At 43.4% G+C, this 72,089-nt stretch overlaps 1 protein-coding gene across 1 annotated transcript; it reads left to right on the top strand.

Moving 5' to 3' along the window:
* Nucleotides 1-20,906: 20,906 nt before the first annotated feature.
* Nucleotides 20,907-57,704, top strand: mylipa (myosin regulatory light chain interacting protein a). The gene is made up of 7 exons (XM_084312346.1): nucleotides 20,907-21,144; nucleotides 22,396-22,586; nucleotides 41,552-41,737; nucleotides 46,712-46,909; nucleotides 47,249-47,413; nucleotides 49,295-49,721; nucleotides 55,547-57,704. Exons 1-7 carry the CDS (start codon nucleotides 21,058-21,060, stop codon nucleotides 55,727-55,729), a joined length of 1,437 nt encoding a protein of 478 aa, XP_084168472.1. The 5' UTR covers nucleotides 20,907-21,057; the 3' UTR covers nucleotides 55,730-57,704.
* Nucleotides 57,705-72,089: the final 14,385 nt, after the last annotated feature.

A 72,089-nucleotide genomic window follows, 5' to 3' on the forward strand; every position in this document is an offset into this window, starting at 1 on the left:
TATTTTTCTCTAATAATGTGATGAACGAGGTGGAATTACCCATAGAACCCCCCTCACATCCTTTGTACTAGCGGTCATCAGGCTCCACAACAGTGGGCGGGGAGTGCTGCAGCTGCCAGAGAACTAACGGCAGCAGAACTACATATGGCGTATATCACGTGGGTTAGGGTACCTCACCTGTGTATACTGTATACTTTACTTACTCATAGTATATATTTAGATTCTAGTGTTTATTGTAACCATATTTATTGTAATGTATTATAATTGATAGGGCTTATTTACACTGCCTATTTTAACTTTTCTACTGTACTATAATTAGTATTGCTTGTATTTATGTCTTTATACTATTACCCTGCCCATACCTGTACCCCCCCCCCCCCCCCCTCCCCTACCCCATGCTGCAATGATGCCTGAATTTCCCCAAGGGGATCAATAAAGCCAAGGAATATCTTATCTTATCTTATCTTATCTTACCACCCTCAATCTTTCTTTCACTTAAGGATGTTATGTCGAGGAAATCTAGTTACAAAGCAAGACAGCTCAATTACTGATTGGGACTATCATCTTTGAAGTATCAAATAAAAACAATTGATTGTGTTGTCTATTATTCCCTATGACTAAAATAAATCGGATCCAACTCAATTTCTTTAGGAATCCCTGAATGGATTTTTTTTATTGTAGATTTTTTATTCAAATACTTACCTTTTCACACTACATACAGTATCTACATTTGAGCTCATGTGAATGATTATTCATATTTTGCATTCTGTATTGCCGGGGAAACTGTTATGCTTGTGTCAATGTTCCTGGTATAGGGACGAGTCAACAGCAACACAGAATCAATGTTTAGTTAGATGTACTGACTATCTAAAAGCCTCTCGCATCAGGTTTTCTTGGGCTGAGCATCTGTGAGCAGAGTATGAAAGCTTTAATTGCTATGTGTATCTGTGCTCTTCATCACATTCGAGAAATAACTTCAGAAGAAAAAACATCTTTATTCATAAAAATGTTGCATATTCAATTCCTTCCCCTTTCCACATATGGAGCCAGCCATGTGTGAAATCTCCTCTGACAGATTTAGCAAGGCGTAAACAAAACATTACTGTAATAGTAACTCTGCCTGCATCTGAAAATAGCATTTCTAATCAGCCACGGTTTCATACAGTGATACGCTGCTACAGAAAAAGAGATCACTCACAGAGATCGTACAACACCAGTTTCATTGCTTGATGATATATAGACCATGTTCCAGTCAACCATCAACACAGAATCATACAAGAATGAATGGTGATAATAGCAATAATCAAATACTTTGACCTGATTGGAGGCATCACACAAAAGGTAAGCCAATCATACATAACCAAACCTCCAACCAGATTGGTCAGTCCATCCAAGGTTTCTGGCACTGTGAAAGCCACACCCCCTGTGCAAGCTCTTTTGTGTTTTTCTCCGACAACGTCCACTCTGCCATGTAGCGCCGATGGCCACTCTCCTGTCCCATGTCAAGCAGCTCCACCCTCAGCACCATCTCTCTGTCCAGCCACCCAGACGCCAACACCACGTCAGAGGCCAGCCTGGCCCTCGGTGGTGTGCCGGGAGAGGAGTGTGGACCCACCGGATGCCGGGCGGGACCACTAACAACAACTTCCTCCCCACCGTTCCCTGCCAAACCTGCCGCCTCGTCCTTGTTGTTATCCGGGGTGGACTCGCTCCAAGAGCTCACAGTGGTGGAGTCTGAGGTGTCGGGTGACGGCGTGGACTCTGATTGGTTGAGATCCGCTTGATACTCTATCCTTCTCTCACACGGGAGAGACAGACAGGGAGGCCACTGGCAGGAGAGCCACCTCGTCACTGCCAGCCATAATTCTTGGGGCCTGAACCCTCTGTGTCGAGGAGGGTGACAAAAAACAGCGTGCTCCTTCTCCACTAACTCCAGTTCCGTGGCATTTACTCCATTTAAGTCCTTTGGGGGTCGTCCGCCTTGCGTGTCTGCGTCGCTTGACCGCGCCTGACGCTCCTCTCCCAAGCTGAAAGATCTGCTGAACCCCTGGCTTCTTTTCATCACACATTCTCCTTCCCAATCCACCTCCAACGCCATCTCTTCGTCTGAAGAATGTCTCCGTGGGGACTGTCCATGTCGGGAGTCCCCGTTCTGTATCTGAGGCCAGTGGTTCTTCTCTTCCCAGCCGTATGAACCGACCTCCCTCTGGCCATTCTCCATAGTTCAACACACAATGTCCTCCTTGTTGTGTTGCTGGATCGAGCAGCTCCAGTGCTCTACTACGTCCCTGTGTGCCAGTGGAGAGAAATGAGTGAGGATGGAGTAACCAATGCTATGGCCACAACAACAGCAGGCAGCCCTGCAATGGCTCACTATGACATAATCTCTGCTTCAAGTGACACAGCTTTGGTTATGGAGATGGGCAGTGATGACACCATGATGTAACACACACACACACACACACACACACACACACACACACACACACACACACACACACACACACACACACACACACACACACAGACAGACACACACATCCGGGAATGATGATTAGTTCACGCGTCAGTGGTGACTTGCCTTGGAGGTAAGTGATGTCACATCATATGATGTCATAGCTAGCCCCAAACTACAAGTTCTAAAATTGTTTTTGTTTATACGGGAGTCCAAGGGTAATGAAAAGACACCATCCTCCTCCCAAAATCGACCAAGATGGCAGAGCAGTTCAAATTAAACCATTACTTGTACTCAATGTAAAATGGACTGACAATGTGAACAGTCTATCCATTTTCAATTGTTTTATTGATTGTTTATATGGAGCATAGCTTTTTGGAAGGAGACATTGCTTTTGATTATTTAATCTTTGGTGCTTTGATTGCCATTCAGCTCCATTGTATTGGAGTGACGGCAGATCTATGGAAGATATCTCCAAACCTAGGCAAATCACACCAAATCTCTGGATGGATAGATATTTTTTAATTTTTATTATTATTTTATTTTTTATCTTGGGTGAACTGCCCCTTAACTCATTGGACGCCATCGCTTAAGTGCGCGAGAGGGCGCTAGAGTGCCACCGCTTTAATCAATGGGAGGACTGGGAGATTTGTGAGTGCTTAAAATATATCTTAAATTATGGCTATGGGTCTAATACACCCGTCGATTATCAGTGAGTTGCTTGCAGTCAACATGTACAAAATGGATTGTTTTTTCATCTGTACATTTCTGTTTTATACCGTTTTGAATACGTGTATAGTTTTGGTGATTTCTAGTAATTCCAGAGAAAGACGCGATAATAGCCCTTTAGTGGAATACACAAAACACGTTGTCATTTTTCGGCTGATTATCGAATCTTCCTGAAATCAACGCTAGATCATCATTATTATCCTTCCTCGTGCATACATGAAATGGCCCTCGTAGTCATCCCAGTAGATCGCTTGAAGATGTGCAAAGCAGAAACCTTTCATTCTGCCGAGTGCCGACCCCAGTCAGTATCGAACCTGTTTCACCGTGACATTTCAGGTGCACCTTGGGAAATGTAGTAAACGCTGTAACCTGTAAACACATGTAAGTATCAGGATACGACTGCCCATGCTGCCTCGGGGTCAGGGTGCGATCCAGGAGGGGAGCCCGGGGAGCTATAGCTCCCCTAGATCAGACATCAGCTCCCCTGCAAACTTGATTTGCGATTTTTTGGGGGGTCTCTAAATTACTATTATATATTATTCACTGACAGTGAAGCTGACAGAGCAGCAGGAGGCGGGAATCGGATCATCTACAGGCGCGCCGCGCAATTACACCTGCGGCTGGTGCTGCTCCGGTGGCCGTGGGGACTATTATTAGTTAAATATAAATCATTGTTTTGAGATTCACGTCACTCACAGTGGTGACTGTGGTGGGCGTCAGCGTCACTGCAGGCAGCCAATGTATCGATTCGTCGCAGCCAATGTAAATGCAGCAAGCAAATAAATGTAGCCTATTAGGGTCTTCAAATATGATATGAAATATGGGCGCGTTTCCTAGTGGTCGAAGCAAGCTCAGTGACTCGTCAGTCGAGAAAATAATGCTTGGGACCAGGAGTATTTCATATTGTTAGTAAGTCAGGAGTCTGAGAGATAATCATCTCTATCTAACTAAATAGATTTTTTTTTTTTATCATGGAATGTGCTGTGGAAGCCCCGTCCAGACGGCCGGACGGTAAGTGAGTTGTCCTGAGCACTCCTCGCTGAGAGGCGCGCAGCGCACCACCACCCCCCCCCCCCCCCCCCCCCGACGCGGGCTCACCCAAAGATCTTGCTATGGATCGCACACTGCTCGGGGTAATGACTGCCCATGCTGCCTCGGGGTAATGACTGCCCATGCTGCCTCGTGGTAATGACTGCCCATGGTGCCGTGGGGTAATGACTGCCCATGCTGCCTCGGGGTAATGACTGCCCATGCTGCCGTGGGGTAATGACTGCCCATGCTGCCTCGGGGTAATGACTGCCCATGCTGCCTCGGGGTAATGACTGCCCATGCTGCCTCGGGGTAATGACTGCCCATGCTGCCTCGGGGTAATGACTGCTCATGCTGCCTCGGTCTAATGACTGCCCATGCTGCCTCGGGGTAATGACTGCTCATGCTGCCTCGGTCTAATGACTGCCCATGCTGCCTCGGGGTAATGACTGCCCATGATGCCTCGGGGTAATGACTGCCCATGGTGCCTCGGGGTAATGACTGCCCATGGTGCCTCGGGGTAATGACTGCCCATGCTGCCTCGGGGTAATGACTGCCCATGATGCCTCGGGGTAATGACTGCCCATGGTGCCTCGGGGTAATGACTGCCCATGGTGCCTCGGGGTAATGACTGCCCATGATGCCTCGGGGTAATGACTGCCAATGGTGCCTCGGGGTAATGACTGCCCATGGTGCCTTGGGGTGATAGAGCAGTGGCTCCCTTGGCCAATATTCTAACTTGATTCATGGGAGGTAGCGTTAACTGTTTTACTGGAGATGCTTGCTGAGGCGGTTCAGAGATAACCCTGGCGCCTTTGTGAGTTTGTGTGTAGTTGAGTGTGTGTATGTGTGTGAATGAGAATGAGAGTGAGAGTGAGACAAATTATTCAGAGGCAACCAGGAAGACTTCTATCCGATGTGTGCCTGTAGGTTTTTTGTGGATGTGTGTGTGTGTGTGTGTTAGAGAGAGAGAGAGAGAGAGAGAGAGAGAGAGAGAGAGAGAGAGAGAGAGAGAGAGAGAGAGAGAGAGAGAACCAGGCAAACTTCTATGTGTGCCTGCCTGTAGGTATTTTGTGGATGTGTGTGGCGAACGCTGCTTATTACTTGCTCTGTCTTTTTAGTTTATTAGTTTTATTCATCTTTCGTGTTTCATTTTCTGTGAATATTGCTGCTTTATTGTGTACTGTTTTGTATTTGTATGATTGTCGTTTCTGTAAATGAGGGAAACCTCAGAAATGTACGATTTTAAATAAAGGTTGAAAGAAGAACAATAGAAATGTCTCGGACAGTATAGACCTGTTTGCTGTATACAAACATACCGTGTTCGAGCCAATCAGCAATGCCAACTGAGTCACGTGACTAAGTTGCCCCATTCCTGCGCGAGTTGCTGCGCTAAAAGAATACGATGGGGCTCTATGGAGAAACCATGGCACTCCCCTGACTAAAAGTAGTTTCAAACGAAAACGGCTGGATGTCATTTAGCCAAATCAGCATGGCTGTGAGTGTGAGCCTTTCACCTTTTACATATCTAGCTTTGGCATGGATTGATTGTTCAGATCGCTAGCATGGCTAACAAATGCAAATCTGCCCCGTTGTTCTGACCAGGATTATGTTCCTTTCTGCTCCGGCGATGCTCTGACGTATACAGCGAACAGGTCTATACGACGACTCCCACGGTGGCAATCAGCTGTAATTCACTCACTATCTTCCTTTACCTTCCTATGGTGATTAGGACGCCCACTGTCATCTGTGTGTCCCACCCAAAGGTCACCAGACTCTAGACCGGCTGGCCCCTTCACTCCTACACACGCACACACACATGACTGATAAAGACCTCCAGAACCAGTGTGTGTGTGTGTGTGTGTGTGTGTGTGTGTGTGTGTGTGTGTGTGTGTGTGTGTGTGTGTGTGTGTGTGTGTGTGTGTGTGTGTGTGTGTGTGTGTGTGTGTGTGTGTGTGTGTGTGTGTGTGTGTGTGTGTGTGTGTGTGTGTGTGTGTGTGTGTGTGTGTGTGTGTGTGCGTGCGTGCGTGCGTGCGTGCGTGCGTGTGCGTGTGTGTGTGTGTGTGTGTGCGTGCGCGTGTGTGTGTGTGAGAGAGAGAGAGACAGGGACAGGGACAGACTGATAACCCAGGTATTGGTGAGAGAAAGGAGGTCAGTGGAGAGAACACATTGATAAGGACACGTCGTTTTCCTCCAAGGTTACATCACCGATGTGGAGGCTTTCATCGTATGGTACCATGACAGCATATTATTTTAGCATGGGTGATCTAAGTGGGAATAGAACCCCTAACCTTACCGTAAGTTTCATGTTCCTCCCATTGTGCCTGGCAGCATTATTTAATTTAATTTAATTTCAAACCTTTATTTCAACACGTGAGACACTGAGGTTACCCTCATTTACAGCGACAATGGGTCTCATTCCTGAAAATTTTTCAAAGAGTTATTCTGGAAGACTTATCTTGGAACCACTGAGACAGAATCAATGACAAGTTCACTCTGAGTCCTGAACGTGCTGGTAATATGTCTTAAGTGGCTGAAACGGTCGCACAAATTATATGATCTGATATCTGCTTGGAGAATGGCATTCTGTCTTAAACTCGAAAGCGCGTTCCCGTTCAGGTCATTTGCATACAAAACAACGCCTCCAGAGCTCCTTATAAGGCAAAGTAATGGCACAGTGTGTGGAAATGGATGCGGAAGCGCTTTGCGAGTCTTGCGACCCATCGAAATGAGATTAGATGAATGTATTGTCATCATATACAGCTCATGGTACACCTGTCGCACCGCGCGCGCACACACACACACGCAGTATACTGTAGCCTACGGGCCGCTACGGCGTAATGAATGAACATATATAGGCTTATTATTACATTAATGCCTACGGCGTAATGAATGAACGCAGTATAGGCTTATTGTTCTCCCAAACTGGTCAGCAAATGACTGTTTTCATTTTTACGTTATTATTATTATTTTTTTTAAACATTGATCTTAACTGATCACTGTGACTTTATTGCTTTTATCGTTATATATGCCTATGTTTGTGTACAGCACTTTGAGCTACATGACATGTATGAAAGGTGCTTTATAAATACTTACTTACTTACTTACTTACTTACTTACTTACTTACTTACTTACTTACTTACTTACTTACTTACTTACTTACTTACTTACTTACTTACTTACTTACTTACTTACTTACTTACTTATTATTCCATTAATGACTTGTTGCATTAGGATTTAGATACTATATGCTCTGCCCTACTGTACGTAGGGCAGAGGCAGAGCATATATAGTATCTACTAAATCCTAATGAAACAAGTAACTAGAATATATTAAGCCTATACTGTTCATTAGACATGTAGGCCATACTGGCGCACACAAGACTTGTTATGGAATATTAATGCAGTCTATTGCCATGCGATTAGCTTTAGTTCTTATTTATTTATTTATCCATTGCCATTTCAGTGTTGGTGTATAGGCTATATAGTGTATTTCAATATAAGTTTAATTGATTAATGATATATTCGAAGGAATGCAGGTTTATAGCTATATCAACCCCCTCTAATGTACAGTAAATTACCAAATATGGTTTTGTCAATATTCCAATGTACAGTTTTGCTTGTACAGTGTCCCCCCCCCCCCCACACCTACCCAACCTCCTCCAACAGTTTCTACGTCAAATGTATATACTCTCTTTTCTGGACTCTTTTTGTATCACAAACAGTATTGTATTTGCAAATCTGGTATGTCATAAATGTATAGATGTAGCAGTACTGTCTATCTGTATGTCGTGTATGTCATATATGTTATGATGAATTGAAAATGGGGGACCCTGATGTAAACTAGACGAAAGTCTTTCTCTGGTCTGCATCCACTTAACAATTGTGTGTAATTGAGCTGTACTGTATTGTACCCATTCTGCAATCTGTTAATACAATTTTCAATCAATCAATCAATCAAATAACAACCGCTAACTTCACTGTTAGATGGCATGCTTTGTAGCAACCTGCCTCTGCAAAAGGACACTGTCGCACGAAGCGATTTCACTGGATGTCCCGGACACAATGGAAGTATGGATATATTTGTAACAAATAATTTAAAAAAGATACCGTTAATTGGAATATGTTAGTTGTTTACACAATGTTGGATTATGTAATTGGTTTTGTTAGATGGCATGCTTTGAAGCACCGCACCTCCCAGCTGCTTCTAGACATGGAGGCAACTTGTTTTTTTTATTTTTTACCTACTTTTTCTGCGGATGGTTTTGTGAATAAATCTCCATTATGCTTCAATTACTGTGTGTTTATTGTATAAGGTTGGATGAATTCGGCCATTGTATAAAAGTATTACACCACTTGAAGTCGTGTGTTATAGAAATTAGATCACGCCTATGGGGGTCTAACGACCCTCGGCTGCGCCTCAGGCCTAACAACCACCCATAGGCGTGATCTAATTTCTATAACACACTCCATTGCGTGATGTAATGCTTAATCACCATAGTTCAAAATGTATAAGAAAACAGCTTCAGTTATACTCTATCCTCTGAGCGACACAGGGAATGGAACCCCTAACCTCTTGCAGTTAGTGCCATGCTGCATTGATCTGTTGTGTCTGTCTGTCTACGTTTTTTTTTAATAATTTTTCAATTAATGATGAAACGATGATCTGTTTGTTGGACAGTGCTCATGATGTGCCGTCTCTGCCAGATTTGTGTTTTGACGGACAGAACGGTTCAAAGACAATGAACCTTTTGAAGTCTAATTTAAAAACAAACCAACAGAGAAGTAATACCTGCCGCCTGTTTTATCTCCATTTTGTGACGGATACATGTATCCAGGCCCTCACTCTGGCACTGTGTTAGTGTCATGATCTAGCTAGGTTGCCCACTGGGCTACACAGGTAATGGAACCCCTCACTATGGCAGTGTGATTACTATGCTCTAAACACTGAGCTATTCAGGACCAATGGAGAGCTAGCTTGTGTGGTGTTCCATGAGTCTGACATGTGTTATGGGAAATATTATATGTCTCATCCTATTACATCATTTGTACAGCTTACTGGGCCTATTAGCACTCTAGTGTACAGACAGCATGTCTCTGTTAAATACATATTATCTGTACACAGCCTTGACTAGTTCATATAGTTAACTAGTATACAGTTTCTCAGACACTAGGGCGACAGTCTGACAGTGTTCTCAAGACAACAACTTTTTTTCCTATTGCTAGGTTTTTTGTGAGTTTTTCCTTACCTTCGTTGGGTGAATGTGGCATATTTGGATTTTATGGTGGACTTTTGTTCTTGATTTATTGTGATGTTTATTCTTGACTTGTGTACAGCCCATGGGGACATTACCTTGTGATTTCGGACTTTACAAATAAATTAGATTTATGATTTATGATTTACGACCCAGGGCCCAGGACAGTTTTGTCTTAGGCTGCGGTTACATTAGGGCCAGTTTCGTTTTCAGTTTTCAGTTTCAGTTTCGTTTTTCAGAACGCTACGTAATGGCAGGCAAGTTAGACATTGTTTTGCCTCCTGAGCACAGTGATGTATATACATGTAGTATAATGCCAAAGCAGTAGGTGGCGATGTAGTTCAAACATGAAGGCCATTTTCAACCAATCAGAAAGGTTGAACGTGCCACTACACTTCCTGCTAAAAAACAACAATCCACCATCTTTAAATACCTCGCATGAGCCATTTAGCCAACGTAGTATTTATTTTTCAGCAAAGAAAGTGCAATAAAAGTGCAATAAACAAAACGGATACATTCACTGTGTGTTCTGCCTCTCATTTGTTGATGAAACAAAACCAACATCAACACAATTTACCACCAAGAGCGGATAGTTTAGTCTCACAAAAAGATCTCCGATGTTGTTAGCTACATGCTAATGTGAATGGCATTCTCCATGTATATAGTTAGCATCGAGGCTATTAACGTAGTAACGTTAACGCTAGTAGAAATGGATGAAAACTTTATTTAACAGATTGCAGAATGGGTACAATACAATACGGCTCAATACACACAATTGTTAAGGGTATGCAGACTGTTTTGGACTGGGCTCCTTATAACAATAACTTGACAACACGTTGGTAGCCGCAGCTACTTGGGACAGCTCTGTTGTAAACACTGGAAATAACCGTGCGGGTCTCTACTGCGCATGGGCATTGGGCAGAACGGCTCCGTATCCGGCTCGCGCTAATTACATGGCAACATTGCCGGCGAGTTTCGGCGAGTTTCCAAAACAAAAACACCCTTTGAGCATTGCCACTAGGAAAATGCGTTTTCCTGCCAAAACTGATTTTTTTTTTAACTTGGACATGCAAACGTAATCATTCGAAAATAGAACGTTGCTGTTTTACCCCAGTGTAACCATGGCCTTAGATATGACATGTTCCAGGACAGTTTGTCTTTGATATGACATATCTCCAGAACAATCTTGTGTCAGATACGACAAACCCCTAATGTCATCTTTGTTTTCCATTTTTGTCATATCTGTTATTCATTTGTCATCTTTGTCGTCATGTCAAACTGGTGTATTTATTGTAAGTCTGACCGGACCTTCTTTCTCACTTTCTGGTCAGACGCTTGTGTTACACTTGTCTCCGATTGTAAACTGAGGATACTTTCTGTGGCCACTGTCTTGGCTCATATTCCACAACACCTGTCAGGCTATTGGCATTATTTTACTTGAATCTTACCTACAGACGTGGAATTGGAGATCTGGTCCATACAGTAGACTAAAAGTATTTTCCCAGTCTCCATTAAAACAAAGTCTAGTGTTAGGTTAAGCCATGTTCGTGTTCAGTGAGGTGTAATCTTGTTAGGAACAGCAAACATCATTCATTTTCACATGCGGCAAGGACGACATAACACAATATTGTTTTACTATTGAATTAGGGCTGGCATCAACTGAGGAAATGCTTAGTTGGCTAATAGCCATATACTCCATTTAATTAAGCATTACATCACACGCAGGAGTGGTTTGTGACCAATAAACCATGCCTAGGGGTGGTTGTTAGGCCCGAGGCGCAGCCGAGGGTCGTTAGACCCCCCTAGGCATGGTTTATTGGTCACAAATCACGACTGCACGTGGTGTAAAGCTTTTATACAACTGCCAGATTCATCCAACCTTATTTCTATACAATAAACACACATTAATCGAAGATTTATTGAAAAAACCATCCGCCAGAAAAAGTAGTTCCCACAACTCCATGTGGAAGCAGCTTGAAGTGCATCCAACCAAACTAACACATCCAACTGTGTATTATTGGAATGATTGAGAGAAGTTGCCTCATGTGGAAGCAGCTTGAAGTGCATCCAACCAACTAACACATCCAACTGTGTATTATTGGAATGATTGATTGAAAATTTATTAAAACGTTTTCTTTGCCCTATAGGAAAAAAACGTTTTCTTCGCCCTATTTTTTTATTTATTTCTTTTAGCCTAAACTTAACCAGTTGGAAACCAGGGGTACAGTAATAAAATTAGCAATCAACCAATCAATCAATTCAATAGACCATGCTCACTTAAAACAGCGCTGCTTCTCTCTCAGTCTGACTCCCCCGCTGTTGCAGACAGGAGTGTGTGTGTGTGTGTGTGCGTGTGTGTGTGTGTGTGTGTGTCACAGTGTGTGTGTGCGTGTGTGTGTGTATGTGTGTGTGTGTGTGTGTGTGTGTGTGTGTGTGTGTGTGTGTGTGTATGTGTGTGTTTGTGGGTACGCCAGCGTCGGACAGTGTGAGAGAGAACGCTGCAGTCGGAAAGTAGGAAGGAAGAAATTTAAATCAATCAATTAATCTATCAATCAATCCGCGATTTTTCTTTTGTTCTAGATTGAGTCAAGACCCATCAATTACATCATCCAACATTGTTTAAAATACTAACACGTTCCCCTTGACAGAATCGCTTTATATTTAGTCGTTATGACGCTATCAACATATCCATTTGTTAAAGATTATTGTCCGCCATCTTGTTTTTTCCGACGGAGTGATCCGGCGGAGTGATGTGATTCGGTGGTGGGCGGGTCCTGGGACCAGGAGCGTGGATTATGAAGGATACATACGTGTAAATGGACTGTTTCAGCCAATCAGAATAGAGAAATTTGCATGCCGTTGTATAATATGTGATAATTTTCCCAATGAATCGCTTATTTGGCATGGGGGGGTAGATAGATAACAACTATCAACCTAACAGAAACTAACAACCACAAATGAAAGTGAACCAGCTCCATCAGTACCAGTACCAGTACCAGTACCACTAAACACATCAGAAGCAGTACTGTACTGGCAAATAAGGCAAGGAAACGATATTGAAACGGATCGATTCTTAAAATGTGTGGAACGTTATTTCTAGCGCACCTCCTGTCCTGCAGATGTCTCTAGTTCGCCTTGTGTCGAGTTTCAGCTGAAGTGCTATGGACAATATGTTCACCAAATTTCACCTTTTGCCAACAATGGCAGGTGTTGGACCTTGTGAATTAAAATTGAATTAACTACTGATGACGGAATGTTTAATGTGTTTTGCATTGTTACCAAAATTATTATATATACATTTGAAAATATATATAATTATAATTATATATTGTAATGTTGTGCCCATGATTTATCTTTTGCCCTGCCTGCCAGACTAGATGATAACGTTAGGCTGCTGTGACCTTTTTGCATGAGGCTATGGATGCAGCAGCCTCACCTCCCTATTGTTGTCAAGAATGTCTATCTCCTTTCACAACTGCTACGTTGACTTAATAATAATAATAATAATACATTTTATTTGGAGGCGCCTTTCAAAACACCCAAGGTCACCTTACAGGGCATAAGAACAGAACAATCAGGATTAAAACAATGATCTTAGCAAAAGTGTCAGTGGAGTTAAAAACAAGACAAACAATGTAAACGTATCAAATATAAAACAGTGGCACACAAGGTGCAGTTATAGTGAGTATGCCCAGTGAGCAAGGCGGTTAAAAGACAAGGTTAAGAAAAGAATAGGATAAACAACAAGAAGTATAAAAAAACAGTGGAGTTAAGGCGAGACACTGCAGGTGAATAGGCAAATATACTTTTTTTGTTGATTTTGAGATTTTGTTATATTTTGCTTCCTAAACATGTCTTCTATGAATCTAGTGACAATAAAACGTCAATAACACACATTTTGTTGTTTATTTTACTTCATTTTGCCTTATTGCATCCATAAATGTGCACATATTTAATGGGGAAGTGCCTCATTTGCATATATAAACATAAATTTCAGAAAACTTGCAATATATTTTTTCTTAGTTTATATGTACATAACAAACTGGGAAAGTTTCATAGTGATATCTATTTAAATAGTTTTTGCCTATTAGGGGGTACTACACTGTACTACACTGTTTGTAGCCTGTGTGTAGTTCTGTTCAGTTCAATAACATCATTATTATTATTCAGTTATCAGGCATGTGTTTAGGTTGTCTATTACTAATGGTTTGATTAGATATTGTGTTTGTAAATATCTGTTTAAAAAAAAAGTATGGCATTTTACAATACAGAACTTTGAAGGCGTTTTCCCATAAATGAGTTTTAAGAGTTTTTCCTCATACTCTGAGCCAGAAATCTCCACTTCAGTAGCACTCACATACACCAAACCTTCCAGTTCTATTCATATCTATGTTCTGAAGGTATTTACAGAAGGATTTGTTGATATCGCATTCATACCCTGATTTATATCACATTTTATTCCTAAAAACATGGCGAAATATGGAATTTTACCATAAAAATGGACTGAATGGAGTATTTTCTGATTTATGGAGTGATAAAAAGAGATATCCAAAATCCCCTCTGTAATAACCTTTGGCTCTAATATGTCAACAAAATGAAACTATAATTTTGAAAATGGCTTTATCCAATGTTCAGATTTCTGTCCTGGAATTATATGCAAATTAGTGCATATTTAAGTAGATAATGCCTGATTTGCATATTTAAACATACAATTTCAGAAAACTTGTAATACAAAAAAGTCTTGTCTTAATATAAGTAATCAACTGGGGAAGTTTCATTGTGATATCTATTAGTTAATTATTTTACCCTATTCACCTGTAGTGTCTCCCCTTAAAATAACAGACAAACAGCAGGGGGTATTGGGCAGTGATGGAGGTTATAGTGAATATGCGAGTTTGAACAGATGGGTTTTCAATTGTGATCTGAATGCACTTGCACTGACGGAACTCATAACTTATATAATAAAGTACTCAACCTCTACTGTCTTTAACTATGAATGAACACAACACTCTAACTTATCATCTTTAGATAATAAAGTACTCAACCTCTACTGTCTTTAACTATGAGTGACCACAACACTTTAGCTGACCATCTTTAGATAATAAAGTACTCAGCATCTACTGTCTTTAACTATGAATGAACACAACACTCTAACTGACCATCTTTAGATAATAAAGTACTCAACCTTTACTGTCTTTAACTATGAATGAACACAACACTCTAACTTACCATCTCCTAATTTATGCAAATTACATGTCATCAGCTTGTGACTGCAACTTGTTCCTGTTCGCGGACGATTCAGCCCTGCTGGTCTCTGACAGGGACAAGTTGCAGGTTGAAAAAGCCCTCAGCTCTGAACTCAGCAGAATCTGCACCTGGCTCGCTGATAACAAACTATCATTACACCTGGGTAAAACAGAGTCCATTCTCTTTAGATCAAATAACAAACTCAGCAAGGCCAACGGCTTCTCTGTTACAATGGGTGACAATATTGTCACAAGGAAAGATGAAATTACATACCTGGGTTCCATCCTAGAGGAAAATCTTTCCTGTGACAAAATGGCATCAGTGTGCGAACCATAGCATGGTCTTTGGGTGAGCCAATGAACGTTATTTTTTTAATATTTTTTTTGCGGGGGGGGGGGGGGGGGATGATTGCTGGCTGCTCCAGCCGGCAGCAGCACCAGCCCCTCCTCCTCCTCCAACCCTGCCGGGGCTGCCCCTCCCTGCCGCTGGCGGGAGAGTCTGAGAGGACTCGGAGGTGGTGGTGGTGGGGTGGTTATATTCAGCTTCAGCATCTTCATCTTCATCTTCTGTCGAGCTGTTACCCAAATTACCCCCATCTCCAGCTTCTTCTCTCGGCCTATCCTGTGTTCTGATACGACCGCAGGCGCCGGCACGGTCACCGGGCGTTGTCAAAGATATAATACTAATAATAGTCCCCACCGGAGCAGCACCAGCAGCAGGTGTAATTGTAACGGCGTCGCCTGTAGATGATCCCGCCTTCTGCTGCTCTGTCAGCTTCACTGTCTTCGTGAAACCAAAATTGGTTAGGCTTACTTGTTTTCGTTTAGACATTATGCATTCCTGAGTGACCTTATTTACTGGCTGTCAAAACGATCACTGTGTCAACAAGTCACAGCCATAGGTTACAAAGTGGGTCAAGTTTGATTTGTGCCGTGCGTGCGTGCAGGCTGCAGCGCCGCCGCGCTCCGAATGGTAATTGCAAGAATAGCATGCATGTTGCCATATTACGTGTGAATTAGTGCGCAAATCATTAATCATACATCCAAAATAGTATACGTTTATTATTATACACGATGATGATACAGAAAATTACAGAAAAATTAGAAATGCTGGGCAAAAGTAGCATTTATTTTCAGTAATTTAGAGACCCCCCAAAGATTCACAAATCATGTTTTCAGGGGGGCTGATGTCTGATCTAAGGGAGCCATGGCTCACCCAGCTCCCCCCGTGGATCGCACCCTGAATGGCATCCAATGTAATCAAAAAAGTCAACCAACTAACAAGATTCTTGTACCGGATCTCCTCTCTGGTAAACAAGAATACCCTGAAGACTCTAACAGGAGCACTCATTCAAGGGTACTACGACTATGCTTGCACCTCATGGTACCAAAGCACCTCAAAGGCACTAAAAACAAGATTACAAACATCACAAAACAAACTGGTCAGACTACTTGACCTTACTCCTAAAACCCACCTCACCCCTGCCCATTTTGACAACTTAGGATGGCTTAGAGTAGACGACAGAGTACAGCAACTTGCAATGGGCCTGGTCTACAAGATACACCACTATGGTACCCATGTACATAGCTAGCCTTCCAGATATCTCCACAGTCTTCACCTCCCGCTGCCTACGTCGTGTGAATAACATCCTACAGGACCAGTTCCACCCAGCACACCATCTTTTCCAACTGCTGCCCTCTGGTCGAAGGTACAGATCCATCCAGTCCGGTACTAGCAGACTGAGCAACAGCCTCTTTCCACTGGCTGTCAGGCTGCTCAACGATCAACTTGACACCCCCCCCCCATCCCCAACCCCCGGTGACATAACTCCCACTTCTACATTACAACAATAACTGTGAACCGGACTTGCATTTGCTGCACTATACACTGACTATTCCATCCATTGCAAGCCAACGCCCCCCTCCATCCATTAACTCAACTGGACTGTCACTGTACTACTTATTGCACTAGCACTACTGCACTTGGGACATTGATATTATTGATATTATTATTATGTATATGCTATATTCAGTATGTTTGTATGCCAGTGGTGATGCTCTAAACTCAATTTCGTTGTACCAACAATGACAATAAAGATTCTATTCTATTCTATTCTATTCTATTCTATTCTATTCTATTCTATTCTATTCTATTCTACATGTCGAAATACTTCCCAAAGGTCAGTGAATACCACGACCACAACACCAGAGGGAGTTCCACAAATCATGTTCAACCCAGATTCGGCTCAAACAAGGGACTAAACACGTTTCGCAATTATGCCACAACAATGTGGAACACCCTACCCACAGCCGTAAAATAATGTGAATCCCTACCCACCTTCAAAACCGCTCTAAAAGAGCACCTACGGGAGGCTATAATTCGAAACTAGCCCCGGTAAATGTCCAACCCCCCCCACACCCAACCCCCTCCAATGTACAGTTTCTTCCCCCTCAAATGCATATATTCTCTTTTAGAAACTCTGTCTGTAAATAAACAGTACTGTATATCTGTATGTTGTGTATGTCATAAATGATGTGATGAATTGAAAATGGGGGACCCTGATGTAAACAAGACGAAAGTCTTTCTCTGGTCTGCATCCCCTTATGTAATTGTGTGTATTGAGCCGTACTGTATTGTACCCATTCTGCAATCTGTTAATACAATTTTCAATCAATCAATCAATCAATCAATCAATCAATCAATCAATCAATCAATCAATCAATCAATCAATCAATAATACAGTAGTCAGCCTCTACTGTCTTTAACTATGAGTGAACACAACACTCTACCTTACCATCTTTAGATAATAAAGTACTCAACCTCTACTGTCTTTAACTATGAATGAACACAACACTCTAACTTAATAATAAAGTTAGAAAACATTGTTCTCAGGCAACCGGGTAGCGCAGCGGACTAAGCGTCTGCCTACCACCGCAGAGACAGTGGGATCGAATCCAGCTGCCAGCGGTACCTCCGGCTTGGTCGGTCGTCCATACTGACACAATTGGCAGTGTTAGAGGGTGGGAAACCCGGCGAGGGTTGGTCCTGTTCGTTGTAAACAGCTACTCCTACAGTTCGGTCGGGGCGCCTGCACAGCGAGGGAAGGATCTCTGGGGGAGGTAGTGTGATCCTTCCACACGTTACACTCCCCCAGTGAGAGTCCTCGCTGCCAGGTGAAAAGAAGCGGTTGATTGGCTACACATGTGTCGGAGGAAGCATCTCCACCCTCCCAGACCAACGGTAGGGGGTAGAGTGCGCAACGACCAGGAAGGGGATTGGGAATTGTCATAACGACTAACATTGGGATGGGAGAAAAACGGAAAAAGGAGGGGGAAAAGATCAATTAAAAAAAGAAAACATTGTTCTTCTGAAAACTTCTGAACACAAAAAAGGAGTTATATGGTTGTTCCCTCTTTACACTGCTGACCCAAGTTAAAATGCCGCGATGCAATTAATCATGAACAATTCCCACAGTTGTTCACCTGCCCTGTCTCCTGCAACTATCCCATGTAGTGGCACGTGAGACGGCATTTTACTTTGGCGTTTCTCCGACGACTCAGCTTGGGCTTTACTCCTGCTCGTTTCCTAGGCGATGAGGTAGGTCAGACCCAGGTTATTGTAACCCTCCTTTTCTCCAACCTGAGTCATCTCAGCTCTGCTGGTAACCCGGTACACAGAAAATGCTCTGTGTGAAGACGGCTTAGGAGGAGGCAGCTCTGCTGTTTTACATAATGCTCACTGGTAGCAGTATAGCACGACATGTGTTGTTCCTGACTAGACAACAAAGATGCTGAAAATGGCATATCCTTTCTTTGTTTTTAGAGTGAATGGCTGGGTATGTGTTCAGGAAGAGTGCCTCTGGGTCCTCTGAGTCACTGTGGCAACGTCAGGAGAGAGAGAGAGGGAGAGAGAGAGGAAGAGAGATAGGAGAGAGAGAGGGAGAGAGAGAGAGAGAGGGAGAGAGATAGAGAGAGAGAGAGAGAGAGGGAGAGAGAGAGAGAGAGAAAGAGAGAGAGAGAGAGAGAGTCTGTCTATCTATCTATCTGTCTGTCTATACATTCTTGCTGTATCTGTCAAATAAGGTCGAGGAATGTAATATTACGTTTCAAATAAGTTAAGTTGTACCTTTATTAATCCCCTTGGGGAAATTCATCCTCTGCATTGGACCGACCCTAACTATTTAGGAGCAGTGATCAGCCACACAGTGCAGCACCTATAGGAACAAACTCCAGGTGTAATGCCAGTAACTTGGTCAAGGACACTAGCATGCATGCCGTTTGGCGTGGGAAGGAAACCCACGCACACATGGGGAGAACATGCAAAGTGCACACAGAGAGGCCCCCTGCTGGGGTTTGGACCTTCTCGCTATGTGATGCAACAGTGCTAACCACTGCGCCAATGCTGCCACTGGTGGAGACTTGAAAATGACAGCACATTGACACTTAAAATAAAATAATATTTCAAATATAAAATACGCTAAATATTCTGAAAATAATGGTCAGAGTGACTTATTAAATGAAGGAAATTGCCTTCTATATGCCAGAGCGCAGGTCCATGAAAGGAAGGAGCTCCCCTCTGCAATCATAAAGAAAGACAGGCACTTATGAAAGGCAGCCAAGGTGCTGCCGCTGCCATGTGGCTACTACAACCTTGAGCACTTTAGAGGATGTTGATTGGGACGTGAGGCGATGGCCGATCCTCAACTCACAGTCACCTTTTCACAAAGCAATCTCATTGTGATTCCAATGCTACGCATAGCCTATATACCAATTACAGAGAGAGGGAGAGGTGATTCATTGATTTTTATAAAGGAACCCAAGTCAATTTGAACTGTAATCACAATTGGCAGGTTAAAAGGGTATAGGTTCTGGATTTGTTTAAGCCTAACCTCATGGAGCATTCAACGTTTTTGTTCCAATATACTTTTTCTGATAACCGGCTATTAGAAAGAGGGGGAGGGTTATCATTATCAATCAATAGGTCTATAAAAATCCTCAACCTTACCGTATGCTCACTAGAGAGGCTCAGTGACCAAAGCTTAAAACGTCCCCCATCTGCATTGCAATTGTGTCTTTATTGTAAGGACACAGGCTCAGAGACCAGACGGGTGCTGCATGCATATCCTAGTAAGGTCGCAGGGAATGAGAGATGGGAGAGTTTGCCACACACAATGGAGCAAGCAGCATTAAAGATGCAGATGGTTTTGAAAGCACGTACAATAAGTAAATGCCAGACCAGAATTCGTTCCCATTGCTATTTCTGAATTGTGCTCCCATACATAATTCACACCTACCGAGCCAAAGGCATTCAAGATACCATTAAATAAATGTCAAGGACTCAAGGTCTCCCGAAGTTTGCAGAAATGGCCATTGCATTATTTGCAGGTGAGTCGAGGGCTATTGGAGGGCATGCAAAAAGGTTGATGCTAGATTAGACATGATCATGAGGCTGCAATTCGAAACTGGCCACCGTAAATGTCCAACCCCCCCCACCCCCACCCCCTCCTAATAGACAGTCTCCTCCCCACCATATGTATATCAGGATCTATGGGTAACAGTACTGTATATTTGCATATCGTATATGTCACAAATGTAACAGTACTAAATACCTGTATGTCATGTATGTCCCTATGCCATAAATGTCATGTATGTTGTGTATGTCATAAATGTCACTATGAATTGAAAATGGGGGACCCTGATGTAAAAAAGACAAACATCTTTCTCTGGTCTGCATCCCCTTAACAATTGTGTGTATTGAGCCGTACTGTATTGTACCCATTCTGCAATCTGTTAAAAGTTTGCATTCATTCATTCATTCATTCATTCATTCATTCATTCATTCATTCATTCATTCATTCATTCATCACCTGCATTTTTATTTGGGGCCGTCAGTTTTGGACCAAGCTGCAAGAAGTCGTACTTTTAACCTGCAAAGTTGTTTGTAAAGTAAACCGTAAGTAAACATGTTCTTCTTCTTGCATCTAAAACATGCAAACGGCGGGCCAGATGAGGGCGCCTTGGACTCCCCTCACACACGGTGAGCGAGGAGAGGTATGTGACGGGACTCATGATTGGCTGCCTGGTCGCAGCGCTCATGCTAAATGGCCTGTCATTGGTCGGTTTCGGAGTAGGCAGCGCTTCATTGATACAGTTTACAGCTGGCTGAGCCACTGTGTCAGTGTGAGACAGCGTGAGAGGGCTTGTGGAAGTGACCGAAGGCTTCATGTAGGGGCTTTTAATAAAGAAAGCAACCGAGATTTGTTTTATTTAAATGTTTTTTTAAGAGTCAAGAGAGTGGTAGTTAACCAAAGAAGAAAACAAAACAAGACAAGACAGAGTAAAAATGCTTTGCCACGTTACTCGTCCGGACTCGGTGGTGATGGAAGTGGAAGTTGATTCGAAGGCGAACGGTGAAGATTGTTTGAATAAGGTATGCTGCTGTGTTGAATACACACACACACCACGTTCCCCCCAGTGTCTGTAGCTTTTCATATTCATGTTGTCACGACCCAACAGGGCACGCAATATAGCAGCTCTTGTGAAACTTCTACTGCATTTTGTTTGGATTAAAACGTCTCGTTGTTTGCATTATATACACACCGACAGCTTTGACTGACTGCTACCTGAAGGTGCTGTTCGTTCATTCAACCAAGTTGCTCGATCGATGCTATAATGTGTTTTTTTGTTTTTTATTATTGGGGTATTTTTTTTTCAACAATCCAAATAAAAAAGCATCTATAACGTTGTTGCACGTCGATCACCTGCAAACAAAAATATTTTATGTTGCATGATGACGAGACACAATGAATACAATTGACAATGAACGCATTGACAATGAACGCATTAACGTGTCATTATCAGAATGCATCTCTTTATATTACTTATGAATGCAGGGGAACTTCCTAACGTTGACTGAATGACTTCCTGCGGTCTACTTGCTTTTGTCAAGAGCCTCTCTGACTCAGAGGCACCCAGTCGGCTCTGTCGAGGTTACTCGAGTTCATTCGGGAGAAGCGCTCGCAGCTAATAGTCAATCTCTCAGATCAATGACTCGGGGTGCTTTCTCACTCACTCATTCGGGTCCGTTCCGGTCGGAAATGTTCTTGGTGAAAACCAATCATCTGGGACTTGAATTTGTCTATTTAAAATGTTTAATGTGTTTTATGTTTCAAAGTCTTTTTCCACTCCAATGTCCATGCACACTATATTATCTTACGTAATTTGCATCAGGACTTTTAATGTCTAACCTCGAGTTGTTTTTCACTTTCACTCTATTCGTATTTCGCATTTAGGCCGTTTTCGCATACATTGCACGTTTCCAACTTCCCATGTGTGTGTGTTTGTGTTTGGAGGGGACTTATCTCAAGCCCCGGGGTCCCTCTCTCTGGCCGTATACACATACACGCTCGATCTTTACATAATGCCAGCCTGGGGGGGGGGGGGGGGTACTTCAAACACCTCCGGAAAAACTGCTCCCAATCCCCCCCCCATCTTGAGCTTGCAGGATGGGGTCTTGTTGTGTTTTATGATCATGCAAATCAATGAGGTGGAAATGCAAAATGAAACGGAAGTAACAAACTATAGTCGGCGTCCTCATATTTCATCCAAATGATCTGGTCAAAAAGCGCTTGTGTCAAGTTATAACTCGAACCTCTTCCTTGTTTCTATTTTCCCTCACTAGGTTTGTCGGAAGTTAGGGATCATTGAAGTGGACTACTTTGGGCTGCAGTTTTTGGGCAGCAAAGGGGAGAACCTGTGGCTTAATCTGAGGAACCGCATCGGTCAGCAGATGGACAACATGACTCCCTGTCGACTGAGGCTGCGCGTCAAGTTCTTCGTGGAGCCCCATCTCATCCTGCAGGAACAGACGAGGTACGTTTAGCCACACGTGCACGGGAAAAATGGAAACGACACACTGACTCCTCTATGCATCTAGTATGTTCATTACACATGTTGCATGTTTTTCCAAACGACTAACACGCGCACACATCTGCCCCCCTGTACACATACACCCATGGACATGCATTATTAAACTAGCTAATTCACGGCACAATCTCGTTCTCCCTAGAAACCTACTCATCTCCTTCTGAGCCTTCTATACCGTGGGGTTCAGAGGAGAAGACGCTCGCTGTTAAATATTCATGTTTACTTCAGTCACGAGCGGAGGAGGAGAGCGAGACAGCTGGGGGAAAAGTGAAACTCAAGAGACAAAGTTGGCAACCCCGCCCCCCTTTTTACAGTACAGAATGTGAAGTACAGCAGAACGCGTTGTATAGTAACCTGCACCCGTGATACGGTGAGGGTTACTATAGGTCGTTTGCCGAGCGCGCAAGGCAGGAAATGCGATCCGCTGCCTCAAGGGACGTGTGAGTGTGTGAGTGCTCACGCTTGGCCCTCAGGGTCCCTTCTGTCTCCTTCCACAGACTGGGGGGGGGGGGGGTAATTCAGCTCAGGGCTATGGTATGGAATACATGTTGTTCTTTTTTTGTCTCTCACTCTGTGTTGCTTTGTGTATTGCCTTTTTTGTCTGAGTAGAGAGCGTGTTCCTCAGTTTACTATTTTGGTAACGAGGTTAGATCCAGTTTGACTTGATTTTTCGCCTTTTTGTTTTCCTTATCGGAGTTGGCAAGGTTACGAGCGGCCATTTGTTGAATGAGTTAATTTCTCTTTCCGAGGCCTGTGGGCTTTTGTTGTGTATCGTGTAGATACAGTATGCACACTCTCGCGCGCAGTGCTTCGTCAGTAATACAGCACAGCTGGAAGGCTCCAGGGGTTTTCTTCCTGCCCCCTCAGAAACAGATAATAGCAAGCAAAAGCGTTGACGTACTACTACTGACTCTTAACTACTACCGTACCTACCTAACTAACTAACCCATCTCGCTTCTCTCTCTACCCCTCCATCTCATAGTATTGCTTCTCTCTCTCCCTCCTATCTCTCCTCTCGCTCTCGCTTTCTCTACCCCCCCCCCCCCCTCCAGTTGGTACAAAGTAACAAGTCCTGACAAGCCCAAATCCTGACTCAGTATTGCCCCTAGTGCTTTGTCCCATTCCTTTGATGTTATAAATGCGGTCCGTGCTCGCAGCCGGCTGAGAGAGAGAGAGATAGAATATCCACCATAACAACATCAGATGTCTGTCCACTCCAGGCAGCAGCAGCACGAGGGCCTGGTGTCTCGGGCCTTCATGGGGGGGTGGGATAGAACGTAGTTATGGGTATTTTTTTGTGTCGTTAAATGCTGATGTGTACTTCTTAATTTCTTTCTTTGTGTCTGACTCTCTCTCTCTCTCTCTCTCTCAGTATGCCACTTAGAGCTGTTTATTAAACTGAGATCTCTCAGCCTTGGCTGGATTCCTTCGGCCATCTGCCCTCCACGTGTGTGCTCGCATTCTCGTTCACCCACTCATCTCTAGTCTCTCTCTATCACCACCGCTGGCTATAAAAAAAAATCCCTATTCCTCCCTCACACTTTTCGCTCACCTCCCTTTCACCCCTCTCTCTCTCTCTCTCTCTCTCTCCCTCTCTCTCTCACGCTCTCTCTTCACCTTTACCCTGGCTGGGTAAGCTCTAGTAGTGGAAAGTGGAGGACGTGCGGCCACCGGCGCCCTGACCTGCACCAGATTAGCTGGGTCTTCCAACAGATGGCCATCATGGGAGGGGGGTGGTGTGGGTAGGCTGGGTGTTGGTTGGTGGATGGAGGCACCCAGAGCAGGTCGGCGGGTCACTGGGAAAGAAAAGGTGAGATATAGAGATGCGAGGCAGCAGGCGACAGGGACTGGAGGACGTGAGGTGCTACTAATTAAAAGTCGCACACGGCCAACGTCAGCTTAGGAGTTTTATTTTTAGCTCCAGCAGTCATTCAATCCACGGGCTCAGATGCAATATCGCTTCGCTTAGGTGATGGGATCCACTGCACTGGCTCCAGCTCAAAAGCGACATGAGCCAACATGTTGATGCAACCAACCGACCGCATCAAAACTTCAGACCTTTTTCCTTTTGTGTGTTGTATTTATTTAATTGGTATTCTCTCTCTGAAGGTAGTATTCTCTCTCTGAAAGTAGTATTCTCTCTCTGAAGGTAGTATTCTCTCTCTGAAGGTAGTATTCTCTCTCTGAAGGTAGTATTATCTGAAGGTAGTATTCTCTCTCTGAAGGTAGTATTCTCTCTCTGAAGGTAGTATTCTCTCTCTGAAGGTAGTATTCTCTCTCTGAAGGTAGTATTCTCTCTCTGAAGGTAGTATTCTCTCTCTGATGGTAGTATTCTCTCTCTGATGGTAGTATTCTCTCTCTGAAGGTAGTATTCTCTCTGAAGGTAGTATTCTCTCTCTGAAGGTAGTATTCTCTCTCTGAAGGTAGTATTCTCTCTGAAGGTAGTATTCTCTCTGATGGTAGTATTCTCTCTCTGAAGGTAGTATTATCTGAAGGTAGTATTCTCTCTCTGAAGGTAGTATTCTCTCTCTGAAGGTAGTATTCTCTCTCTGAAGGTAGTATTCTCTCTCTGATGGTAGTATTCTCTCTGAAGGTAGTATTCTCTCTCTGAAGGTAGTATTCTCTCTCTGAAGGTAGTATTCTCTCTCTGAAGGTAGTATTCTCTCTCTGAAGGTAGTATTCTCTCTCTGATGGTAGTATTCTCTCTGAAGGTAGTATTCTTTCTCTGAAGGTAGTATTCTCTCTGAAGGTAGTATTCTCTCTGAAGGTAGTATTCTCTCTCTGAAGGTAGTATTCTCTCTCTGAAGGTAGTATTCTCTCTCTGAAGGTAGTATTCTCTCTGAAGGTAGTATTCTCTCTCTGAAGGTAGTATTCTCTCTGAAGGTAGTATTCTTTCTCTGAAGGTAGTATTCTCTCTGAAGGTAGTATTCTCTCTCTGAAGGTAGTATTCTCTCTGAAGGTAGTATTCTCTCTCTGAAGGTAGTATTCTCTCTCTGAAGGTAGTATTCTCTCTCTGAAGGTAGTATTATCTCTGAAGGTAGTATTCTCTCTCTGGAGGTAGTATTCTCTCTCTGAAGGTAGTATTCTCTCTGAAGGTAGTATTCTCTCTGAAGGTAGTATTTTCTCTGAAGGTAGTATTTTCTCTGACGGTAGTATTCTCTCTGAAGGTAGTATTCTCTCTGATGGTAGTATTCTCTCTCTGAAGGTAGTATTCTCTCTCTGAAGGTAGTATTCTCTCTCTGAAGGTAGTATTCTCTCTCTGAAGGTAGTATTCTCTCTCTGATGGTAGTATTCTCTCTGAAGGTAGTATTCTTTCTCTGAAGGTAGTATTCTCTCTGAAGGTAGTATTCTCTCTGAAGGTAGTATTCTCTCTCTGAAGGTAGTATTCTCTCTCTGAAGGTAGTATTCTCTATCTGAAGGTAGTATTCTCTCTGAAGGTAGTATTCTCTCTCTGAAGGTAGTATTCTCTCTGAAGGTAGTATTCTTTCTCTGAAGGTAGTATTCTCTCTGAAGGTAGTATTCTCTCTCTGAAGGTAGTATTCTCTCTGAAGGTAGTATTCTCTCTCTGAAGGTAGTATTCTCTCTCTGAAGGTAGTATTCTCTCTCTGAAGGTAGTATTCTCTCTGAAGGTAGTATTCTCTCTCTGGAGGTAGTATTCTCTCTCTGAAGGTAGTATTCTCTCTGAAGGTAGTATTCTCTCTGAAGGTAGTATTTTCTCTGAAGGTAGTATTTTCTCTGACGGTAGTATTCTCTCTGAAGGTAGTATTCTCTCTGATGGTAGTATTCTCTCTCTGAAGGTAGTATTGAATGAATGTCTTGTTCTATCAGAGCCCTGTTGTCACATCTGTAACTCACACGCTGTGCCCTCCTCTGACCTCCCTCTGAAAAGCAGCATCTCGGATGGATCACATGGCTGCATCACACTGCTCAATGGTGTAAGAGCATTTTATTTGCGTCATTATGGTACGTAAAACCATGGAAACCGCTACCGAACAAGAGAGTCCCGTTAGCCGCTCTATTCCCTACAAATGACACCCGAGGAAGATCCATGTGAAAGAGAGAGATATGGAGCGAGTCTACTGAAGAAGAGGTGACCTTGCGGTGATGAAAGAACACAGGAGTGAGTCAGAGTAGTTGGAACTATACCCAAAACTGATTCCAGACCAGCGTCGTGGTGAACACTAACGTCTCTACTCACTCCTTCTGTCGTTTCTCAACGTCTGTGTGTGAGTCAGTGACTGACCAGAAGCGCCGCGTCCTGCTGTGAAAACAAGGTCTTTGTTGCCGGGACAGAGAGATGAGCCTGGCCGGCGCTCTTGGCCGTGGCCCATTTCTCTAGCCCCTCTTTGTGCTGTCACCTTTGCCCTACTTAGGCTACACCACCACGGCCTCCGCTCTTCATGTGCTGCACCGCGAACAGCTACTCCACCACACACACACAAACACTCTATAACATGCACACTAGCACACATTGTTGTATCTGTACTCTGGACTATTGGCTGCATTACATTTACTACTTTCATTCTCTAGTCTAGCCTTCAGTGCTGACTTTAGCAATTAAAAGGGAACACCCAAATTCTGAATTCCTATGTTATTTCCACAGCCTTGGAAAGTTCAATCAATATTTGTGAACATGGCCTACTCCCTCCCAGAGAGTGAAACTAGAGGGGGGGGGGGGGGGGGGACTTTCAAACTTGTGATGTCATCAGGTGTAAAGTCTCCCATAGACAGTGCCCCGAGTATGGGCCAAAATGTCCCCCAACAGATCTAGCTCATCTTTCCGTCATGACATCGAATCCACATTTCAGCGAGGCAACACGTATGAAGTACATAGAATGAGCTACACTATGCTTGATAATTACAGTTAATGTAACGTTAGCAGTATTAACATGAGACTGTCCCAAGGAGTCGTCTGCCAACAAATATATTGTTAAAGGAACACGCCAACATTTGGGGAAATTAGCTTATCGTCTTTTCCAGAGAGACAAGAAGATAGATACCAGTTTCCTCTCTGTGCGTTCAGTAGAAAGCTATGTGGCTGCATGTTAGCCTAGCTTAGCACAATGAATGGAAGCGGACAGTATTGGGTAGCCTTCGGGAGGGGTGTTAGTTGGACAATGCCTAGGCTACCCGTCACTGTCCACTTCCATTCATTGTGCTAAGCTAGGCTAACGTGCAGCCAGATAGCTTTCTACTGAACGCACAGAGAGGAAACTGGTATCTATCTTCTTGTCTCTCTTTGGAGAAGAGGGTAAGCTAATTTCCCAAAATGTTGGTGTGTTTTAAAAAAAATCAGCAAACAAATCTATTCACAATTCAACGTTATTGAAGACTCCTGTGACTCATAAATACTTATGATCTATGATCTACTTCCCCTAACCATGTTTTCATGCATGTCTTTATAACCGCACGCGTATTACAAGATATGGTCGTTACATTTGGCTGGTAAATTAGAATGTTGTTGGCCCGGCCAAAATAATTGCTGGTGGAAACCCTGGTTGTTATTGTCTTCTAGAAGAGGAATTGTCCCCGTCTACCACGTGGCATGTGCTACTCTCTATTTATATCGGCCTGTCACCCAGGTATGCTGCACTGTCCACGTCGCCCGACACGACCACTACATACTTGGCTTAGGAGTACCTAAAAGTGTACACATAGAACACACTGTCCCTGGTGACAGAGCTATAGGTACAGCAAACCAAATATACACGGTACACCAAATACTAGGGATGCTCCGATATCTGATATCAACCCTGATATGACAAAAATAGCTAGATCGGGTATCGGAGACCATTATCAAAAAAAAAATTATATCTTTTTTTTAATTTATATCTGTGTTAATTTGTTACATTTTGTTTCACTAAGTTAGGAAAGTAATGTTTTAAGTCAAGCCTGATGTTTCCTTGCACAAAATAATGATCCCAGTCTCTTCCACACAGTGAGGTAATACACTTAAATACAGTTTAGTAATTGAACAATGGGTATCGGATCGGTACTCGGTATCGGCCGATACCCAAAGCCCAGGTATCTGTATCGGGTAGGGCTGTCTTAAATACTTTGAAGCTTCGAAGCTTCGTTCGATGGGCATGGGATTCGAATATGAAAATAAAATTCGTTTATATAAAAAAATATGATTTTTATTTTTTTGCTAAATCAACTCTGCCTCTCGTTAATTACAACAAGCAATGCTGTTTGTTATTTAAGATGAGGTCGGAATCAGCACTGACAGATTTGTGTTCATTGTGCTGCTTTTATAAAGCCTCAAATGACTGCTTACAATATTTCATGAAAGCAAAGTGTTTTGTTTGTCTAAGGTTTAAACTTTACAGCACTGACAAAGTTGAACAAAGTGCTGTACAAGTCCCACAACATAAAAAAAGAGATATATATATTTTTATTTTTATTTTATTTCGAAGCTTCGAATTAAAATTAAACTCTGCCCCGAAGCTTCGAATTCCAAAAAATAAATTGAAGGTCAGCCCTAGTATCGGGACTGAAAAAGTCGGATCGGTGCATCCCTACCAAATACTACAACTCACCCACCACAGTCTAATCCTGGAGAGCCAGTAACGGGGGTGTGTGTGTGTGTGAGTTGCAATGACATGTCCCTGAGCAGGGTACAGGAGACACACGGGTGCACAACACACGCATCACAAAACCTCCCCACAGTAAAGGGGCCCCCTCAGTGCTGCAACACACAGCTGAGTTGATGGGTGTGGGCCCCTCTCTCTCTTTCTCCCGCTACTTCCTTGCAGGCCCTGTTATGTAACGCATGGTGGACTGTGCACAGAGAGAATCCAGCGAGCTGCTTATATAAGACTCGGAGTGCCTCTGCCGCTGGCCATATAAAGTCTGCGCCCCACTGGAACACACTCGCAAGAGTTGACTATTCGGGTCCGTTTGGTGTTAATGTATCTCCTTCCTCTCGGGTGGGGGGGGGGGGGGTGCTGGAGGGCACCTATTTGGCAGACCCAGTGATTATTGATGGTTTTATCAAAGACCTGGAGTGTGTGTGATCATTGTTTGCTATCCAGGCTCGCACCCATTATTTATAGAGTGGGCCCAAATCCCGAAACGAGGCTGTGGCTGCTCACTGGCTGCTGTGATCTTGGATAGTTTGACCTCCTGCGTCTCCCCCTCCACCCCCGACACACACACACGCTCACTCTGAACACTTTCCATAAATGCCTTTTCTCGCTGGCTCCGTCCCCTTGTATCAAAACCCCTTTTCCTCTAATCCCTCCACGCTTTGAGGTTCCCTGCATCTCTCAGCCTTTTTTTTTTATCTGCCCCATCCCTTTATTATTTATTTATATATATATATATATATCAGGGCTGTACGCTAAGCTTTTTCACTAGGGGCACACATATTTTTTTGCACTATAATGGTAAAATTGTTATTTAAAAATGTGCCCCTAAAACATATTTTTTGCCCCTAAATTTCTAATTTAGGGGCAAAAAATATGTTTTAGGGGCACATTTTTAAATAACAATTTTACCATTATAGTGCAAAAAAATATGTTCCTCCTGCCTCATTACTGTGGTCCTTTTATTTAACATTTAAGTGCTTTTGTTGTCAGGTTTGTATCTTTTATAATGAACCAACTGAACTTCGTATTACCACAGCTGCAAACATTTCTTCTTTCATTGATAACGGTGTATTAACAGTGTTCATAGTCAGTATCTGCTGCACACTGCAACACAGCTCTAGAGACGTGCACAGCTCAGGCCTGCACACTACAACACAGCCGCCTGCTCTAAGACATACACTAAATCATGCTCCGTTTCTCTCTCCCTCTCTCTTCCACCCACACACACACACACACAGAGCTCCCTCCCCGGGCCCCTGTCCTGTAAGCTATGGGCTCGTGTTGCTACACGGACCTGTTTGTATGTTACACGGTCCCTAGGACTCCCTACTAGTAAACAGTCAACCCTCCGTCTCTTATTATATGTGAACTAAAGAGTACAAGGTTTACACAACAGCCCCCACCCCTTGTTTTATTGTATTTGTACCTGTACTACTTGCTGTCAGCTGTTTATCTCTCTCTGTGAGCTTGATTAGCTCACGTTAGCTAGCGTTAGCTCCGCGGCTAACCCTGAACTAAATCAATGACTAGGTTCTAAAGCATTTCGAGTAGTTTTCACTGCACATAGAAGCAGCCAAACAGCGGGAGAATTTCGGGAGCATATGACCAAAACCCAGTTAGGAACCATCGATTCCCATCCAGGCCTGTACGCTGCGATGATATGATCGCGAATTGCCCCTTTAATTGGCCGTTGCGATTGGTAAATATTATCTGGGGGCGGGCTTGCGAGTAGTGCTTTCAAGCCTTGCATTCGCATTTCACTCCTAAATTATCCAAGGCGTGTGATGACGCCACTCACGCGAGCTCGTGGTGCTATGAAAGAATCTGTCGGCAATGAATGAACTTACTGCGATCACCGATAGCCTGAGTGAAAAAAAAGATTTGCGCGGAGTGAATCTGGGTCACGCTATATACTTGGAACTTGTAGTCTATCGTGCGATTAAAGACCATGTCCCTATCTGCGTAGTCTATACATCCAACACCAAATCCCATAATTCCTAGCGAAACGAAACTGAATGTAGCCGCTTCCTTTAAATAATAATATGGCTCTTGCTCCGCAAGAACAACGGAGTGGATAATGGATATCAGTCAATTTTATGACAACCACGTCCGATGTGGAGAGATGATAAGATGAAGATGATTGACGTGATGATGTGATGATTGATTGACGGGGACACGGAAACTTCTAACGTTCAGGATCAGCCATGCATTACGTGAGTACCCCACTATTAGGACGTGAAATACTGTCTACTTAAATTGACACCGCGGATCAATAAAGTATCAACCTATCTATCTAATAATGAGACGATATGCAAATAATATAATACTAATAATTGTCGGTTCCCCGTATATGAAATGAAATGACTGCTGGTAAAATCACTGTTTATTTCTCGTTTTGCATAGTATTACATTCCACTTCTATAAACAATCAAAGTCCTACCGTAAGAGCCTCATACGGGTCAATTAAACCTTTTTTATTAGTCTTTCCTTCGAGCTAAGTTGGACTGAACATTTCACTGTCAAAAGCGCAAATGTAAATAAGGTTGCGTTGCAACAGTTATCAAAATAAAGGTCATATATACAAATACCTCTCAATTCTTATAAAAAAAAAGTCCCGGATATACATAAACATTAATTGGCATAGATCTCTATAAACGGCCCAACACATTGATCACTTTAGGCACACACTGAAACCAGTAACATCACAAATATGAAGCAGGTAATTACCCATACAAATAATAAACCTTTCATGAGGTTATTTACAATAATAATAATTCATTTGATTTCTAAAGCACTTTTCATTGTGAAACAAATGTATGCAGAGTTTCTTCTCCTCCTGATTAATGGTGTGTGTGTGTTGTGATGATCTCATTCAAGGAGCACTACACAAGCGAGCGCACACACACACACAGTTTGTTGTTTTTGTTCTATTAGTGATTTACACACTCAGTTGGTTCATTATAAAAGATACAAACCTGAAAACAAACGCACTTAAATGTTAAATAAAAGGACCACAGTAATGAGGCAGGAGGAACATATTTTTTTTAATAATGGTAAAATTGTTATTAAAAAATTTGCCCCTAAAAAATATTTTTTGCCCCTAAATTTCTCATTTAGGGGCAAGTGTGCCCCTAGTGAAAAAGCTTAGCGTACAGCCCTGCCATCCCTACTACTAACTTTACTTTTCTTCACAGCTAAATCAGACAGTCAGCCAGTCTATCAGAGTGAGTGCTCAGTTGATTTTCCCCGCTGATCATACCTGAGTGCTCAGCGCCATCACACGCCTTGGATCATTTAGGAGTGAAATGCGAATGCAAGGCTTGAAATCACTACTCGCAAGCCCGCCCCCAAATATTATTTACCAATCGCAACGGCCAATTAAAGGGGAAATTTGCGATAATCTCGTCGCAGTGTACAGCCCTGTATATATAGCGCACACATCCTGCCTAATGCACAAAGCTTGCTTCCTCTTATTCCTCCACTTCTATTTTGGGGGACCTGCAAGAGCCTATTTTGCACGAAGGCTTGTAACGGGGTTGAGTGTGCACTGAAAGAGGCTTGTAAACAGGGTTGAGTGTGCACTGAAAAGAGTTCACATCGATGGTGAAACGGAGAAGCAGACGCTCACGGCTCTTCACGCTCAACAACATTCTGCCGTAATGAACTGATTTGTATTCATTGCAGATTCCGCGGCATGTCATGTTCCTGATTGGCGGAGGAGCCCCGATCCGGGACACGGACATGCTTTTGATTGGTTCAGGGGTAATTGACCCCGGAGGCCTCGGCAGTATGTTATCTGCATCATTTCACACCAGAGGGTATTCCTTGGCTCCGTTGTGGGATACGAGAATGTTTTCCCCTCGTTAGACTTGGCGTTTAGCATTCTGATCAGGCTAATGTGGATTAGCCACGCCGGGCACAGCCATTAACACAAGTTGTTGTAGGGCCCTGATTCCCGACCCCTTCTGCCCTTCTGGGGCTGTGCCTTTCAAGTAAAAGTAGCCGGAAGGTGAATGAGCTAACTAAGGAAGCCCTTACTGTTCAAACCGGGCTGGTAATTAACCATGCATGACGAAAGGTGTCCAACTTTGACATTGCTGTTATTCCCTAGTACACTGTTGTTTCTTTTACAGTATGAGAAGGGAGCTCTCTTGCCCCTCCAGATCATTCTTTATAAAACTGGGAGGATTCTAAAAAAGAATCCCCTTTGTCTCAGTGGGAGCGTTGTACTGTACCTCTCATATTGAAAGTTACGCATAGGAAGCAAGTTCAGGTAATTTATTTCGTTCACATACACCATATACAATTTAACGGAGGGGGCAGTTGTTGAGTAGTTGAGATTATATGGATCTAAAAAGAAAACAAAAAAAAAAAACATCTGCGGTGCCTTGTCTCATCACATCATCAGTGTTGAAGGTGTTTTTCTCTGACTTGTTGGAACAACTCTCGCTATTTGCACTCGAGTAACCCAGGGCCACGTTTCTCTTGTGCAAAACTATAATGTTAGCCCTTGCTTCGGCATGATAACCAAGCTTAGCCGCCTGGGTACAGTGTGTGATCGTTGCCCCCAAGGCATCCACGATTGGATTTTAATTACCATTTTACCATCCGGTGCCAAGTGCCAGCCTGTAACCCTGTGCGTGTTAGCATACAAATGGCTCCTTTGTCTCCCTCCCCGATGTGGCACTTGTTGAATTCAACTCGGCACAACTAAAGTTTGTTTTCTTTCTTTTTTGTTCAGTGTTTTAGGGGGTTTCTTTTATGACGAGCGGACACCCTCGCTTGGTCGGAAAAGGAGTTTTTCAAGTGGCCAACTTTCCATCCGGGGAGAAGCCGGCGAGCTGGGTTTACTAGAGTTCATTGACCGAGAGTAACCCTTCCCTCTAGCGCACAGCTCCCTGCAACGTTATTTGACTTAACTCGCAAACCACATTGTTGAGAGCCCGGCCGATGAGGTCTGAGGCTCTGCCTGGCGATTGGCTGCTGCCGGGAGCCGTCTCTAGGCAGAGGTGTAAGGTTTCAGTCGGTTGGGGACGTCTTGTTCCTGTGTGTGGAGAGCCGACTGACATTTACTGGCCTGCGAAGCTGATGCAGACTGTTACTCACTTAGGCAAAACAATGCCTGTATAGAGGGGGAAGAACGAAAGGACTTAAGGACCTTCATTGACTTTCTAATAAGTCGCTGGATACGTACTTTTCCCCATAAACATTGCCAGTGGCCACTCGTTCTGGCCCCTGGAAAGTATAAACATCAAAAGTTATGTTACAATCGCAATGTTTGACTACGATGACATTTATTGTCACAAACTGTTTTCGGAGAGCTGGGTCTTTTGCTCACCACTTGTGGAAGGAGCTATGCAAATTAGACCATCACTCCCTCATCTCCCTCTGTCTGCCATCTCGGATCAGAAGCCAGTGACCCATTTCACAGACGCCCATCATCGGTTCTTGGGGCTACACGGCCCGCTTTAATTAAATTATTCCAGACACGCAATCAAGTGTTCAAACATGCAGTAACGTTACACCAGATGACGTTTGTTTGTAGCCATTACACCCCTCCACCCCCCCCCCCCCCCCATTCAGAGTCTGAAGGCATTCATGATGGGGTATTATGTTTGGGTATTATGCCGATGAATGACTAAGCCTCTTAAGACTTCCATCGCTGTCATCTTTTATGGAGGAGAAAGGAACGACTAGATATACGATGCAGTGAACTAGGCCAAGGAGGCTTTGGTCTAAGGACGGACCTCCTGGCATTTGGGTCTTTGTGTTGTCCGTCGGGCATAAGAGGCAGGGTGAGGCCTCTACTGTATTAAACCGGTGTGGTGTTGATGACTATTTGCAGACGACTCCGTAATGATGTTTTATCGCTCGATGGGTCAAAATGTGTGTGTGGGTATTTCCATGCTGTGACGTGTCCAGTAGAGGCGGTGGAGGGGATTAACCGCTGATGACACCCCCACTGTGTGAGCCTGATGCGGCCTGGCGTTCCCCTGCCCAGTGGTGGGTGGCAAGAGGTCACTGTTATGAGATTCTGTCGGGCAGAGTCACGGTTCAGTGAGCCGGGCTGCCTTGCCGGCCTACGCTCCCGTACATCATACCACCGCCAGGCCCACCTAACCTACCTGCAAGGCCCCCCCCCCCATTATACTGTCCAGGTGATGGCGAGTGTTGTGATATTTTACACTGCACACAATGACCTCTTATTCGGAGCTCCGTGGTGAGACAGTTCCACCCCAGAGATGGAAATGGCAGCATGGAAACGACATTCCCCCTTTTTGGCTTAAAAGCATGCTTGCTTATCTGTAAATTTTTACAGGTTGTCTGTAGGAATGCTCTCCTCTTCTTGTCACCTTGTATCTGGGCCTTGGTAGATCTCATGGGCTTGAATCGGAGTAAACATGTTTTGAGGAGCCACGTACCGACATGCCCGGTCAGTTCCCGTCAGTAAGAGGCGAGTAAATTGCTTACGCGTCAAACTGCCAGTGCCGTCATAACTCTTAACTGTGTGGTGAAAGCAGTTTGTGACATCCTTCTCGAAAGCTTTACGCTCGTATTGGGGAAAAGGGTAGAATACGTAAAGAAGGTAAGGTCTGGCTTTTTGAGCTGCAGCCTCGGCTTAGACACTTGAGTTTGTGCTTGCATGTTCGCCGTCATTGTTCCACCGTGCCCTTTGTCTTCCAGTGGGGTTGACGATGGACCCTGACGGATGCAAGGGCAGCGGCATGCCACGGGGACACCCGCTGCCTCACGTCCCTGTCTGGTGGTTGTTGTGTGTGTGGGGGGGGGGGGGGGGGGGGGGTTTGTCGGTCTGTCAGTCATCAGTGCGGAGTCTGCCATCTCACAGATTAGCAGCCTTGGAGGTGTAACACGGGAGACCTGTCGACGGAAACCTATCAAAGACTCGTACAACGGGTCTACACGCATCGGTAGCCTTTGGTGTCTCAATATGAGGAATTGGCATTGATGTCTGGAAGGGCAAACAGACTGGTCACTAGAGATTTAAAACATTAACCACACTAGTATTTTTAAAGTCATGCCTAGAGAGTGCTGCACTTTCCCTCCATTCCTGAAATGAGAGGCTGCACTCCCCCCCCCCCCCCCCCCCCCCCCCCCCCCCCCCCCCCCCCCCCCCCCCATGGAACAACTGCATTGCTAAGATTTGAACCAGTGCTGCTCCTTCTGGCTCCAGGGTGTTTAATCTGAAGCTCGTGGACAGCAGGCCCCTTGACCTCTTGCAACCTCTAGGCACAGTCGTGACCTAGTCTATATAATGGACTGTCAATATAGTCCTAATTATTCCTCTCTCATGGCAATTAGGCCTGAAGCTATGCACATGCATACACACGCGCATGGGAGGCTAGGAGTGCAGAGGTCGGATGCTAGGGGTGGGGGGGGGGGAATCGATACGTAGTAGTATCGCGATACTTTGTGTGGCGATACTGTATCGATACAGGGACGCCAAGTATCAATATTTAATTATTCATAAAAAAAGAAGAAAAAAATTTAATAAGGAAGAAGCATTGTTCATTTCAATACCTGTAATAGTACAGTAGTCCACACACACACACACACGTGCATTCAGTTAAGTTGGAATATGACTGTAATACAAACAGTTCAGTTTGTCAGGTACATGCAACACAGATTACAGTCTGCTTGAGAAAATACCATGTTCTGCAATAAAAATGATTGAAATGAGATGAACAGACTGCACTTTATTTTATTAGATAAAACATGTTGACAAGGCTTTACTTTGCAGTTGAAAAAAGGTAATAAATAAAATGTGATCAAAAAAAAATCGCAATACTCGGCGTATCGCGATATATTTAGTATTGCGATACTATCGTATCGTGACGCAAGTATCGCGATAGTATCGTATCGTGAGGTCTCTGGCGATTCCCACCCCTATCGTGTGCCATGCACCTCATACCAGTGCCCCATAGTAACCTCCACACTGGTACACATTGTGGTAATGTTAAAGCTCATTGTTTTACCACACGTCTACCAATACCGCTGCCACAATATCACAATGCCCCAAACTCATGATGGGGGCCTGGGAGTTGTGCCAACAGGAGCTTTGCAAGGAATTAAATGCCTTGCTCAATGTCCTATAGTAACCTCGGTCAAAGCCCGCTGAACTAGAGTAACCTCTTCAGTGTGCCCTATAGTAACCTCTAGTCTATGACCTATAGTAACCTCCCCCACAGGTCAGGCCTATTGTTTTGTGTCATGCAGGTAGCTAACGAACAGAGCTCCACCACATGACTCCTGCTGGGCATGACACAATAGAGCACTGTGTGTGTGTGCGTGGAAAATGGGTTGTTTGACACCATATCAAAGCAGTGTTTGTTATGCCTCAGGCTAGCCAGCCGCAGGGCTTCTGTTATGGTGTACAGTAGACACTCTTTGTTTTCAGTGGCTCAGAGCTGCTTCTGCTGTTGTTGCTGCTGTTGCAGCCCCGTATGAAGCACCAGGACTTGTTTCTCTTGGCCCAGGTGTGTCCTTATGTTCTCCCACAAGACCTCAACGTTTCCGTTCGCGGGATAATGTCTGTCTCGGCCACCCAGCGTGCCGCGCGCTGCTGCTCCGGCTAAACCTAACCCACACCAGACAACCGGCTAACCCTAACCTACACCAGACAACCGGCTAACCCTAACTTACACCAGACAACCGGCTAACCCTAACCTACACCAGACAACCGGCTAACCCTAACCTACACCAGACAACCAGCTAACCCTAACCCACACCAGACAACCGGCTAACCCTAACCTACACCAGACAACCAGCTAACCCTAACCCACACCAGACAACCGGCTAACCCTAACCTACACCAGACAACCGGCTAACCCTAACCTACACCAGACAACCGGCTAACCCTAACCTAGGACAGACAACCAGCTAACCCTAACCTACACCAGACAACCGGCTAACCCTAACCTACACCAGACAACTGCCTAACCCTAACCTACACCAGACAACCGCCTAACCCTAACCTACACCAGACAACCGCCTAACCCTAACCTACACCAGACAACCAGCTAACCCTAACCTACACCAGACAACCGGCTAACCCAAACCTAGGACAGACAACCAGCTAACCCTAACCTACACCAGACAACCGGCTAACCCTAACCTACACCAGACAACCAGCTAACCCTAACCTACACCAGACAACCCAGGAAGTGCCATTCCTTGGGTCGTTCCCCTTCCCCCATCAAATACACAGGAGACATCAGAGAAAATACCTGCTTTCTGTAGACGTCAGCCCTGTGGGCAATTTATTTCCGAATGAACAAAGGAGTTTACGAGCGCCACCTCCATTTGACCCCTTTATGCTTCCTCTGTCCCCCTCAGATAGCTGTCCGAAGCGACTGCAACGTCTTGGCCCTTGACAAAAACGTCTCTTCACATCTGGCTTCAAAGACGGATTTATAGGTTGTTTGGCAGCACCAATAACAAACAGAATCTTGCGTAGAATCTTAACATTGGCTGTTTTGTGGGCCATAACTAGACCTCCAAGTTCTATCTCGATTAGAGCCAGATGTTCAAAAACCTATTTGTTTCAAATGGGTGGTGTACAATTGGGAGCCTGTCTATGTTGACTATACAGCACTTTGGGCGGTGTCAGGGTCACGCTAGGCCCGGCGCATGCATGTAACTTATGTGTGAGAGGAGAAAAACAAGAGGAGTGGATCTCCACAGCTGACCAGCATCTGAGATGACGAGCCAGAACTTTGAGGGAGGCACGGGAAGAGAGGAGACATATGGGGGGAGGGGTAAGGCTGTCTCCCTCTTGTTTATCAGTTGACTCTAGAGACGCACCCATACCGATGCAGATGACTGGCTGTCTACACTTCTGTAACTTCTGTAAAACTATTCTAACTATTCTTCTGTAAAACTATTTACAGAACTAACTTCTGTAAAACGTCTGTATCGGCTGATGCCAAGTACTGATTACTGAACAGTGTAGACTTAGACCCATTCCTCCAATGGAGTTAACATGTTATTTATTCAATGTGTTTAAAGTCACTAGGCTTTGGATTCTAGCATGTTACACCTTTTCTTGGTCTCTGATTTTAGTGTTGGGGGGGAATTCTCCAACACGATACCCTACTTTGAGCCTGGTATCCAGACTGATATCCTATACCAGTATTGATATATCCCGATAGACTCATGAATCTGGTCTTGTGGAGAGCGAGACGGATGGTGAGGGAAGGAGAAAGTGATCAAAAGAATAAACTAGGGCTGGGTGATTTAATCGAGTGTCATGACTTTGGCTTCCCACGATCTTCCCACGAAGATAACGGAGATGAAACTATTATTGTGCAGCACGCCATGTTGCTCTCATTTGGTCTTGTGTTGTAAATGCAACGCCCCCTCCTTCACAGCAGTGCGCTACCCCCCCCCCCCCCCACATCCAAGCCCAAACAGTAGTTTCAGCTCGTGTTGACAAGGGGAGGAGGGAATTATTATGAAATACGTCTTTGGTAATTTGTAGAAGATGACAGAAAGGCAGCCTTTGGTAGAGAGCAATTTAAAACAAATTCAGTCGTCATCATATGATGTTCTAAAAACAAGAATAATCACGTTTTAATAATCGTGATTTCAATATCAATCAAAATAATCGCTTGTGATTTTTTTTACCATAATCGAGAGGAGCCCTTGGATAAACCAGGGGACCAGAAAAGAGAGCTGGAAAGCACCGGGCCAAGAGAGCTGTCTAACCGGTTTGGGCTGGTTCTCTGTTACGGTGGAGGGTGATTTGTGGGGCTGCTCCCATACTGTATCACACTGTTCCCGTCGGGCTCCAGTTATTGTTCAGTTGTTTAATAACCTAACCTAACGAGAACCTGAGAAGGAGCCCAACCCAGAGTTGCCATCCATAATACAGGGTTCGCACAAGGTCCTTGGAAGTGCTTAAAGTACTTGATTTTTTACCAAAAAAAGTTGAGGTCTGGAATTCCGTGAACAGGCAATTTTTTTTAACAAGGTACTTAAAAAGTCCTTAATTCAAATCAACCATTCACATTGAATGTTTTGTTCATCCATGATCAAATTGTTCTGAATCGAGAAATTGTTTTTTTGTTTTTTTATAAAAATCTGACTCGTCGCTGTCTCGCACGCTCCAACTGCTTTTCCTCATTTCTTTGCATGTGATTCTCTAGCTGGCAAGCAGGCCAAGAAGATGCAAAAAAAAAAAACATTTAAAAGTGAATTGTATCCTTCGAGTGACAAGATCCTTGAAAATAAAAACGTGTGCTTGGAAAAGTACTTAAAGGTCCTTTAATTTCATTTAGCAATGTCTGTGGGAACCCTGAATAATAACACATATTTTTGAAGTGATTACAATAATGAAAACCCTGGATCTGAAGAGGGGGGGGGGGTCGTCTCGTGGGTCGAAGGTCAACGGCCATGTGCCGTTCTCGGTTACATTTCTCCTTATTGACGTCTCTCCCTTCTCCCGTTTGTTCCAGGGAGAAGGGAAAGAATTCCTTAGATCCTCTGGTCAAAACAATGGTGGAGAAGGGGGCCTGCCGGGACGTGGCTTCTTTATCTTTCTGAGAGTTTAGCTTGTTTTTGTATCCCCCCCCCCCCCCTCACACCAGGAGTTCCAGGCTGACCTGATGGGAGCAAAAACACATTTTCTTCACCAATGCTTGTCTTTTTAGTTTTCGCCTAATTCCCACCTTCGCACCGGAACGAAAACAAGCATTTTGAAACCCTCTGCAATAACAACCTGTGGACAATAACATACCTGTGCGTGTGTGAGAGTTCACCCCTACTTTTTAAGTTCCTCTCTCAACTTCCACTTTTTCCCCCAGTCAATGCATTCCAAAACATAAACAAGAAGCAAATCCATATTGGTGTGTGAAAGAGAAAGGCAGAAGGGAAAGTGACTTCACTTTCACAACAATAATTTCCTTCAAAACTGTTCCTCTTTGTTCCACAGCATGCACACACACGCACACAGGCAGGCACACACCTGCCGTCTGTGTTGTAATCCTATCTTCATGACTACCACCTGCTCCAAGCTTGTATCCACCCCCGTACCTGCACCTGTGCCCAAACTATCGCACACGAATGTTTTCAGATTGTGGATGATGAGCATAATCTCCCACTCAACGCATCGCACAGGGACACGGACATTATTTTGAATAGTACACAACTCGCTGGGTTTGAGCCTCTGAGAACAGCTCCCATTTTGTTACTTCAACTCAAATCGATTGAAACAGCCCTGTTTCCCATTTTGAAGTGGAACAAATACATTACTAATACTAATTCCCTACTTACCGTGTCCGTCTCTGTCCTCCCCTCCACCAGACACGTGTTCTTCATGCACGTGAAGGAGGACCTCCACAGCGGACACCTGCGCATGGCCTCCGAGCAGGCGGAGGAGCTGAGCTCCCTGCTGGCACAGGCCGAGTTCGGCGACTACAACCAAAACACAGCCAAGTACTGTTACTCGGAGCTGTGCGGCACGGAGCCCAGTCCCACCACCGCCAACAGGTACGACTAGTCTCTCTGGGATGAAGACGTATAACTGTGTGTGTGAAAGGTGTTTCTAACTATGTGAGCAGTGTTTTGATTATCGGGATCTAGTGCTACTACTTGGAAGATGTTTTACCACCATTTACTAATTGTACTACTACAAGTAAATGGCTGCATTTATATAGCGCTTTTATCCAAATCGCTTTACAATTTTGTTGCTCACATTTTACCCATTCACTCACACATTCACACACCGATGGCGGAGGCAACCATGCAAGGTGCCAATCTGCTCATCAGGAGCAATTTAGGGGTTAAAGTGTCTTGCTCAAGGACACCGGATTACCAGACGACTGCTCTACCTCCCGAGCCACTGTCGCCCCCAATACAAGTATTGACGTATTAGCACTAGTAGTAAGCAGCCTCAGTCTGGAAAAACAGAAATGGCATACCTGCAACTTTGTGCTAATTAAGTTGGTAGATATTAAGATGGACTGCATTTTAAGAATATCTCTAAAAAGTTGTTTCAAGAGAAACAAATTTGTATGAATTGTCTTGGCCCCCATAACTGAAGATGACTGATTTTTTTTGCTCTCCATAAATCTGAATTATGGTGGAAGCTTGGACATTGAGTAAATTAGTTTTAAATATGGCCACCAGTGATTTAATCAGGGACATTGCATCCTTGTGTTGTGTTAATTACAGCACCATGAAATGATGTAGATGAAGAAATGGCAAACTAATTTACTCTCCATAACAAACTAAATGAATGTGTGCAGCCTTTGAATGCGTGAGCTTATGTGCAAACCAGCATTGTTTTTTTGGTGAAGTGCCCCTTTTTAACACCAATACATTTTGGCCATTCTCCCCCCTAAGCCTCACGTGTACAGGAAATACCAACCGTGACACATGTTGTCAGCCCCATATATACGCCCTGATAAATCGGAATGATGACGCTCTTCACTTGATAGAGCAATAATGAGCCGTCCTTGATAAGGTCACAGGCTCAGTGGGGACAGATAGGGGGATGTAATTGGATTATGACATAAACCTATGATAGTCTACAGTTCTACACTGATGAGGTTTCAAATGCTGCAGCAGTGACTAATCAATCACCCCCTCACACAGGATTTAGAATGTCATAGAAATCCTGATAAAATAATCTTGTCAGGAGATGGTGTGAGTGATCAAGGCCATCTCGACATAGAACCACACAATGCCGCCTCTGCCATCTTGAGATCGAATCCCGCCTGGACCTTCTCTCCTGCGTCCTTAGAAATACTGTGTCCCTCGTTCACACGGGATACAAAAATTCTTGAATAGGCTGCGCTTGAGGTGGATTATATTCTCACAATTTGACAGTGCCCTCCTGTTACCTCTTGGATAACAATCTGTCTTGTGGAGACATTGTGAAAAGTAGTCATGACACTTAATGGTAGTGTAATGGATGTTTTAGTTTCTGAGCCCGAGCCAAGTATTCAAAAACATCTAGAGCCCGGGACGTGCTCCTTATACTGAACAGGGTATCAAGTGGTAGTTCTCTTGACGGGGCTATTTTAACAACCCAAACTGACACAACACAAGCACACGGGTACATAAACATGCCTGCTTCCTCGGGGCTAAAATATCGCCATGAATAAAAACCCTTTTCAAGGTTGAGCAGCATGAGCAGCAGACAGGAATTGAGAGAACCATGCTTATCAGAGCGTTTGTGACGGGAAGAAGGGTCCGTGCAGCTTCTTGTCTTTCTCACGCCTTGTGTCCGTTTCTCACTCCCCTGCAGCAAAGTTCTAAAGTTGGCTGCATTTGAGTCAAAGCGGCATGAGAACAGATTTGGCGTTAAATTACAACCCTGGCGAGTACCCTTATTAAAACCATCCATCACGCGAACAGGTCTGCAAAGGTCTGTTTCACACAGCACTGTTCTCCCAAATGAAGACTCCTAAGGATTAATATGCATCGTGGATAGAGGCCATATTATAGAAAAAATACTTAAAATCAAGTTCTAGGTGTTCTGTGTTTATCATGTTTGCTGGTAAAGCTACTGGGATTGAGTTCTGATTTGGTGAAGTGTAATGCATGTATCTGCAGAATGTCCTCCATGGTCTTAGAGAAACCCATCCTGTCCAGCCATGTGTGGTCTAAGGAAACTGGGATAGTATTTAAAAGAGAGGCTAGACTCACCACCTATTAAACCTACATCTTAAAAGGGGCATTTTGCCAATTCTTAACTTGAATACTATCTTTCTGTTTTGAGGATGTGATAATCGGACATAAAACCATACCAATGTTTTCTGTGTCTCAATATAATGATTATTCTGGGCACAATGTTGAGCCTAAGCTGGGCTACTCTGGCCTCAACTGGTAGCCAGTTGAGCTCCTGATAATGACTCCTCAACAAGATTCACAAGATCCTTATCCCATCACAACCCTGATCAGCTTATTCTGTGACACCTGTGCTTTCTTCTTTAATGAAGCAAGCAGATTGGATCCAAGTGAAGTGAGAGCCTCAGCCTAGTGTCAAGACAGCCTCTCCTAGCACCTCTCCTGTACTCGGATCCTTATGTGAGATGAGCAAAGCTGAATTGTCTGCAAATAAGAACAAATTACAAAAATACTGTCTCAGTCAAGCTAATAACACTCTAGTTAGAACAGCCGTTCAATTCTGATGACATCATTTGTCTGTAATGACCTCTTGGTTATTCCTATCCAGGTGGATATTTTTCAGTTATTTAGCTAAATGACACTGAGGTGGTCTTTTTGGTGATCAAATCCCAATCGAGCGGGTCATCAGCGAGAGGCTTTTGTATTAACGACGGTAGAGCTCAATTCTTGCTGCCCCGTCGTTTCATCTTAACAACATTACATGACTCGAGCGTCCTGATGAGATTACATTACAGCATGAGGAACCGGTTTCGGCTTGGCAGTGTCGGGAGAAGGAGTGCCGTCTTTAAAATGAAATGTAGCAGTACACTAATTAAATGTAACGGTACAAAATGAACTTCATCAGCTGGAAGATTTCCAGGGTCACTGTATGTAGAAGCACGACGGCATTACATTAGTAATTGATTTCCTTATTATTCATCAGATATATATTTTTTTTATATATACTTTATTGTGTCAATGAAGTCACTCTACATTTAGGTGTAGTATATGTACACACATAGACACACGCATACATAGATATACATACATACATACATACATACATACATACATACATACACAAATGTACATACGTATATTTTAAATCTTGACACTTTTCTTTACCCATCACCCATACAAAAACAAAAACATAAGTGCATAGTTACATAAACAAAAGAGTGAGTACCAGTATAGATGTTACTGATCCTGGACTAGTAAACCTATCCGTCCATCCATCCATACCATAGTATACATCCAATATCCATCCCTACTCGTCCCCACGTACAAATAAAAAATAGATGAAAAGAGAGAAATTTCATCAGATTAGAGTCAAGACGATCGAATGGAAAGGATTAATGTTGAGAAAGGGGGGCGACGTCTCTTCACTCTTCCACATACAGTCAGTCCGGACTTATCCGTCCCACCCTCTGGTGATGGGAATTCTTGACTGTATTCCCATTTCCATAAAAAGAAAACTGCTGACTTGGAGTGTCTCCTCCATAGCCATTTGTTGAGACTCATTCCTCTGTGGTCTCAAGTGAATAGATCCCCTCCTCCATGTGTTGGACTTGGCACAGGGGGCACAGCTGTTCAATACTGCACGCACACGTCACGTTACTGGCGTTTGCACGCTCCATATATACGCTAGATATGTACCCAGCACCCATTTCCCCCCTAAGGGCATCTGGTATTTTCCTCTCCACGATATGTGGATAGAATAGAAATCCTTTATTTATCCTGAGGGAAATTCGGCACTACAGATCGCTCACAGTAAACCATAAACATTTAAGTAGTCAATAAGACTAAAATAAGAATATATTAATATAAAAAAATAAGAATGAAGAATAAAATACGGTCAGGGATATACATTCTGGTATGGATATACATTCTAAAATCTTAAATATAAAATATACAGCCAGAAATATACAGTAAAATGTACCGTAATAAATAAGTGTAAAAATGGTCACATTGATGCGTTAGAGAGTCTGATGGCTGTCAGAATGAAGGACTTCCTGTGCCGTTCAGTGTTGCATCTAGGGAGTCTAACACTGAACGTGCTCCTTCTATCATATAATCATCTGCACCTGGGGTAGTGATATTACAATGGAGAAATCCTCTTACTTGACTCTGTGGTCTTTATCGGCACAAGGGGAAACTGGACCACTGCTGCCTGAAGCATCTGATGAACAGCAGGACTGTGAACACTGAATAGGGGTGATTTGAACAAGCAGGACTGTACTCCTCGGGGGAGGGGAGGGTTTGACTGGAGGTATAGATGTTCTTGGCCGCTGTACTTGGGGGCTGCTTACTCATGTATAATCACTGGGCGTTCCCTGCTAGGATGAGAACATGTGTCTGATGAGCCATTCTTAATGTATTCATCCCAAGCTGGGTGGGAAATAATCACTTGCTCCCAGCCAAATGCTGGTTATTCTTTGTCTGTTGTGGGTCATTTTGTCTACACTGCACACTACTTTAGATAGCTAGCCTTTTTTGGAGAGTTTTCTTCTTAAAAAAAAGAAAGAAAAAACAATACTGGTGGTAACATGGAGAAAGTGGCTGAATTCATCAATCCATTTGAAACGAAAAAAAAAGTAGAGTTGGACCACATCCACAGAGCTAGATGTTTGAGGCCAATTCTGCTTTTTTAAAGCGTTTATTTCCGCCAGCCTGAACTTCACCTCAACGTTGGTGTGCTGTGCATTCTGGTTTCGTCTTGAGGTTATTATGAATCCACCCACCGTGGTGGCCGGTAGATAAACGAGTGGCCTACCTTGTGCTTAAAGGGATTATTATTTAACGCTATACACGGTGGAACATGGTCTGAACCAGCCGCTTGTCTCCCCCCAGCATCGTCTCCAGACACAAGGCTCTGGAGGGCCTGAGCCAGGGATCCGTGGAGTACCAGGCGCTGCAGCTGGTGTCCTCTCTGGAGCACTATGGCGTGGAGTGGCACTGGGCCAGGGATGCCGACGGCCAACGGCTGGCAATAGGGGTGGGACCGGAGGGCATCGCCATCTGCAAGGAGGACTTCGCCCTCCTCAACAGGTAGAGAGACCCCCCCCACACACACACACACACGCAACACCTCAACATTAATAGGCCTCTTCCTAATGATCCAGGATGTAAGATGATTTTTAAGCATTGAAATATTAATACAATGTTGACGTGAATTGAGACGGATTGCTGAATGAAAACGTTTGTGAAAACCCTCATCATAGGACAAAGCAAACAAAATGTAGTGTCTTGTGAGGTTTTGCAAGATAGGGAGATAACATTGCACATAAACAATAAAATAGGTCACTGTATTGTGTTTCTAACCTCCTTTGTCTCTCTCTCCCTCCCTCTGCTATTCTCTTTCCCTCCATCCCATTCTCCACACCCCAGAATAAGCTATCCCATCATCCAGATCGCCACCCAGTCGGGGAAGACCGTGTACCTGACGGTAACCAAGGACACCAACGATAGCATGGTGCTGCTCTTCAAGCTGATCAGTAACCGTGCCGCCAGCGGCCTGTACCGTGCCATCACAGAGACCCACGCCTTCTACAGGTGAGCACAGGAACTGACCCTGTATAATGTACCGTGCCATCACAGAGACCCACGCCTTCTACAGGTGAGCACAGCAACTGACCCTGTATAATGCTTCCTCGCCAAACGTCCCAAGTACTCATTACACTCTATAGCTCAATTTACTTTGCAGTTAATTGTCAGACACAAGGGATTTTATCTGAGCTTTGCTTAACACCGACCCAAATGTTCGCTTTCTCATGCTAATGTGCCAAACGTGCTCGTTGATGCCCTCTAAGCAGCCCCCTTGTGACTCATTCACCACCCGTACCCTTTTAGAAACGGAGCAAATGGCTGCAGGCCACTGTAGCGTGTTGAGGTAATGCCCCGAAGCTGCAAACTAAGACGACACAAACACTGAGTTGTTCTGCTCCGTTTGACACAAAGCACCTGCTGAATATGCACTCCTGCAACTCCTCTTGTACTCATTGACTTAAACTTAGTCAAGAAAAGTGAGGACAATTAAATGGGTTGTTTCCAGGTCACAATGTTTTGGGAATTAACACCGAAAACAAAACCAATGTGGAAATATCTTGTTGTTCAGTCCTGATACACGACTTTACATGTAATGTATTTTTACGGCTGCTGTCATTTTGCACATTATATTTGTTGTGATTGAAGACTGATATTCCATTACTGTGATATGGCTGAAATTAAAGGGGCACTTCACCCCCAAAAAAACAATGCTGGTTTATTTTGCACATAATACATGTGTGCAAGATTATCTGCAAAATAAACCAGCATTCTTTTTGGGTGAAGTGCCCCCTTTTACAGTCCCATTACCAAACCACTATCAACATTAAACAAAAACCAACATCTTCAATATCTGTGTAGATGAAGCGTGGCACCTTTTTGAGATGTAAAATGAACTCAACCTTTATTTATACTCAGACAATTGAGGTCACCCTCATTTTCAATGTTGTCGAGACTTTACAGACATTTCAATGCACACATTTCTACAATATAACAATAATAAATATGAATAACTATCTATATAGTATGAAATGAACAGGCATAAAATCAGCACACATATTGACAGAATAAAAAAAACAATGCATAAATTGCAGACGTAAGAATAGGTATAAAAGACAATAAAAGTAGTGCAATGTAATGGGTGCATGGAGGGAAACAATCGGTTAGGGGCTGTCGGCACGCACGGCAATCCCATGTCCTTGGTGTCAACCGATATTGATGAAAGCATAGACTGCACATGACATTCTACCCCCCCTTGCAGTAGAGAAATATGTGCGCATGTCTGCAGTTTGACGGCAGTCGGGGGACAATTAAATTGGCTGAGCTATGAAGTTGTTGTCCGTCAGCCACAATAGCCACAAAGGTACAAACGATGGCCCTCTTCCTTTTGTTTCAGGCGTGGGTTTTAGCTCAGAGTCTGCAGATTCTTTGCAGCGTCTTCTTCACACCTCGCACACCTCACACGCATGTGCAAGTGTACAGTAGCGTGTACGTAACGTGTCAGAATGAGTTGGAGGCATTCTTTTAAACACACAGCGTGGGTATTAGGATGTTTGATTGACGCATGTAAGAGGAGCGTGTGTTTATTATAGCGTCGCAAACTGCGGACAGAGGTTTCATATAAAGTATGAAATTGTCAACAAAAAAACGTTTTGGTTAAATGTGACATAATTTTTACTCAAAAGTATTTACAAGCAAGCGTACACTTAGAAATGGTGATAAAAGAAACAAATGATAAACAATATTACATTGGAATGTGGAATTAAATTGCTCGACTTGAGACCGACTTGAGCACGGTTGTCTTACATACAAGTCTGCTTCAAGCACCCGTAGCATCAATCACATCTCATCCTGTTGTTGTTTCCTCTCTCCTGCCCCCCCCCCGCCCAGGTGTGACACGGTGACGAACGCCGTCATGATGCAGTACAGCCGGGACTTCAAGGGCCACCTGGCGTCGCTCTTCCTCAACGAGAACATCAACCTGGGCAAGAAGTACGTCTTCGACATCCGCCGCACCTCCAAGGAGGTGTACGACCACGCCCGGCGCGCCCTCTACAACGCCGGCATCGTGGACCTGGTGGCGCGCAACGGGGAGCGCACGTCGCCCTCGCGCTCCCCGGGCCGGGACCACCACCACCACGCGGAGGACGGGCTGGACTGCTGCAGCGGCTGTCAGCAGAGCCGCGCGCTGCAGGAGCGGCTCCAGAAGCTGCGGGAGGCGCTGCTCTGCATGCTGTGCTGCGAGGAGGAGATCGACGCCGCCTTCTGCCCCTGCGGCCACATGGTGTGCTGCCAGACCTGCGCCAGCCAGCTACAGGTAATAATAATAATAATAATAAACTTTATTTGTATAGCACCTTTCATACAGAAATTGCAGCTCAAAGTGCTTTACAACAGAAAAAGACACAAAATGAGCATATAAAGTGCAGACATATAAAATCAGTTTTTCACATTAGGATCTAACATCCCCAATAGGCCATGAGGCACACGCCAGCACTTTATCTCCGGGGATGGCAGGCGGTCTAGAGCGACAGTCGCCGCACCGTTAACTAGAAGGTTGCCGGTTCCAAAGCGAGGACGAGAGGGGGTGTTCCACCTGTGAGCCGACTAGTATTATAGATCTAGACTAGCATCACTTTGAGGTTATTGGACAAAGGAGATTTGAGGTATAATTAATTCCCATTAGAGTGGTTTTACATGCTGCTATGCGTCTGAAATGCAGCAGATCAAGTCACTTTGCTTTGAGTTCTAGCATGTTGCAAACTGTTCCAAGTGTTTGGGAAATTCTCCAGTATCCATACCCGATTTCAACCTCGTATCAGACCGATTTCCCGTACCAGTATCTGTGTTTCCCTAGTGCCAAATATGGCAAAGTACCCTTGAGCATGGTACTGAAGCTGCCTACACTGCAATCACAAATACCTACCTCACCCTATAGTCTACCAATACAACAGTGTATGATAGCCATGTACAATAATATTGTATATATATATTTATCTATCTGGATATATTCCCACTTATGTTCCTGCATATATTCCTGTTTATATAATCACACCCTATATTGTTAATGCACTTTACCGTTTGCTTGCACTCTGGATAGATGCCAACTTCTTTTTGTTGTGCTGTACGATAATAATTACATTTTAATCTAATCTAAGCCTTGACCGCGCCAGGGTTGTTGCAACCTTACTCTCTTAAAGTGTAGGAGTTATACGTGTGTATCTAAAAAGGACAAATTCCAGTCACCTTGTGAAACATGGCCAATAATATAACTGAACTTTGGTTTTAATCAGAGTATCCTTTGCATTTGGATGCAATGTGAGACACACAAACACTTCAAAATATCATGACTTTGGAAACTTTTTCAACTTATTTGCCCAGTGAATTCCCAGCTTGCATAGCAGCATCACGCTATACTTGTGACATTGAGATGGCACCACTCCTGAGCAGCACTTTTAAGTGGTGCTGTACTTTTTCTCAGTAAGTGGATTAGCGAAAAGACAAAAGCACAGAGCCAACAAGTCCGTCTGCCTCTTGGTTTAGTCCTTGACACACGGCACCCCAATCCACTTAGAGGTTGTGTTTTGTTGCAGAGCTCTTGGAACGCCACTATTTTTTTAGGGATGCACGATATTGATTTTTTGACACCGATACCGATAACTTTATGCTCCTCATACCGATAACCGATATTTATTGTATTATAATTTTTTTTAACTGTATATATATATATATATATATATATATATTTTTTTTTAGTATTTATAAGCTCCGACGTCATCAGTACTGCTATCGGTACTCGAGAAATTATGGAGTTTTTTTTTGAGGAATTTAAACGTCGCAAACTAATCTTGTTGGCCGTTGTCTATATCTCTCCTGCCTCTGTGTGTCTCTGCCTGCGTGGGGAGCGGGCTGCCTGCTCTCTCCTCTCTTCCCCTCCCACACACACACACACACACACACACACTCACTCACACCGAGTACAGACAGCTCTGCTCTCATAATGGCGGACAGAACGAAATGTTCAAAAGTCTGGGTCTATTTTACTAAAGTCGATGCTGACAACGCTCGTTGCCACAAGTGCAACAAGACATTTGCCAGTAATGTATAAGCGCTGGTACTTGTCAATGTGGCTGGCGGGGAGATAACGTTAGCTCCGAGTAGATTAATGGCTGACAATCCGGAGGTAAATAAACGAACGAGAGCTTCTGATTGGTGGTAAGAAGAAGAGGTGGGTGCAAGCCGTGAGACGTAATTGGCAGATCGACTGTCTGTCTCCGAATGTAACGTGACTACGTCACAGCCAAGAAAGGGAGCGCTGGATTTGTGAAAAACTCCCTGTTCCTAAACCACACACGCTATCAGTTTTACCACAGTACTGGCAAAACAGGAGGAGGCTATAATAAAAACAAGCGCCCTTCATCCAAATCCACCCACACCGGATTTCTTTTAACCAACAAATTTATTATATGTTATCGGAGCTATCAATAACGTTATCGGGATGACGTCATAATTGCTGATATCGGCCCGATAATTATCGGCCCGATAATTATCGTGCATCCCTATATTTTTTTAGTCCCAACGGTTCCAACTCCTCATTCTCTTGATGGTGTTTTAAACACCCCTCCGGAGTCGTGCTTTACGCTGTGCTCCGCTAACCTGATGGTCCCTCCCACTCAATCTGCTAAATGTTGCCCAACTTTGCGAGAGCAGATGGTGTGTGTGTGTGTTCGTAGGTGTTATAGCAGGAGATTATAGCAGGCAGGCAAATCTCCCTTCCATTAAATCAACTAGGAAACGTGACACAGGTGCATCAACTAGACATCTTAACGAGGAGAGCAAGAGATTCACTCCCTTCCTTTATTGATGTGTGTGGGGGGGGGGGGGGGGGTGACCTTATTGATGTGTGTGTGTGTGGGGGGGGGGGTGACCTTATTGATGTGTGGGGGGGGGTTACCTTATTGATCTGGGGGGCGGGGTTGCTTGCTAATCTCTACACACACTTACGAGTTAGCAAAAGGGAGAGATGGGATGTCGATGTTTTTGGAAGGTGTTGTGTCCTCTCCTAGGATGGTCTCCTTGTTAGCATTTCATCAACTCTCTGTGCTCTCCCCCACAAGACATTATTATACATTTTTCTTTTTTTTATCCACTTTTTCTCCCATCCCAATTTTCGTATTATCCAATTCTTCCCTCCCCTGTCTTGAACGTTCCTAGACTATGCCTCCCACTGGTCGGCTGTAGTGAGGACAGAAGCCTTGCATCACGGGTCCCCTCCGGTACACGAGGAGGCAGCCTGTCGCATCTTTTCACCGCAGCAGCTCGAACTCTCTAGGAGTAACGCGTCGGAGGCTCACGCTGCCCCCGCTACTTCCTGTTTCCGGCGTCACCCAACCGACCTGTAGGAGTCGCTGTCCACAACGTCCAATCCCCACCCACCGACTTTCCCACCCTCTAACACTTGCCAATTGTGTTAGTATGAACGACCGGCCAAACCGGTAGCAACGCCGAGAGCTGGGCTCGAACCCAGCGTCTCCTGTGTTGGTGGCGAGCACCTTGCCCACTGTGCCATCAGCCGCCCCTTATTATTATTATTATTATTATTATTATTATTATTATTATTATTATTATTATTATTATTATTATTATTATTATTATTATTATTATTATTATTATTATTATTATTATCTGCTCTTCATGTTTGTGCCAAGAATTGTCAATATACTAGACATGAGACTCTTCTTATATATATATATATATTTTTTTTTATCCACTTTTTCTCCCATTTTCTATATTTTCTCCCATCCCAATTTCGTATCATCCAATTCAACCCTCCCCTGTCACGAACGCTGTTTCCTGCCTCCCACAAGCCGGCTGCAATGTGGACTAAGTCATACATAGCACAAGTCCCCTCCGGTACTTGAGGTAACAGCAGTCGCATCTTTTCACCTGCGCAGCTCGATCTCTCAGTGGCGAGGAGTAACGCGTGGGAGGCTCACGCTGCCCCCGACACTTCCTGATTCTACTGCGCAGGCGCACCAACCGACCTGTAGGAGTCGCTGTCCACAACGCCCGATCCCCACCCATCAGTTTCCCACCCCCTAATACGGCCAATGTGTATTAGTATGAACGACCAGCTAAACTGAAAGCAATGTGGAGCGCTGGGCTCGGAACAGGCAAGCCCAGCGTCTCCAGCATTCGTGGCGAGCGCCTTACCCACTACGCCACGTAGCCGCCCTCTTCTTATATATATATATATAATTTGTCCTTCAGTAGTTTGAAATACTGATGTGATTTCATTTGTCTTCAAACTAAGCTTCAGCACCTTCTTTTAATCAATTACATTCTTCACCACATGTTCCTCCCAGGTGTGTTTGGGGTTGTGATTACAGGATCCTTCACGCCGCTTCAGGGGTTCTGCTGCTTCATGCTTGTTATGCAACGTGTTATTAAGCACAGGCTACATGGGGAGGGACAGTAGTGAGCAGGAGGCCTGTTCTGGCTCCATAGAGGAACAGAGCAGATAGGAAATATGATGTTTCCTACAACATTGGTGTTTTCCAGTCAACACTTAAGACTTTATTGGGCCTGCAAAACACAAGGATTAGTGGAACCACCATCATTGGGCCACGATTAGTGGAACATTTGAGGTGTGTGTGTGTGTGTATGAGGTGGTCCCTGTGTTGACAATTGGATGAGTCATCTCTCTGGAGACTCTCTGGACAACGGTGTCTGTGAAATGGCATGAGCAGTTGCCAGGGGCTATATGGGCATATGTCATCAATAAATAGATAAAGATAAGTGGGGTATCCTCCTCCCTTCAGTGTAATAAAAAGGTAATGAAAAGCTGTCTATTTACTAGGGCTGTCTTAAATACTCCGAAGCTTCGTTCAATGGGCATGGGCTTCGAATATGAAAAAATAAAAAAATGCGAATATATATGTTTTATTTTATTTTTGTTGCACAAAATCAACTCTGCCTCTCTTTGTTAACTACAACAAGCAATGCGGTTTGTTATTTAAGATGAGGTCGGACTCGGCACCGACAGATTTGTGTTCATTGTGCTGCTTTTATAAAGCTTCAAATGACTGCTTACAATTCATGAAAGCAAAGTGTTTCGTTTGTCTAAGATTTAAAAAGGTTTAAACTTTACAGCACTGACAAAGTTGAACAAAGTGCTGTACAAGTCCCACAACATAAAAAAAAAAAATACAAAAACGTATTTATAATATATATATATATATATTTTTTTTATCTCGAAGCTTCGAATTAAAATCCAATCTCGGCCCCGAAGCTTCGAATTCCAAAAAAAAATTCGAGGGTCAGCCCTACTATTTACTAAATTCTCTTTTTGGCCGGATCCAGAGGGTGCCGCCCTATAAGAAGCAATGACTGTTACTGACTAACTGGCTAACACCTCATTGTTGAAATAATAATAATAATAATACTAATAATGGCTTGAATTTATATAGCGCCTTTCACATACCCAAGGTATGTCTCACACTGGCATATATCCAGGTCTGGCTTAACTAGGCCTAGTCTTATTTGAAATGGGTGGGGCGGTGAGCACTTTTAGCCAGAATGCCTGACTATACCGATGACTGCGTGCACCTATAGTACAGGTGGGCCCTGATGGAATGTAACCCCCAACCCTGGCAGTGGTTGGTGACATGCTCGATACCTATTGATCTGCAAAGGGAATGGAACCCCTAACCCTGGCAGTGTTGGTGACATGCTCGATACCTATTGATCTACAAAGGGAATATAACCCCTAACCCTGGCAGTGTTGGTGACATGCTCGATACCTATTGATCTACAAAGGGAATGGAACCCCTAACCCTGGCAGTGTTGGTGACATGCTCGATACCTATTGATCTACAAAGGGAATCGAACCCCTAACCCTGGCAGTGTTGGTGACATGCTCGATACCTATTGATCTACAAAGGGAATGGAACCCCTAACCCTGGCAGTGTTGGTGACATGCTCAATACCTATTGATCTACAAAGGGAATGGAACCCCTAACCCTGGTATAGGACCTCGAATGGATTTTAGCCTTCCTACTGGCTCAATAAAAAGGGAATGTAGTGTAGGAAAATATACTGGCCTCTCAACCATGTCATTAAACTCTCTCTCTCTCTCTCTAGTCGTGTCCGGTGTGTCGGTCGGACGTGGAGCACGTACAACATGTCTACCTTCCTACCTGCACCAGCTTGCTGAACCTCACCTTGATGGACAACCACCACAGTAGTAGCCCCGCCCCCATCCACAGAGGCATGGACTCTCACACCTGCACTACTGACTATGACCACAAGATGTATCACACATGAAACAAGCTCCCCCAGTATGAACTCTCCAAGTGAAAACACACCACACTCGACGTCGTGTTGGCACCAACGCAAGAGATACGAAAAAAAAAACTGCAAAAGTTATTTGTTTTTTTTTCGTTAGGGAGATTCTGAACTATCGCACCGATTTTTAAACCAAGGTCTAATGCTCCAAAACCACTCCCATCAAGTTGACGTTTGTGTTTTGTTTTTTTCATTGGCTGATTTGCGACTGGTCAGAGTGTGCTACTGTGCTAGCCTCGTCTGATTGGTTGTTAGTATTTCTGTTCCCTGTTCCATTCAAGTGGTTGTTGTGGTCGCAACCCAAAGACAGTGGCTTCATTCCGCTGTCGCGATTGTGTTCGTTTGTTTTTGTTTGTTATGAATTAACCATTGAGAGTTCCCAAACCACCACTTAATTTTTAGATTAGCTTTTTATTGTATTTCTTAATTTAATTATTGCATCAGTTGACCTGATCTGCAATAGAGGCGCTATTATTTCTTTCATTTGTTTTGATGTGTGTGGTTTATTTTTTTTTATTTAAATTTTTTATCTTTGCTCCATATCGGGCTCCTAGCCCACAGTGTGTATAATACAAGGAAATTCTGTGTTTTAGGAGAATAGCTAAACATCGTACATAATCAATCCCAATAAGTTGATGTTTTTTCTTGGGGTCGTTATTGCAGTTTCTCACCATTTTTAAAGCTAGTCTTTTTGGATTTGAGAAATGCATTTTTATTTCATGGAGTTGAAATATATATTTGTTTTTGGTTGTGTGTTCCACACCGATGAGGTAGTGAGACCGCATACTGATGAGATGCAAAAGGCGATAAGGCCACCGCTCTCTCTCCCATTCATGTGTAGATCTCTCTGGGTACTGGTGGTCTGAGGAAGGGGGGGGGTCACTAAAGTCCCGGGAAGTTTTGGAACCCCACCAGAATCGTGGATGAGAAATGGCTGAATGACGCACACATACACATACATACACACACAAAGACTGCCCCCTCCGCCTCAGGACCGGTCGTAGGGAGAATAAACTGCCACTCCAAAAATGACCCGAAGTTCACAACAGACCGCAACGCTTTTCTGCTTTGCATACTCGTCTCCATAGCAACACTAGAGGAGACGCCCCACCCCCACAACAAATGGCTCTTATTTTTATACTTCATGAGTAGCCTAGAGATTATCTATTGAACCGTTTTCTTTTGTTTTATAGAAAAGGAAAAAAACATGTCTGTGTGGTTGTTGTCTGGTTGGCGTGGGTGCCTCCTCTGGAAAACCTCACGTCTAATGTTTTTCACTTCATTATTTTTTTTGGGTCAACTAGTGACTTCCCTATGGTTCATTTTAAAAGGGTACTAGGAGATCTGGCCGTGCAATACTAGCTCGCGTTTTGAAAAGCGTTTTTCATCTTTTTTTTTCAGATGTATTTGTTTTGAAGCGGTGTCTGGGCGCGATTCACCTTCCAAGTCGATGTATTTGGGAATTTTAACGTTTCTTTCAGCGTAAGAATTGAGCCCTGACGCCGCCTTTTTTAGGAGCATGAAAAATAGAATATTACTGATTTCTTTACGTCGTCACTTTACCAAGGAAGTTGTCCCAAGTGTTTTCTCCATAGGGGGTTTGGCCTTAATGTAGCAGCAACACCGTGTGTTTCCATCTCTATATTTTCTTCTTTGCACAGAACCGTTATTGTTTTGGAAAGACGGAAGAAGAGGAATGATGTATTATTATTGTCTTCATTTCTTTATGGCTGACTTGATTCAGCCCAGTCACTGCAGGGGAATGACTTTTATTGTTGTCTCGTTTTCTTTCCCTCTTTGTACAAGTAGCAATTTGTTTCTGTTTTCTGAAGCAAAGGCTCTGTAAATGTAGAAATAACTCTTATGATGGATCCTTTTTATATATATTATTATGCTTTGAACAAGAGAGAAAGTATTAATAAAGTTTTCTTTTGTTTATTTTTTAAAAGATACCTATCGGAGTCTTGTGTGATGATTTATATTTGTAGAGTCTGTTGACCAAGGCGGTTTTGTCATGTTCTGCTTCTGCACACGTGCATCCTTCATTGACGATGTTCATAAGGAACAGCTAAGGCACCGGTCATACCTATCTCCGTGTTTGGTATCTGGTGCCTTAGCTGTTCTACTTGATTACTAATCTGTGTTAGGAGTCGTGTAGAAGTGTAGTGAAACGTAACGTATTAAAAGCAGATTATGAGCCAGTGATGATTTTATACAATGTGTAGAGGCACTATTCAAGTAAATTGACTCAAAAGTACTCCTATCAAATTAAATCTCAAAATTGATAATGTATAAAATAGATAGAAGATTTCAAAGGGAAATGTCTCCCCCCAAAGAAGTATCTAGTAGCTACAATCCATCATCTGTGCAGATTTACAACTACTCCTGAAACGTATCCATGCAGAATAATTGACTAATCGGAAGAAGAAGAAAAAATACCCTTCTGGCACATTGGAATACCCATCTAGAGTTAAGAGGCTGGGGCCCTTTCACCATAGTCCCCCCAGGGATAGAGAGACATATGTCCCGTCTGAGAAAAGGTCGGAGGTTAAAGATGGAGATGGGTGTAGAGTGGGGTATGCATCTCATGACTGAGTGAGTTGAGGCAATGCCATCCCTTTGGTCCTGACTTGCCAGCTAATGCAATGTTCTTGTCACAAATCTACTGTGTATAATGGGGTTATATAGAAACGACTAGGGCTCGACTTGTCGACTAATCGATCGAAAGGAGCCGTAGTCGACTGCCAATCTTTTTCTTTTTTCTTTGGATCATTCTTTCCAAAAGCAAAGGGGCCTAGAAGCGTGGCTAACTCTAATGGTCCACATACCGGAGAGGCTAACTGCCTAAGAAAAATGGGCACAGAGGCACTGAAAGAGGATTTCACTCGTCTAATGAACACACTAGACAAATTGCATGCTTTCGCAGAGGACAAGAAGGGGGGGGGGGGTAATATCTGCACATTTTGGCCAATCAAAGCCAACTATACGAATCCTTAGTCGGGGACAGGCCTAGACACTACAAGACTTGCTGAACCGTTATTAAAAGGTTTGGAGCAACAGTTGGGATTGGAGGATCAAGAAAAGAGGGTGGGGCTTGAGATAGACCAATTGCCCTGGGCTGTGTTGACAGCAATTGATTGGTAGTTGTCAACAGTACATTCTCTCTTTTTCTTCTCTCTTTCGCTCTCTCTTTCTCTCCCATAGTAATACAGTTGGATTTCTCTCTCACTCTTCCTCCAAGTTAAAAACAGCAATTTTATCTAGTTAAAAAATGGTAAATTTCTCATTTCAAATTTCTTCCTCGCTCTCTTACCCACTTTCACCATCACTATTTTCTCTCTCTTTTTTAGTTACCCCCCCAAGCCCTGCATCAGTACCATTCAATGAACTCCAAGAATGACACACTGTGGGAGAGAGTGAGGGAGAGAGTTTTGTGGAGGACAAGCCATGCAGGCCCTCTAAATCTGTCCTCTGTCACACCTCAAGCCTGCACGCACCATAGAGCCAGCCTACACTCCACTCAGGAAAAAAACACATTTTGTACCCATTCCCACCCAGGATCCTGCTAATCTAATAGGATTGGATAACCCAAATTGTAGTGGGCTAATCCGTATGCGTTACTGTACAGGTTGCTCTTGCCTATAGCTCAAGTAGAACCTCTGTGATGTTTTAGCCAAATAGTTATTGTGTGGTTGATTTCCAAATCCTTCTAACTATGCAATGTAGGGTCTTATGTACATAATAGTAAGCATCTAAAAATGATTAGAAATGAGTTTCAAAACTTTCAATCGAAATTAATTTGGATTGTCATTTAAATTGTAAACGTTCCTGATATTGGGTTTGAATTGGGCGTGGTTATGCTTGGACATTTATTACAAAAATGACAATTCATTCTGTGAACCAATCATAAAATTTACTCTGGCAAGCTGCTGGTGGCCCCGCCCACATGGTACTGTCAGACTCTCCCACTTCACAATCACAACACAATACACTGCACCTTTTTTCAAATTAGCCTGACATGGTTCGAAAGCTACTGTGTTAACTCTTTCACTACCATACTACCAAATGGTTAACCCTTTCACTGCGACAAATTCAATACAGAATGTTAACCCTTTCACTGCCACACTACAGACTGTTAACCGTCTGTAGTGTGGTAGTGAAAGGGTTAACCTTCTGTAGTGTGGTAGTGAAATGGTTAAGCTACTTAGCAGACTGGGGTTCACCACCCAAATCTGTGTTAATCACAGAGTCGATAAGTAGCTCAAATGTGTAGTATAGCAAAGCTAATGATAACAACAGTTTCATGTAAGTGAATGGAAAGTGCTAAAACACAGCTTCTTACTCTTTCTGTGTGGAGTTTGCATGTTCTCCCCGTGCTCGCAAGGGTTTCCCCTCCTGATAAGATAAACCCAATGGAAGAACATGCACAACAGATCGCTAACGCTGTCGTGTCCCTGGCGAAGACGGACAGGAGCACTTGGATTGGTCCCCGGGCGCGGCGCACGCTTCAGCCCTTGTCTGCTCCCGGCTGCCCTTGGGGGGGAAGGATGACGGGATGGGAAGTGCAGAGAACGTTTCATCAACGACTCAGTGCATGTGTGTGTGTGTTCCTGTGGGTCGCCCATCGCATGTGTGTGTGTTACATCTGCATGACAAATAAAGACTTCTTCTTCTTCTTCTTACTCCGGGAGGTATACAGTAGTTAAATCAGGGCTACCAACCTTTGAGAAAACCTTGGAGTGAGACTTTAAGAAATGGCTTTTTTTCGTCTGAGTTGAAGCCACAGCATGCCTATAAATCACATCACCATAGTCCACAATGTATAAGAAAACAGCTTCAATAATCCTCTTCTACTAATAATCACGGGAAAGCTGGATCTATTTCTGTACAGAAAGAAAATGTTCTGTCACAGCTTGGAAGCAAGAATATCCACATGGAACTTAAATGAAAGTTTCTCATCAAGCCACAAGGCAAGATATTTATACTCAGTGACTCTCTGAGTGAGGCCCAACACATGGGGATAGTCTGGAGCAGCCTGAGTTGCTGTGTAATGAAAGGACTGTCCAACATGACCCCCGACACAGCCACACCTACCAGTAGAAAGAGGGGAGGGGGGGGGGGGGTGGAGGATCGCCCTAGCAAGACTTTTAGGCCAGACCTCTCTGAAATGGAACTTGATGTCGTGTACAGAGCCTGGAACTCGATGTTGTGTACAGAGTCTGGAACTCGATGTTGTGTACAGAGCCTGGAACTCGATGGCGTGTACAGAGTCTGGAACTCGATGGCGTGTACAGAGTCTGGAACTCGATGCCGTGTACAGAGTCTGGAACTCGATGCCGTGTACAGAGTCTGGAACTCGATGCCGTGTACAGAGTCTGGAACTTGATGTCGTGTACAGAGTCTGGAACTTGATGTCGTGTACAGAGTCTGGAACTTGATGTCGTGTACAGAGTCTGGAACTTGATGTCGTGTACAGAGCCTGGAACTCGATGTCGTGTACAGAGTCTGGACCTCTCTGCTGTACACAGGCAACCATAAAAAAAAATGCATTCAATATAAAATTATTATGGTGCTGCTATTTGGCCAGGGTTTGAAGTCTTCAGAGTAACAAGCTGTTAAAATCATTGCTTGCTGCGATGTCACACTGGGAACACAATTAGCTTGAATTCATCAATTAGCTGTGTTTTTTGGAGACAGGAGCACTGCCTACCTAATGTACTGACCAGTTTGTAAAAGTGTTTTACTCTGGGGCAGCCATGCAGGGAAGGAAATAATGAATTTAAAATGTGGTTATACCCACCAGAAATGGCCTGTTCAATACAAGGCAAGACAATTGTACTAGAAAATAGATAAGTTGAATTAGATTGAGACTAATACTGGATAGTTACAATAACACATTTCTTACAAATCCATAAATGAGTGTGAAGGTTGAAATGATGATTTCATCAGGTAACTCTGGGGCTTCTCCAGGTGGTAAATGTACATTGACACCCATGGGAATGCTCTGTGTCTATGGATACATTTTAGTACTAAAGTTCATGCAAACTCAAACAGACGTACAGCTCAAACTTACATTCTGGCTCCAAAGAAATCAGATGATCAGTAAGTACAATCGTGTAGTAGAGAGTGTCATCTGTTATAGAGTTGATGGGAAACGTGGCAGTGGCTCAGGAGGTAGAGTGGTTGCCTGGTAATCTGAAGGCTCCCAGTTAAATCCTGGCTCCTCCCGGCAACGTGTCGTAGTGTCCTCTATAGCAAGCCACTTAACCCACTTAACCCCTCCTGACAAGCAGGTTGTTGCCTTGCACGGTCTCCTCCACCGTTGGTGTGTGAATATGTGAGTGAATGAGTGAATGTGAGGCATAAGATAAACGAGGCCTTAGATATAAATGCAGTCCATTCAACCTGTTCTCTTCCCAAGTCGTCAAATACAGACGTTTGGTCACATCCTCTCAGCGTCTGACACAGACAGGCTGTCAACTAACTCCAATTAAGCAAAACGGTTAGGTTAGGTTAGGTTATGTTATGTTATGTTATGTTAGGTTAGGTTAGGTTAGGTTAAAGTAATGGTTTAGGTTAGGTTTGTTTAAGTAATGGTTTAGGTTAGTTTAGGTTAGGTTAGGTTAAAGTAATGGTTTAGGTTAGTTTAGGTTAGTTTAGGTTAGGTTAGGTTAAAGTAATGGTTTAGGTTAGGTTAGGTTAAAGTAATGGGTTAGGTTAGGTTAGGTTTGTTTAGGTTAGGTTAGGTTAAAGTAATGGTTTAGGTTAGTTTAGGTTAGGTTAGGTTAAAGTAATGGTTTAGGTTAGGTTAGTTTAGGTTAGGTTAGTTTAGGTTAGGTTAGTTTAGGTTAGGTTAGGTTAAAGTAATGGTTTAGGTTAGGTTAGGTTAGGTTAAAGTAATGGGTTAGATTAGGTTAGTTTAGGTTAGGTTAGGTTAAAGTAATGGTTTAGGTTAGGTTAGGTTAAAGTAATGGGTTAGGTTAGGTTAGTTTAGGTTAGGTTAAAGTAATGGGTTAGGTTAGGTTAGGTTAGTTTAGGTTAGGTTAAAGTAATGGGTTAGGTTAGGTTAGGTTAGGTTAGGTAAGGGGGTCCCCGGGGGGTTCCTGGACCCACATTGTGAAACAGCTGCAGTCAGCACAGCCCCAGAGAGGTCAAACACGTTAGGTTTGTTCACTGTACAGTATGTCTACATGCCCGGGGCCAGAAGCCACTGACAGAGATAGCATGTACAGTACAGTAGAGAACTAGGCCAAATCAGTCATCTAGTGCCTTCTGCTCTGGTGCTTCTTGCCCCGACCCAATGGTCCAATGGTCAAATATTACATGCAGGAACAGCACAGGGAGTTAGTGGGAAGCAAATATATATACATACATATACATACATTTTATATGAAGAGATTGCAGAAAGTAATAATTTAAGCTAAAGAATGATCACACACACACACACACACACACACACACACACACACACACACACACACACACACACACACACACACACACACAAATATATATTTTATATTTGTCACAGTAATCCATAATATATCTAAAGCTGAATGTGGATGTGTTAATCCCTTGCTATGTAATTGTCAACACAATATGAAGTTATGCAATGATGGGCGGTGGCGATAATGCATGCTTTGACAAAATCGCCATGGAGACAACGGAAAAGAGAAGAATGTTTAAAAAACCTGAGATGGTTGTTTGTTTTAGTTATGAAGGTTGATGATTTGTCATGGTCAGGCCTATTGTATCACTTTACTCTGCAACACTCCACGAGACTCACAGCTTACTCATCAAACTGGAAGAAGAAGAAGGACATACTGACCGGGTCACATCATCCCCACTGACTGGTTCACAGTTATAGTCATCCAAGATGTAGACAGCCCATCAGATCTCTCATCTGTTGTGTATGGGAGAGTGGGCAAGGATTCTTCCAGTTTAGAAGCCGGCGCCGCTTGGCAATATTCTCACAGCTTACCTTGTGCTCTTTATTTCTAGCCGGCAGTGTTGCAGCTTAGTGTTGCCAAACCTTCATCACCTTCAAAGTTACATACATTACTAATACACTGGACTGTCAGGACTGAGGCCACTGTCGAGTGTTACAAACTGTATTTGAACTCTGAATGCATCAATAAGACATGTAGATTATAAAAGCCTGTATAGTCTTAATAAAATGGCCAAAATATTATTCTTTTTCTTTTAAGATCATTATATCACATTGTGCAAATGAGCCCATTAAACTTCCATCTGAACAGGATACAACACTGTCGTGTGATGTTCAGGTCTGTGGCCTTGGCTCATTTTCTGTGAAGAACACATTTTCATTAAGTGCACACTGTGTGCCCCCCCCCCCCCCCTACACATTTATATTACATACAGTATGTGGTAGACCTGAATGTGTGGAGATTGTAGGTGAAAGTAAACAAAAAGGTTCAATGTGTACTTTCACTGTCTGCCTCCACCTTGTTTTATTTATATTTTTCATTAAACATTCATGTCTTGATTATGTCTTTTTTTATAGACATCACATTTTACCACAAAAACTAATAGCACTGTTATTGATAAAAATATTGCAGTAAGAAAGCTGGGAGCATGCAAGAGGTGTCTTGAGGTTCATGATAACTGTTCATACTGCAAGCCTGGCTTCCTGTGTTCAAACCACATCTGCAAGGAGGAGCACACTCCTGAGCATCATTACTGTCTGTGTCCTAATGCTGAGAGAAGGAGGAGCAGTGCAGGTCAGAGGAGCACGGTTTGTTCAGACAAAGGGAAAAGCAGGAAGACGTATACAGACAAGCAAGAGGAGTTCTTCAACAAGCTGTCACCAGAACTGGCCAAGCAGTGTCGAGATGCCTTTTCAAACATGGTAAAAAAAAAAAATCTGTTGTACCAAACTCGTACCGAACCGTGACCCCAATACCGAGATACGTACCGAACCGTGGCTTCTGTGTACCGTTACACCCCTACTGAACACAGAATGACACCAGTATCACTGACTACCACGGCAAGCCTATAGAAAATTCTTCTATTTAATAATAATAATTATCATAAATATAATATATAAATTAAATAAGAAAAAAATATATGAATACATTTTTTGTATTATATTAATTAATAATAATAATTATAAATATTTTTTTTCTGTTGTACCGAACCGTGACCCCAATACCGAGATACGTACCGAACCGTGGCTTCTGTGTACCGTTACACACACACACACATACATTTTTTTTGATGATCCACTTTTTCTCCCATTTTCTATATTTTCTCCCATCCCAATTTCGTATCATCCAATTCAACCCTCCCCTGTCACGAACGCTGTTTCTTGCCTCCCACAAGCCGGCTGCAATGTGGACTAAGTCATACATAGCACAAGTCCCCTCCGGTAATTGAGGTAACAGCAGTCGCATCTTTTCACCTGCGCAGCTTGATCTCTCAGTGGCGAGGAGTAATGCGTGGGAGGCTCACGCTGCCCCCGACACTTCCTGATTCTACTGCGCAGGCGCACCAACCGACCTGTAGGAGTCGCTGTCCACAACGCCCGATCCCCACCCATCAGTTTCCCACCCCCTAATACGGCCAATGTGTATTAGTATGAACGACCAGCTAAACTGAAAGCAATGTGGAGCGCTGGGCTCGAACAGGCAAGCCCAGCGTCTCCGTCATTCGTGGCGAGCGCCTTGCCCACTACGCCACGTAGCCGCCCCACACACACACACATACATATACACATACATATACACATACATACATACATACATACATACATACATACATACATACATACATACATACATACATACATACATACATACATACATACATACATACATACATACATACATACATACATACATACATACATACATACATACATACATACATACATACATACATACATACATACATACATACATACATCTCAGAGGATCTGACATGGTCAACACACATAGACTCAGTCGTAAAAAAGGCGAAGCAGCGCCTCTACCACCTGAGACAGTTAAGGAAGTTCAGAGTATCTTGGAAGATACTCCAGTCCTTCTACTCCGGAGCTGTAGAGAGCATCTTGACTGGAAACATCACTGCCTGGTATGGAAACAGCACGGCACAGGACAAGAAGGCCCTACAGAGAGTGGTGCGCTCAGCCGAGCGTACCACGGGTATTGCACTACCACCCCTGCAGGTTCTATACAACAAGAGGTGCAAATCCAGAGCCTGCAGAATAATGAAAGACCCACACCACCCCAACAACAGCCTGTTCATGCTGCTGAGGTCAGGCAGACGCCTGCGAACCCCAGCTACTAGGACAGAGAGGCTTCGGCTCAGCTTCTTCCCCCAGGCCATCGGAGCCTTGAACACTCCACACTCAAGCACACATGAGCACACACACGATATACACACTGTACACGCTCACACACTAGCAGCCACTTTAACATGAGCAAGCACACACTCATGCTGCACACGCCCACACTTATGGCCACTAAGGAAAGGTCACTTTAAAAATAGTATAGTATAACCTGAGACTGTATAAAATAGCAATGTACAGAAAGACACAGTGCCTCATCCGTAGCTAACAGTGTATGCACTACCACAGGACCTAGCATGTCCTCCATGCTCTGTAAATAACTTGTGTACAAATACCGATATGCCCTACTATGTTACTGTTTATTGCACAATGTTGTTTATTGGATTCTATTATATGTTGTTACTACTGTATTGCACATCGTTGCGGGCAAGACCACCCGCATTTCATTGTATACTTGTATGCCGTGACAAATAAAACTCTTGACTTGACTTGACTTGATACATACATACATGCATACATATACACACACACACACATGTACACATACACATATTCAGTAGTACCCATTGACTAGGTATATTCTAGAGGTGAAAGAGTACTGAAATGTATTACTTAAATGACCCATGTTCCTGTGGGTTTCCAGTTTCCTCCCTCACAATAAAATACATGGAGTCTAGGTACCGCTTCCTAAATAGTTAGGATGGGTTAAAGCTGGACCGGGTCGTTTTGGGGAGAAGAAATGACCTGTACAATAATTAGTTACTAATGTTTGAATATTGTTTACAATCTCGACACAAATACCCCAAATCTCCCTTTGAAACAAAGTAAACTAACGCTACAGGATGCTTCTTTGCGTGGTAAAGGTGGCGGGAGGGTAGACGCACTAACGCTACAGGATGCTTCTTTGCGTGGTAAAGGTGGCGGGAGGGTAGACGCACTAACGCTACAGGATGCTTCTTTGCGTGGTAAAGGTGGCGGGAGGGTAAACGCAGGGCCGTTTCTAGCTTTTTGGGGGCCCAATGTGAAATGTTGTTTGGGGGCCCCTATTTTGTGAAACTATGGTGGGGGGATTGCAAACCCTTTAAGGTGAGCATGCATTTAACATTTAAATGCATCAAGCTGGTGCACTTTTAAGAGGAAAAGAGGCTAGATATGTGAAAATAACGTATATATTTTTTTCTTACAAATTCAAATCAAACATCTCAAGTTGACCTCAGCAATGACAGAAAATGATAATAAATAGGAAACACTGGGGCTCCCCTACATCAAGAAACTCCTGAAAACGTACAGGATTTACCGAATCTGCATTATAACATCTACAAAATGCACATAAATGAGACAGATACTGCATTTCCCTTACATTTCTGACTTACAATATTGCAATTTAAATTGAACCATTTAAGATAAAGTTAAAGTTAAATAAAGTTTGAAAATGCAACAACATTTTTGTCAGTATTTTGTATATTTTTTTTATTATAAAGAAACGCCCACTTGCAGTCATAAACATTGGTTAAATTTTTTAAGCTGATGATTTGTTATATATATATATATATATATATATATATATATATATATATATATATATATATATATATATACAGTATACAGTGTATTGTTGAGTGAATAAAATTGTTTTTATAATAAAAAAAAAAGATTAATATATAGGCCTATATATATATATATTTTTTTTTTTATGGCATTTTAGGGGGGGCCCTAGTGGCTTCGGGGGCCCTATGCAACCGCATAGTCCACATATAGCAAGAAACGGGCCTGGGTAGACGCACTAACGCTACAGGATGCTTCTTTGCGTGGTAAAGGTGGGGGGAGGGTAGACGCACTCTGCTCTCGTGGGCCTCACCAATTCCCGCCGTTTTCTCCACCTTCCCTCAAACCTTTCCTTCTGTTGTCTCAGTGCCTATGTCAACCTTTTTATTACATATATCTAATGGATCACCTCCATCCATTCTCCCTCCGTCTGCACCATCTGACTCATCCACTTCCTTTTGAGAACCTCTTTGGTTGCCCGTAATAATTTATGTCAAAAATACACTTTTATGTCATGATTTATATCAAAATCTATTTCCCCCAAATACATCACTTTGAATTTTTATGGTATTTCTACTTCTAGTATTTATTCTAGTGTACATTGATTGATTGATTGATTGAAAATTGTATTAACAGATTGGGTACAATACAGTACAGCTCAATACACACAATTGTTAAGGGGATGCAGACCAGAGAAAGACTTTAATCTTGTTTACATCAGGGTCCCCCATTTTCAATTCATCATAACATATGACATACATGACATACAGATAGACAGTACTGTTACATCTAGACATTTATGACATACCAGATCTACAAATATACAGTAAGATATACACGTACTTGTATTCATAGAGGGAAAATAGATGGGCAATCCCAGAAGATATGACAGTGGTTTGCGTTTTTATTCCTGCATTCCCTCCAACAGTCTCATTAATTTCTATATTTTTTTTGTGAAGGTGTGATGAAGAATCCGACTGTGTTTTTCCATTCAAAGTCTGGGAGTTTTTCTCCATTGTTGTTTACATATTCTTCCCCATTCTTCTATTGTTGTAGTAAAGTTTGCTTCCCGTTCCCATTTTCTCCTTGATATATACTGTGTCTGTCGGTTTCAAATTCTGTAATCCATTGTATCATTTCTACTTTCAAATGGTGCTCCAGGGTCTAGTTTTTCACTTTATGTATTTGTTGTAGTTTTGACTGGGTTCCTTATAGCCAGTGATGGGCAAGCTACTTGGAAAATGTAGTAAGCTACACTACAAGTTACTCTTGATTAAATATATCTCAACTACAATGGAAGTTATCCCCAGATAAATGTAGCAAGCTACACTACAAGAATATGGCAAAAATAGCTAACTACATCGGCACTACTTTTTTTTTTTTTTTTTTTTTTACTTTATGATCAAGTTTCCACCAACAGCAGGCAAAAAAAGGTTCAGTTTGATTTTTTATTAGAAAACTGAAACAAGCCCTCGGTCTGGCTTTTTGTGTCATCCTTTTAACATGAACTTGTATTATGTACAAAATGTTAATAAAGTATGAGGAAAGAACTGTGGAAACGTAATAAATAAAAGGCAGTGAAACAATAATCAAATAAACACCAAAATATATACTCTCTCTATTGGAATGGAGACTTTTCAGCACAGGATAAACTGCCCACTTTATCAACCAAAAACACACATCTTCAATATCTGAATTTTAACTAATAATAACTGTCTTACTGCATTTTACTATTATGCTACCATGTCTATACTACCACCAACTATGCTAATATGTCTATACTACTACAGTATGTACTCGGAGTATAACACTCAAGCTCGACACTGCTAGACAAACAATACTACTTATCCGCTACTGTTCCTAATTTATGCAAATTACATGTCGTCAGCTTGTGACTGCAACTTGTTCCTGTTTGCGGACGACTCTGCTGGTCTCTGACAAGAACAAGTTACAGGTTGAAAAAACCCTCAGCTCAGAACTAGGCAAAATCTGCATATGGCTCGCTGATAACAAACTATCATTACACATGGGCAAAACAGAGTCCATTCTCTTCGGTTCAAATAACAAACTCAGCAAGACCGACGGCTTCTCAGTTACAGTGGGTGACAATATTGTCACAAGGAAAGAAGATATTACCTACCTGGGTTCCATCCTAGAGGCAAATCTTTCCTGTGACAAAATGGCATCCAATGTAATAAAAAAAGTCAACCAACGAACTCGATTCTTGTACCGGATCTCCTCACTGGTAAACAAGAATAGCCTGAAGACTTGGCAGGAACACTCATTCAAGGGTACTACGACTATGCTTGCACCTCATGGTACCAAAGCACCTCAAAGGCGCTAAAAACAAAATTACAAACATCTCAAAACAAACTGGTCAGACTACTGCTTGACCTTACTCCTAGAACCCACCTCACCCCTGCCCACTTTGACAACCTAGGATGGCTTAGAGTAGACGACAGAGTACAGCAACTTGCAATGGGCCTGGTCTACAAGATACACTACACGACCAAGGTACCCATGTACATGTCAAAATACTTCCCAAAGGTCAGTGAATACCACGATCACAACACCAGAGGGAGCTCCACAAATCATGTTAAACCCAGATTTGGCTCAAACAAGGGACTAAACACGTTTCGCAATTATGCCACATCAATGTGGAACGCCCTACCCAAAGCTGTAAAGGAATGTGAATCACTACCCACTTTCAAAACCACTCTCAAAAAACACCTACGGGAGACTGCAATTCGAAACTGGCCCCTGTAAATGTCCTAACACAACCCCCACCAATGTACAGTAAAAATTACCAAGTATGGTCTTGTCAATATTCCAATGTACAGTTTTGCTTGTACAGTTGTACAGTGTCCCCCACCCACCCTCCTACCCACCCCCCCCCCCCACTCCTACCCAACCCCCCCCCACCCACCCAACCACCTCCAATGTACAGTACCCCCCACCCCCCCACCCTCCTCCAATGTACAGTTTCTACGTCAAATGTATATACTCTTTTTTTCTGGACTCTTTTCGTATCACAAACAGTACTGTATTTGCAAATCTAGTATGTCATAAATATATAGATGTAGCAGTACTGTCTATCTGTATGTCATGTATGTCATATATGTTACGATGAATTGAAAATGGGGGACCCTGATGTAAACAAGACGAAAGTCTTTCTCTGGTCTGCATCCCCTTAACAATTGTATGTATTGAGCTGTACTGTACTGTACCATTCTGCAATCTGTTAATAAAGTTTTCAATCAATCAATCAATCATTGGCTGCTAGATATGTACCACTCCTGCTGACTTGTTGTACACAATTTGTAAGTTGCTTTGAATGAAAGCGTCAGCTAAATGAATGTATTTAAATATGTAACTCACAAAACATTCCATGGCTCCAAAATCATGTGGGGACCCCCCCTAGGGGTCCTGGCCGACCCACAGGTTGAGAACCACTGCTCTAGGTGATCTTTTCCCTCTTAGTGTATTTACGTTCGTTTTTTTTTCTTTTTTCTCCACCCCCATAATATTGTTCATTTCTGCCTACAGTGAAACATGATCAGCTATCTGTTAGTTAAAGCTGTTGACAAAAAGTGCACTGACTTGTGTGCTGTTTGGGAACAGTTGACAATGTTTATGTAAAGCTTTTCATCAGCTCACCTGAATATGTGTTCTCAAGTTAGTTCTGGACGTGTGGGAAGTTGAGAGCAGCTTTGTTTTTGGCTGACACAATAAACACCTAAACACATATGTTTTAGGCGTTTTTTTTCAGTCAAACTCATACATTTATCCAGATAGGGCCATGGAGAGGCATTGTTGTTATTGACATCATCTTCATCAATGCCATCAGCCCTGGAAACATCGAATCCCTCTGCCATTTCACGTGGACTGGTTCATTCATTCATGCAGTGGTCTGATTTTCACTTCCTGATTTGCGGAGCTGGAGTGGCATGTCCCGCCATATCCTGCCTCTGATTGGCCTACCCGTAATGTTTTGGCCTAACCTTACCCAATCATGAGTCGTCATACTCATATCTAAACCAGCCAACCAGCCAACCAATCATAGTGGGTTTTCTGCGGGGAGTTTTTTTTTCTCACAAATTTTGTTTAGTCTGTTTCTCCGGATAGTAGCGTGTAGTGTTTTGCTCACGCTACTCACTACTTTGTTCTAAAAATAGCTGCACTACAGAGAACGCTACTTGGTTCAAAAGTAGCGACGCTACCATCACGCTACTGAGAAATGTAGTTAAGCTATGTAGCGTCGCTACTTGTAGCTAGCTCAGGGGCGTAACTTGCGGGGGGGTCCCCGGAAAATGTCCCCCGCATGATTTCAGAATGCAGTATTTGTCCCCCCCATGTTTTTACCCCCAAACCGCTGCAACTGCGCGGCCTGGCGGCCAGCACTGTGACTCGCTACTACACAGTGCCGGCACTGCAGATTTACCCTACTCTTGGAATTCATTGCCAGATCCTCAAAGTCATACATAG

Source organism: Notolepis coatsorum (genome assembly GCF_963971535.1).
Source record: "Notolepis coatsorum genome assembly, chromosome: 4".
NCBI lineage: Eukaryota > Metazoa > Chordata > Actinopteri > Aulopiformes > Paralepididae > Notolepis > Notolepis coatsorum.

Bases quoted from the DNA above. Each gene is read 5' to 3' on its own strand.
- mylipa (XM_084312346.1), top strand. From the start codon at position 21,058: ATGCTTTGCCACGTTACTCGTCCGGACTCGGTGGTGATGGAAGTGGAA. The intron at 46,910-47,248 runs GTAGAGAGACCC...TCCACACCCCAG, and splicing joins GACTTCGCCCTCCTCAACAG to AATAAGCTATCCCATCATCC. The intron at 47,414-49,294 runs GTGAGCACAGGA...CCCCCCGCCCAG, and splicing joins GAGACCCACGCCTTCTACAG to GTGTGACACGGTGACGAACG.